The sequence below is a fragment of the Eretmochelys imbricata genome, chromosome 28 (genome assembly GCF_965152235.1).
Source record: "Eretmochelys imbricata isolate rEreImb1 chromosome 28, rEreImb1.hap1, whole genome shotgun sequence".
Taxonomy (NCBI): domain Eukaryota; kingdom Metazoa; phylum Chordata; order Testudines; family Cheloniidae; genus Eretmochelys; species Eretmochelys imbricata.
In genome coordinates, this window is record NC_135599.1 from 3,002,801 (window position 1) to 3,069,922 (window position 67,122).

Sequence of the window (67,122 nt, forward strand, 5' to 3'; positions counted from 1 at the left end):
CCCACAGCGAGTCCGCTCAGGTGGGGTTCCTGGGGAAGCCAGAGGGTCCTGCACCCCAACTTCGCAGTCAGACGTGACTCTCAGCCAGTCAGCAAAACAGAGGTCCATTAAATGACATGAACACGGTCTAAAACAGAGCTTGTCGGTGCAGAGAATGGGACCCCTCAACTGGGTCCATTTTGGGGGGCAGTGAGCCAGACAACCACGTCTGCCCTTCACTCCATGTCCCAGCCAGTCCCAAACTGAAACTCCCTCCAGCCCCTCCCCCCTGGGCTTTGTTCCTTTCCCCGGGCCAGGAGGTCACCGGATTCCTTTGTTCTCCAACACTTTAGCGCTCACCTTGCAGGGAGGAAGGGCCCAGTCCATCAGTTGCCAGGAAACAGGGTGTCGGCCATTCTCTGTGACCAGAACCCTGCACACACCTGCCCTCTAGGGCTCTGCAATGATCATACACCCTTACCCCACCACCTAGAGACTTAAGAACTGCCTAGGGGAAACTGAGGCACCCCCACATTATTCAGAGGAAACATTAAGAACAGTCCCACTTCGTCACAACAGGGTATCCTCTCTCTGGGCTGTGCCTCTGGCTTTGGGGCTCTTGGATTTTCCTAATATCCAACCTAAACCTCCCACACAGAACTTGAGACCATTACTCCTTTTTCTGTCATCTGCTACCACTGAGAACAGTCTAGATCCATCCTCTTTGGAACCCCCTTGCAGGTAGTTGAAAGCAGCTATCAAATCCCCCCTCATTCTTCCCTTATGTAGACTAAACATCCCCACTTCCCTCAGCCTCTCCTCATAGGTCATGTGTTCCACTCCCCTAATCATTGGGGTTGGATTGGGCTCAAGGAGAAAAGATTTTGTGTGACACTGTGTGGGCATGGGGAGGATATGATTCTCTAGGATATAAATGATGGAACACACAGGGGTAGTGACAGTGAAGCCCCATGTCTGAGTGTTATGACCCTGTGTGGTGCTGCCATTCACCTTCCCCTCCTATGGTCTCATCTTTCATTGAATCCAGCATTTTTCCACCGATCATCATCACAGTGGTGTCCCACATGCCTCAAATACAGTGTCCTTCTCAGAGATGCCGAGGACTGGAATGGATTTCAGCTGATGGACAGGTTTGCTAGGTTTTTATACATTTGCCTAGTAAAATGCTGAGTTTTTAAATTTATTACAAGCATCATTCCCGATCATACTGGAGAGGGGTAAGGAAAACGATTTTCATTCAACAAAGTTTATAAACAGAAGCACTGGGATTTGAAGGAGGAACCCATTGCCAGGCAGGCAAATGTTCAATCACTGAGCTATACACTCAACAAAGAGCGCCTTGGATAGCCCAGACAAGGGATGGGTTGGAACCTGGAGATTTAGTACACTTTAAATATATACAAACACCACTGCTTACAAAATCACCACACCTGCCCTCTGTTACCAGAGGACAGCAACAACTTTCCTTGGAGCAAACACTGCTTCCCAGCTCCATGCCCTCCAATCTCTCCAGCGTTCCCCAATCCCTTAGCGGTACAGGGCACACGTAACTAGAACCCCTTCATCCCGATAGAATTAATGGCCAAATAATTCCATTTTGACGAGAAACGCAGAGCTCCTTTGTCAGAGCAATGTACATAGTGATCTAGTCTGGCTGTAAACTATATATCAACACCAAATATGGTGTTAGATGAATCCTCAGAAACGGCTGTTCCCCATCCAGATCCCAGCAAAGGGTAATCCAAGGAAAGGGGCTGTTTAGGAAGGAAAGAAAAAAGATATCCCTCTCTCCCTGGAGGAACTGAGCTCTGTACTTTGGACAGAAAGGAGGGGAAGGAAGTGGCCACACGATGGCAGCAGAAATGAAATGAAACACAAGAAATGAAACACAAAAGGCTTCTTCTGTGCACATTGATTCTGAACAGTGAGGGTTAATATCAGGGTTCGGAGAGACCCCAGGAGGTCATCTAGTCCCACCCTCTTCTCAAAGCAGGACCAATCCCCAATTAAATAATCCCAGCCAGAGCTTTTTCAAGCCTGACCTTAAAAACTTCTAAGGAAGGAGATTCTACCACCTCCCTAGGTACCACATTCCAGTGTTTCACCACCCTCCTAGTGAAAAAGTTTTTCCTAATATCCAACCTAAACCTCCCCCACTGCAACTTCAGACCATTACTCCTTGTCCTGTCATCTTCTGCCACTGAGAATAGTCTAGAACCCTCCTATTTGGAACCCCCTCTCAGGTAGTTGAAAGCATCTATCAAATCCCCCCTCATTCTTCTCTTCTGCAGACTATACAATCCCAGTTCCCTCAGCTTCTCCTCATAAGTCATGTGTTCCAGACCCCTAATCATTTTTGTTGCCCTTCGCTGGACTCTCTCCAATTTATCCACATCGTTCTTGTAGTGTGGGGCCCCAAACTGGACACACTACTCCAGATTGGCCTCACCAATGTCCAATAGAGGGGAACGTTCACATCCCTCCGTCTGCTGGCTATGCCCCTACTTATACATGCCAAAATGCCATTGGCCTTCTTGGCAACAAGGGCACACTGTTGACTCATATCCAGCTTCTCGTCCACTGTCACCACTAGCTCCTTTTCCGCAGAACTACTGCCTAGCCATTCGGTCCCTAGTCTGTAGCGGTGAATGGGATTCTTCCATCCTAAGTGCAGGACCCTGCACTTATCCTTGTTGAACCTCGTCAGATTTGTTTTGGTCCAATCCTCCTATTTGTCTAGGTCCCTCTGTATCCTATCCCTACCTGCAACCATATCTACCACTCCGCCTCGTTTAGTATCATCCGCAAATTTGCTGAGAGTGCAATCCACACCATCCTCCAGATCATTTATGAAGATATTGAACAAAACCGGCCCCAGTACCTACCCTTGGGGTACGCCACTGGATACCGGCTGCCAACTAGACATGGAGCCATTGATCACTACCCGTTGAGCCCGACAATCTAGCCAACTTTCTACCCACCTTATAGTGCATTCATCCACCCCATACTTCTATAACTTGCTGACAAGAATACTGTGGGAGACCGTGTCAAAAGCTTTGCTAAAGATGCTGGGAGTTCTCGTTCCCTGAGAACTGGCCTGGCTCCCTTCTCAACAGCAAACAAATCAATTCCACGTCCCCTTCCCAGATAAATCAGCCTGGAGCCAAGGGCAGCACGGGACTATTCCCTTTACTTCCCACCGAGGCATGAGACAACCCAGGGCAATACTGGAAGAGCTGATGGAATTGACGTGGGGAAACCAGCCTTTAATAACAGGCAGCTCAAGTTTAAGCCAAGTGTTTTTACCAATTTTTACAATATTATATAACCCTTCAATCATAAAAAGAAAAGGAGTACTTGTGGCACCTTAGAGACTAACCAATTTATTTGAGCGTGAGCTTTCGTGAGCTACAGCTCACTTCATCGGATGCATACCGTGGAAACTGCAGCAGACATTATATACACACAGAGAATATGAAACAATACCTCCTCCCACCCCACTGTCCTGCTGGTAATAGCTTATCTAAAGTGATCATCAAGTTGGGCCATTTCCAGCACAAATCCAGGTTTTCTCACCCTCCACCCCCCCACACAAATTCACTTTCCTGCTGGTGATAGCCCATCCAAAGTGACAACTCTCTACACAATGTGCATGATAATCAAGTTGGGCCATTTCCTGCACAAATCCAGGTACTCTCACCCCCTCACCCCCTCCCAAAAACCACACACACAAACTCACCCTCCTGCTGGCAATACCTCATCCAAACTGACCACTCTCCAAGTTTAAATCCAAGTTAAACCAGAACATCTGGCGGGGGGGGGGTAGGAAAAAACAAGGGGAAATAGGCTACCTTGTATAATGACTTAGCCACTCCCAGTGTCTATTTAAGCCTAAATTAATAGTATCCAATTTGCAAATGAATTCCAATTCAGCAGTTTCTCGCTGGAGTCTGGATTTGAAGTTTTTTTGTTGTAAGATAGCGACCTTCATGTCTGTGATTGCGTGACCAGAGAGATTGAAGTGTTCTCCGACTGGTTTATGAATGTTATAATTCTTGACATCGGATTTGTGTCCATTTATTCTTTTACGTAGAGACTGTCCAGTTTGACCAATGTAAATGGCAGAGGGGCATTGCTGGCACATGATGGCATATATCACATTGGTGGATGTGCAGGTGAACGAGCCTCTGATAGTGTGGCTGATGTTCTTAGGCCCTGTGATGGTGTCCCCTGAATAGATATGTGGGCACAGTTGGCAATGGGCTTTGTTGCAAGGATAAGTTCCTGGGTTAGTGGTTCTGTTGTGTGGTATGTGGTTGTTGGTGAGTATTTCCTTCAGGTTGCAGGGCTGTCTGTAGGCAAGGACTTGCCTGTCTCCCAATATTTGTGAGAGTGTTGGGTCATCCTTTAGGATAGGTTGTAGATCCTTAATAATGCGTTAGAGGGGTTTTATTTGGGGGCTGAAGGTGACGGCTAGTGGTGTTCTGTTATTTTCTTTTTTAGGCCTGTGCTGTAGTAGGTAACTTCTGGGAACTCTTCTGGCTCTATCAATCTGTTTCTTTACTTCCGCAGGTGGGTATTGTAGTTGTAAGAAAGCTTGACAGAGATCTTGTAGGTGTTAGTCTCTGTCTGAGGGGTTGGACCAAATGCGGCTGTATCGCAGAGCTTGGCTGTAGACGATGGATCGTGTGGTGTGGTCAGGGTGAAAGCTGGAGGCATGCAGGTAGGAATAGCGGTCAGTAGGTTTCCGGTATCGGGTGGTGTTTATGTGACCATTCTTTATTAGCACTGTAGTGTCCACATACCACAAAACAGAAAACTAACTGCTGAATTGGAATTCATTTCCAAATTGGATACAATTAACTTAGGCTTGACTAGAGATTGGGAGTGGTTTAGTCATTATGCAAGGTAGCCTATTTCCCCCTGTTTTCCCCCCCCCCCCACCCTCAGACGTTCCTGTTAAACCCTGGATTTGTGCTGGAGATGGCCCACCTTGATTATCATACACAATGTAATGAGAGTGGTCACTTTGGATAAGCTATTGCCATCAGGAGAGTGATTTTGTCTGTGTTGCGGGGGGGGGGGTGGTCAGAAAACCTGGATTTGTGTTGGAAATGGCCCACCTTGATTATCATACACATTGTAAGGATAGTGGTCACTTCAGATAAGCTATTACCAGCAGGAGAGTGAGTTTTTGTGTGTGGGGGGTGGTGGTGGTGAGAAAACCTGGATTTGTGCTGGAAATGGCCCAACTTGATTATCATACACATTGTAAGGAGAGTGATCACTTTAGATAAGCTATTACCAGCAGGAGAGTGGGGTGGGAGGAGGTATTTTTTTATGCTTTGTTTGTGTATAAAATCTTCTAAACTTTCCACAGTATGCATCCAATGAAGTGAGCTGTAGATCACGAAAGCTTATGTTCAAATAAATTGGTTAGTCTCTAAGGTGCCACAAGTACTCCTTTTCTTTTTACAATCATCACAGTTACGTCCATAGTGACTGTAAATTTTCTTCTATACTTATTATCATCAGTGTGTTATTTTTTCTGGAATCTAGACCATGACTATACCTTGACCAAGAAATTTGGACCTTGATTAAATAATCAACTACCTCTGGTTAAGGCCATGGACTTGACATCCACCCGGGTGTCCCTGAACAGGTACAAGTACTAACAACTGCTGCATTTTAGCCATAGTTTTTAATCAGGGCAAGAAATTGATACAAACCCGTTAAATCATTTGTCAGCCTGAGTCCTTCACCCACATTCCTTAGGGCATTGCGCCACCACGTGAATGTTTCATTTCCCTCCTCAATTTCACACAGAGACACAATTTTCTTTGCACAGATCCATGAACAGTACAACCTCCCTGTGTCTCTTGTCTGAGCCAGGGCATTCAATTCCATTGAAACCTTCTCTCCTGCAATGGCAATAGTCAGACAGACGGGATGTAGCTACCTGCATCCCTGACAGTGCCCCACAGAAATCCTGACCCCTGCTCTTGAAGCGATGTGCTGGAGATTTGAATAGGAAAGGGACTGTCTGACTTGTCGAAGTGGGGAATGAACAACAATCTATTGCAAAGTCATGAACCACAAACATACTCCGATCATGCTCCAGCCGGAAGAGAAATGGGCAGAAATTCTCGCTTTCTGACATGAACACACTTGTGCTGGGGAAGCTGGTCTGAGCAAGCAATCTGAAGGGACAATTCTGTGAGAACAGAATCATAGTGTAGCTAAGCAGCTATCCATCAAATAGTTGTGGCCAAGTGGTTAAGGTGATGGATTTCAAATCCCTTGTGGGGGTCCCCCTGACGCAGGTTCAAATCCTGTCAACTACAGAAACGTTAGCGTGTTGTCATCGCTGTTTTTCTGTGTTAGCATCCACAGTGCGAACTGGAGCCAGCTCTGGCCTCGCTCCATCTACATGTGAGACTGCTATAGCACTTAGGTGTATTTTTATCACTTAGCTAGTTACAGGGGTAGAAAAATGAAGAATCAAAATCACGGTCCACCTGTGTATGGGCCTGCTCTCACTAGGATAGTCGGAAGCCTTGTTCTTAGGCTAAGCCCTTTGGCCAAGCCGCAGGGGCAGCTATAAGCTGGGAAGCGTACAGTCACATTGTCACATCCCAAACCAGACACACTGAAATAAGGTGGTATTGAGCGGTTAGGAAAAAGATCCTGTCCAGAGAGTGCCCATCACCACTAGATAAAGGAACGGATCTTAAGATGGTTAAAGAAAACTTCGTTTGCCAGCATCCTGTCTGGCAAGAAATCACTTATCAATGGTTGTGGCTGTGAAACCCTCATTTCTGTATGTTTTATCTTTATGCCCCCCAGTTTTCTATTGTTAATCTGTCTGGTTCGCTAATTGTTTCTGTCTGCTGTATAATTAATTTTGCTAGATGTAAGTTAATTAAGGTAGTGGGATATAATTGGTTAGAGAATTATGTTACAATATGTTAGGATTGGTGAATTAAATTTCAGTAAAACGATTGTTTAAGGTATAGCTGAGAATATTATTATATAAACTGGGGTCAAACAGGCCAAAGAGGGGAAATTGGAATCATGCTTGCTAAGGGGCGGGGGACGGGAAACAGGGACACAGGCTAGGCTCTGCGGCGTCAGAGCTGGGAAGGGGGATACAGGGTAAATGCTCTGTGGCATGAGAGCTTGGAAGGGAACACTGGGGAACAGACTCTATTGGCTTATAGAGATAAGCCCAACTTGTGTGAAGGGCTCCGAAATATGATTGCTTGGAAACTAATCCCAATAAAGATTGCATTGTCTGTGCTTTGGACTTCTGGCCTTTTGCTGCTTGCTGACAAGAACCAGGGAAGCAGGAGGGTTGAGGGAAAGCTCTTTAACATGGACCATAGCGTGTCCATAGTGTGTCACTGCATGTTGTTGGCCAAGTGATCACAGCACCTGGAGGGGTTTTGCTACTTGTCACTAGCACAGTATTGTAAGAGGCAGCCCAGATTCAACAGCTGTGCATGCCAGATGAGTTACAGCAACCTTTACCTTTTTTCCATGTTCATTCGATGCCTCCTTTCAACACTTGTCAGCAAAAAGACCTGTTCGTTTTGCAAGCATGGGTATGGCTAGTCAAAGGCAGGTTTCTCCGTTAACAAAAAAGATTGACCAAAAGGTGACAAGAGGAGGCACGTTCAGCAAGGCAGCACTGGATGCTGGATCCAGAATTTGCTCTTTATCCAGCAGGTTTATTGGCAAGCTCTGCCACAGTGCCACTCTCTGGGACTTCTCCCGTAACTGCTCCATCTTTCATCAACAATAAAATGAAAGGTGAAAGGACAGTAATTCTCCATTTCCTGCAAGCCCTACAGGGAATCCTCTAGAAGGGTCTCTGTGCATAGACATTTCTAGTGAATTGCATGGGCATGGGACACAAGCTCTGGTGTCATAGCAATTACAGTCAAAGCAACCTCCTTCCCAGCACCAATAGCCTTTTCATCAACTCCAGGCTGGTGATTTGATTCTCTCCAACGCTCCTCTGCAAAGAAGCCTTTTCCTTAGGAAGCAATTACTTACATTGCCAAGGGAGGTCTCTTCTGTTTCCTAGGAAGACAGAGGAAAACATGAGGAGAGGAGACAAAAGCTGTACAACAAAGCACTACTGGGAGTTGAACCCAGGATCTCCTGTTTACAGGACAGGTGCTTTAACCTACGAAGCCATGGTGCCTTCCTCAACTAGCTATTTGCAACTGTTCCCCTTGATGGTCCAAGACAACACCTTCAAATGCCAAAGTACAGACGTTCCCCATTTCCCACAAAACTTGCAGACCTTGAGCGGGATGGCTCTCTGGATTCGAAAAAGTTCAGAAAAGGGCAACAAAAATGGTTAGGGGTATGGAGCATCTGCCATATGAGGAGATATTAATAAGACTGGGACTTTTCAGCTTGGAAAAAAGACGACTAAGGGGGGATATTCTAGAGGTCTATAAAATCATGACTGGTGTGAGTAAGTAAATAAGGAAGTGTTATTGACCCCCTCTCCTAAGACAAGAACTAGGGGCTACCAAATGAAATTAATAGGCAGCACGTTTAAAACAAACAAAAAGAAGTATTTTTTCACACAACCCACAGTCTACATGTGGAACTCCTTGCCAAAGGATATTGTGAAGGCCAAGACTATAACAGGGTTCAAAAAATGAACCAGATATATTCATGGAGGATAGGCCTATCAATGGGTATTAGCCAAGATGGATAGGGATGGTGTTCCTACCCTCTGTTTGCCAGGAGCTGTGAATGGGCGACAAGGGAGAGATCACTTGATGATTACGTATTCTGTTCATTCTTTCTGAAGCACTTGACATTGGCCACTATGAGCTATAGGGCCCTTTGGTCTGACCCAGTATGGCCGTTCTTACGTCCTTATGGTCCTATGCTCCTTTCATATATATTCCTGGGATTCTGCCCTACAATGTGTCCCTGAGATCTCACTCAAAATGCCCCAGACAGGCAAACACTCTGGGATCCTGTAGCCTCTGCCACCCATGTTGTACCTTGTTGCTCGTCACTAACCCTTGATGCTGCTCCTTTCTATAGACTGTGAAAAGGGGGGAGGCAGTGCCGGAGCCTTCTGGGGATGCAGATCCAACACTTTGGGAGAGACAGATTCTTCGAGGCATCAGATTGCTGTAAGCCAGGGGAGGCCAACCTGTGGTTCCAGAGCCACGTGTGGCTCTTCAGAAGTTAATATGCGGCTCCTTCTATAGGTACTGACTCTGGGGCTGGAGCTACAGATACCAACTTTCTAATGTGCCGGGGGTGCTCACTGCTCAACCTCTAGCTCTTCCACAGGCCCTGCCTCCACTCCAACCCTTTCAGCCCACTCCCCTGAGCCTGCCATGCCCTCACTCCTCTCCCCTCCACCCAGAGCCTCCTGCATGCCATGAAACAGCTGATTGGGCGGTGCAATCATATGCGGGGAGGAAGGAGGAGGCACTGATCGGCAGGGCAGTCGGTGGGCGGGAGGCGGTGAGAGCTGTGGGGGTGGAGTTGATGCAGGGCTGCTGACATATTACTGTGGCTCTTTGGCAAAGTACACTGCTACAATCTGGCTCCTTCTCAGGCTCAAGTTGGCTACCTGTGCTCTAAATCATGCAGCCTCCCCATAAAGCAGGGGCTTCTTCCAGCCCTGAGTCTGGGCTACCAGGATCACTCCCACAGGGCAGGGTGACCACAGATTACAGCCTGAAAATAGGTATGTGAAACTAACTCATGTTCTCCCTGACAGGCTTCCCCTAGATCAAAAGGCACCCCAGGCAAGAAGCATCTGCGATGCCCCCCGTCACATGTTAAACTTTGGAATATTTTATTTTTATTGCATTTGCAACTCATTTCATGATTTTGATGCAGAATTTGTATGCATGATTTTCTCTGTCATATAAGGTGATACATTTGCAGGCTAGGATCTGTACATCTGTTTTTATTCATGCCAGAAATAATCAAATACAAAAGTTTATTTCCTTTAAGCAAATAGAATTTTTTTTTAATTTTAACAGTAACTGAAATGTACTACGATCTAGAAATTGAACGGCCACCAACACAGGGTGGACCAGTCTTAATAGTGTTACAGTGAGAAACAGCATTTGACTGTTAACCCGAGTCCTTTAGTTCAAAGGTCACTTTCTCGACTTTGTCCTCATGAACTGAAGCGCAGCATTAGAGAGATCCGAAGACTGGCCAATGGCATTTTCAAGTGATAAAATAACAAGTGATGTCGGTCTCTCATTGGCCATCATAGACTGAACATATGTTTTAATGAGCCTGAACTTCAATGCGAGGGTGGCTCTGTCCACCTCCTTCCCCTCTGCTGCTGGGCACCAAGTCCCTGGCGGCCAGTAGGTAAAGCCGGGAATACAGGGTGGGGTGCCAAGTGGCAGCAGGATTCTTGCCAGCAGGGTTCAGCTGCCCAAATTCCTCCCCGTGCCGTTAGGCCCCAGTCGCCTTCAGCCACCAGGTAACCCAGGAACTAAGGCAGGAATGGGGTGAGGAAGCAAGTCAAGCTGAGCAAGGCAGGCAAAAATTCATCTTGCCTTAGTGGGCCACTCACAGTGAGGTCCCTTTTGTGTGCCATGGCTGACAAAAACATCCCAGACAGAGAAACAGCAGGCCAAACAGAAACCTCGTAACTCTCAAAGTAGCTCAGCTGGAGCGCATTAGACTGAAGATTTAAAGGTCCCTGCTTCAATCCCAGGCTTCGGCATGTTGTTTTGTCCCTTTGTGTGCGGAGGTGGGCTGTTTTCTGGAAGTGCAGCGGTGCCTTTACTCGCCGTGAGTCCCTCATTTCGGGCTCTGCAGCAGGAAAAAGCATCGTGGGCTTGTGTACCCAGGTGGCCCACCTGAACTTTCTTTCTTCTCTTGCTCTTTCTCGGCAAGGGGAAGAAAAAGAAGCTCTCCTTCAAGCTGGAGTCACAAGGATGACATAAAGACGACTTCCTGAGCACCGGCTCCAGTCCTTTGCTCTCCCAGCTGACCGACCAAAGGGCTGCCGCCACTTTCTCCAGGTCTGCCCATCAGTGTGTGCCAAGGTGAGAGCCAGCCAAGTGGATGGAATTTGAAGGCGGGGGCAAAGCTCTGTGACAGAGTTTCTGTAGTGTAGTGGTTATCACGTTTGCCTCACACGCAAAAGGCCCCTGGTTCGAAACCAGGCAGAAACATGATGGTTTACTTTTTCTAGCTCTCCAGCAAGGCGCTCCTACTTCTACCACTGGCCTCTCCCTGGGATAACCCCGACCCCTGCAGGACAGAGGGTGGTGAAATGGGCTGAGAAATCTAGAGGGTCTAGGCCAGTCACCTTTTGGAGCCTTGTGGCTTGGCCTCCTCTCCCCTTGGACGTTGGCATATGGAGGCCGGCTCTTCCGGCTGCCCTCCTTTGCATGACTTGCCAAAGGAGGGAGTGAGGCAGGAATAGGGCAAAAGAGGAAAGTCATGCTGAGGAAGACAGGGCAGAAGCTAAGTGCCTCACTGGGGTTAGCAGAGCGTCACCGTTCGTTCTGGCAAAGCCAGGGGCGGTGCAGTTGGCTCCTGGGAGGTAGAATCCTGTGTCTGCCTCCTGGTTTCCCAGGGATGGCTACTTGCAGTCCAGGAGAAGAAGGACGGTTCTGGGTGAAAGGAAGACAAGAAAAGCGGAGTCCGAGTTTGTGTGCACCCGTGCTCTTTTCTGGCCAAGATGGGGGTGCGGTGATGGGCTTGAGAGGCTCCCTGCTACACATTGAGCAGCGAGAACCACTCCTCCTTTGTGGCCGACCCGGGGGCGTGATTGACGGCTTTGGAGGCGGGGGTTGGGCTGGCTGTGAGCAACTGCTGGGATCCCTTCTGAGGGCCGAACCCATGGTAGTGTGGTTGGCTGCTGGGAGGTAGAATCCTGTGCCTGCCTCTTGACATCCCAGGGACAGCTACCTGTAGCCCAGAAAAAGAAGCGTGGTTCTGGGTGGAAGGAAAAAAAGCAATGGTTAAGCCGAGTGGGATCCTTTCTCATCAAGATAGTGTGCTGTCGTGGGCCTGGGAATTGCCTGTGAGCAGTGGGTGGAGATGTTCCAGTGAGAACCGCTGGTCTTTTCTGGCCTTCACTGCTGTGCCAGTATAAAGGGTGAATAAGCCCGGAGTTTCTTGAGCAGATGGTGTTGTTTCTTCTGGTAATCCTCAGTGGGATCAGAGGATAATGGCTTGTAGAATGTGGAGTTAGAGAGCTGCCTAGCAGCCTCTTGTTCATATTCCAACTTAGTCGTTATGACGACAGCACATCCTTTGTTAGCCTTTTTTATTATGATGTCAGAGTTGTTCCAGAGGCTGTTGATTTCTATTGTGTGTACACAGGAAGGTTTGAATGTGTAACAGGTACGTTTGGTAAAGCTTAGCTATTTTATGTTTGTAACAGGCTCTTGCCCACCTCCAGCAGAGTTTTCAATCACCTACTATGGCAACTTACCAAATGTCATGCAAACTAGTCCATTCCTCCCCATAGTCAATGTCTGACCAGAATGTTAGAATGAGGCAGAGAACTGGGAAAGTATCACAATAGGAATATATTAAAAAGTGGGATTAATCAAAGATGGGATGCAGACAGAGCCTGTTCTATAGCTGGTGAAGTGACAGGGACACACTGCCACTCGTGCTGGTTCTGAAATAAGAAGAGATGCAGGTCAAAGAGAATGAGCTCATGTGGGAGCTCTAGGCAGCTGCCCTGTCAGTGCATCACACACCTGGGAGGTGTTACACAAAACAGAGCACTTCCCCTCTGGAAGAGAAACCCTTCCCCCCACTGCCACCACTTCATGATACTATCCATGGGGCTGTTTGTTCTGCAGGACTTTGATCTCTCTGGGTTGTCCATGGTGATTCATAAAAGAGCCATTAGGGGAGCAGGAGTCATCCCAATAGAAATCTCTTCACTTCTTTCTCAGTGCATCTTCTTAGCCCTGGCTTTGGGTGCTTTGAAGTTGGCTCTCCAGTCTTGATGTTAGGTGGGATCTTGACCACCTTCTGGGGCTTGGCAGATTACACCTTTTGAGGGCTTTTCTCTGCCTTTTTGGTCCCCCCTGCAGTCACCGCATTCTGATGATTATTCCTAGACATGGGCATGGTGGCCTTCCTGGGGATCTTGGCAGCTTTAGCCAGCTTCTTGGTGGCTGTATTCCTGCTCAGAGCCACGGTCTTCTTCTCATGCCATATCCTTGTCCTAGCTGCTGGTTGAATGTGAAGCAGGCAAGGTGCTGGTGACTTTAGCCTGCACCAAGTTGCCTTTGCTCATCAGACTCCTGAACCCCAACTGGATGTGGTTCTTCTTCTTCTGCACAGCATAGCTGTTAGGGGGCTTATTCCTTCCCCCACTTCCTTCCCTGGTCCTTCTCGCATGAACAGAGAGCAACAATACCCAAAGTCCAAACGTGCAAACAATTCGATATTTATTGGGGTGAACTTCCAGCAAGCATGATTCCAGTTTTCTTCCTTAGTGTCCCCCTTCCCAGCTCTGACACCACAGAGCCTTACACCTGTGTCCCTGTTCCCATTTCCCCCTTTAGCTAAATATGATTCTAATTTCCCCACCCGGGAGTTCGGCTTAGCTATACCTTAACCAAGCATTTTCCTGAAATTTAACTAACCAATCCTAACATATTGTAAGATGATTATGGAACCAATTATATCCCACCACCTTAATTAGTTTACACCCAGCAAAATTAATTATACAGAGGACAGAAACAATCACAGAACTAGACAGAGATGATACTGACAAACAATAGGGAAATGGGGACTACAGTGATAGAACAAAGACAGAAATGAGAATTTCACATCCCAGCTATTGATAAGTCAGTTCTTGCCAGAGAGGATGCTATCAAACTAAGTTTCCTTTTACATCTTCTAGGCACTTCCCTTTCTCTGGAGGTGATAGGCATTATCAGGACAGGATTGTATTCCTATCAGCCCAATAGCACCTGATTTCAATGTGACTAGGTTGGAATGTGAGGAGGTGACCTTTCAATTCCCAGCTTATGGCTGCCTCTGCTGCTTAGCCAAAGGCCTTAGCCCTAAGCACAGGGGCCTCAGACTGTCACAGTAAAAGAGGGCCCTTACACCGGTAGACAGTGATTTTGATTCTTTTATACCTCTAGAACTTGCCAAGTGATAAGAATACACCAAAATTCTTAGAGTACAGGCCTTTACAGACAGGCCTGAATATCTATATCCTAACAATAGCCCCTGGAGAACACGGATCTGCAAATGTGTATTCATATTATACCTTTGTTTAATTTAAGAAAACATAAACTAGACACAGAAGACTGGAATGATTTCAGTTGATAGCCAGGTTTGCTATGTTTTTATGCATTTGCACAGTGAAACATTGAGGGTTTACAGTCATTCCAGGAATCCTCAAACAGTGGAATTAGTGGGTAGAATTAGTGGGGGAAGCAAAAGTGGTTGGGAATCTGGGAGGTAGTGACCATGAGTTGGTTGAGTTCACGATCCGGACGCAGGGAAGAAAGGTAAGCAGCAGGATACGGACCCTGGACTTCAGGAAAGCAGACTTCGACTCCCTCAGGGAACGGATGGCCAGGATCCCCTGGGGGACTAACTAGAAGGGGAAAGGAGTCCAGGAGAGCTGGCTGTATTTCAAGGGATCCCTGTTGAGGTTACAGGGACAAACCATCCCGATGAGTTGAAAGAATAGTAAATATGGCAGGCGACCAGCTTGGCTTAATGGTGAAATCCTAGCGGATCTTAAACATAAAAAAGAAGCTTACAAGAAGTGGAAGGTTGGACATATGACCAGGGAAGAGTATAAAAATATTGCTCGGGCATGTAGGAATGATATCAGGAGGGCCAAATCGCACCTGCAGCTGCAGCTAGCAAGAGATGTCAAGAGTAACAAGAAGGGCTTCTTCAGGTATGTTGTCAACAAGAAGAAAGCCAAGGAAAGTGTGGGCCCCTTACTGAATGAGGGAGGCAACCTAGTGACAGAGGATGTGGAAAAAGCTAATGTGTTCAATGCTTTTTTTCCCTCTGTTTTCACTAACAAGGTCAGCTCCCGGACTGCTGCGCTGGGCATCACAAAATGGGGAGTAGGTGGCCAGACCTCTGTGGAGGAAGAGGTGGTTAGGAACTATTTAGAAAAGCTGGATGTTCACAAGTCCATGGGGCCGGACGAGTTGCATCCGAGAGTGCTGAAGGAATTGGCGGCTGTGATTGCAGAGCCATTGGCCATTATCTTTGAAAACTCGTGGCGAACGGGGGAAGACCTGGACGACTGGAAAAAAGGTAATGTAGTGCCAATCTTTAAAAAAGGGAAGAAGGAGGATCCAGGGAACTACAGCCAGTCAGCCTCACCTCAGTCCCTGGAAAAATCATGGAGCAGGTCCTCAAAGAATCAGTCCTGAAGCACTTGCATGAGAGGAAAGTGATCAGGAACAGCCAGCATGGATTCACCAAGGGAAGGTCATGCCTGACTAATCTAATCGCCTTCTATGATGAGATTACTGGTTCTGTGGATGAAGGGCAAGCAGTGGATGTATTATTTCTTGACTTTAGCAAAGCTTTTGACATGGTCTCCCACAGTATACTTGTCAGCAAGTGAAAGAAGTCTGGGCTGGATGAATGCACTATAAGGTGGGTAGAAAGTCGGCTAGATTTTCGGGCTCAATGGGTAATGATCAATGGCTCCATGTCTAGTTGGCAGCCGGTATCAAGTGGAGTGCCCCAAGGGTCGGTCCTGGGGCCGGTTTTGTTCAATATCTTCATAAATGATCTGGAGGATGGTGTGGATTGCACTGTCAGCAAATTTGCGGATGATACGAAACTAGGAGGAGTGGTAGATATGGTGGCAGGTAGGGATAGGATACAGAGGGACCGAGACAAATTGGAGGATTGGGCCAAAAGAAATCTGATGAGGTTCAACAAGGATAAGTGCAGGGTCCTGCACTGAGGACGGAAGAATCCAATGCACCGCTACAGACTAGGGAACGAATGGCTAGGCAGCAGTTCTGCGGAAAAGGACCTAAGAGTGACAGTGGACGAGAAGCCGGATATGCGTCAACAGTGTGCCCTTGTTGCCAAGAACGCCAATGGCATTTTGGCATGTATAGGTAAGGGCATAGCGAGCAGATCGAGGGACGTGATCGTTCCCCTCTATTCGATATTTGTGAGGCGTCATCTGGAGTACTGTGTCCAATTTTGGGCCCCACACTACAAGGATGTGGATAAATTGAAGGATATGGATAAATTGGAGAGAGTCCAGTGAAGGGCAACAAAAATGATTAGGGGTCTGGAACACATGAGTTATGAGAAGAGGCTGAGGGAACTGGGATTGTTTAGTCTGCAGAAGAGAAGAATGAGGGGGGATTTGATAGTTGTTTTCAACTACCTGAGAGGTGGTTCCAAAGAGGATGGTTCTAGACTATTCTCAGTGGTAGAAGAGGACAGGGCAAGGAGTAATGGTCTCATGTTGCAGTGGGGGACGTTTAGGTTGGATAGTAGGAAAAACTTTTTCACTAGGAGGGTAGTGAAACACTGGAATGCGTTACCTAGGGAGGTGGTAGAATCTCCTTCCTTAGAAGTTTTTAAGGTCAGGCTTGACAAAGCTCTGGCTGGGATGATTTAATTGGGGATTGGTCCTTCTTTGAGCAGGGGGTGGTACTAGATGACCTCCTGAGGTCTCTTCCAACCCTGATACTCTATGATTCTATGATTCTATTCCCGAACCCCACCCTCAGCCTGGGCCCCTGGCTTCTGCCTCAGCCTCGTCCCCCTTACCTCCGTCCACACCCCTCTTCCCAGGAAACAAGGGCCCCACTCCCAGCCCTGGTTCGCGACTGCAGCTTCCGAGAGGCAGCAGACACGGATAAGAAGGCAGAACTTTTGGGACAACTGGTTTAGGTGAAGTCCTCAATCACTTCTATGCAGTCCAATAAAAGGTATTCCTCACCCACCTAGCCCCTCAATCAGGATGGACTTGGTATGTTCTGCTGCCCTTCACTCATACAGGAAGAATAATAACATTTTATTTCACTGAATGCTAAAGTGATTTGTAACATGACAGCAGCCAAAACGGGTCATTCTGGCAAAACGGCTCCATCACGCTGTGTACCTAGGCAGAGTAGGCGTGTCTTTGCAAACGGTCTGTTCCTGAAGTCTTTCCTCCCAACTCCTCACTAGATGTGAGGGGGGAGCTCATTCAGACCCTGCTTTTGCTTAGTATTTAAATACTACTTATTGGCCCTATCTCTGCTGGCGTTAGATTTCTCCTTGTGTCCTTTCCTGACAGCTCAGATGAGGTGGCCGAGTGGTTAAGGGGATGGACTGCTAATCCATTGTGCTCTGCAAGCATGGGTTCGAATCCCATCCTCATCAAAGGCATTCAGTCTTCTCTCTTCCTTTTCAAACAACCATATCCCCCTTTGGTACGATGACAGACCAAACCATGGTGCTTCCTGCAAACAAAAACCTTCTCAGGAACTCAGATGACCTGCTTTAAATGAAATGTGGTGCTGAAAGAATTGTCTAGCTCTCTATATTTTATCTCAAAAGGTAACATCCTCATAATCTCCCCCAAACACCCTGGGACCTTCTCAAATTATTAAAATACCCCCGTCCACAGCAAGACCACGACAGTGACCCACAACTAGAGTGTCCAGGCCAAGCTGTTCTGAAGGAGGCAACTCAAACATTTTCTCTCTGCTTCCCTTGGCAAGGTCTGACTGGGAAAACAAAATCTCCCAAAATGAAAATTTTCTTCTGAAAAACCAATACTAGTCTGTTTGGGGACTTTGATTTGAATGAATTATTATTATTATTATCTTCTGATCTCTGAATTATTTCAGTGCAGTCTTTGTCCTCCTGATGTGTTTCCAGGTGTTGATTTATGGGGGAGTGAGGATAAGTCATGATGTCTCTTCCCCTCTTTCATAGTTTCTTCCAACTTTCTAGAAAGCTCCTTTGCTAGGATGTAAGTCAAGCAGTCTCCTTTGTCTCTGTGCTATCTTGGAGAAGTCTGCATTATACACGGTTCCTGGGATAGACCTTGTGAGTGTGGATACCTTTAATAGGCCAGCAGCAAGCCTGGCTTTTCCATTGTCGCACCTGAAGGCTGGTGGTGGGCACTTCCCAACCTCAGAACATATTTCAGTAACGCACACACAGTAAAACTTCATCACTTCCCAGACAAGGCTAGCACACACCATCCAACCAGGTATTAATGTTCAACAGATCACAACTTTTACAATGATACCTCACAAGACACATGTTGTACAAACCATATCATCATTATATGACAGTGGTAACTATGGGGCTTCCTCCTGACATAATTGTTGTCTTCTACCTAAAGAAATGGCCTAATTTCTATCGTTTCTATGATTCTATGATTTCAACCTCTCCAGTAACATTACAAAACCAACTGCTTAGCATTTTATGGTAGAAGCTGGAGGGAATTCAAAGATCCTCCAAAGATGTGCATTCAGGCCACCTAGTTGGGTAAATTCCATGCTCCTTATCCAGAAGAGACTTGACATGGCTTGAGGGGAGGCAGGCTTAGCTGTTCAATATACAGGTGGAGGGAGAAGGGCACAGTACATTGACAATTTAGAACGTGAGACTCATAATCGGTGGTTTTGCGTCGTAAGTGGGTGCCCTACCTACTCTGGTTGTCTGCTCTGAGAGTCATCTCTTTGCTTTCCATTTAAGGTCAGGGTGGGATATTATAACCAAGTGTTCTTTCAAAACTTTTCCCCTGGCCTTCTCAGTGAACCCTTTGCTGAGAAACTTTCCATGTATTTGACTGCATGTCGGTTTCCTATATTCTTGGATGAGGCCCAAGGTGCTGGAAGGGAAATGTCCATGGAAAACTCAGATATTCCTGTTCTCCAAAAAAAAGGCAGGTATTAGTTAGACACCATTGCTTCTAGTATTCCTGTGGAATCCAAGGCTAGCTGAAGAATTTCTGTCTATACTAGAAAGAATCATTCCATTGTAAATACAAATGAAATGAGATCTGCAGCTCGAGTCAGTGCCCTTTAAAAATATTTGCTAAGAAAAAAGGCATTCTCTCCCTTGTTGATAAGGACAAGGAGCCCTCTTTTGCTCCCAATTCCAAATGCAGAATGAATGGAGATTTTTGTTTGAAAAATTTCATTGCCCTGTGGAAATCGAACCCACAACTCAGCTGTTAAAACCCCAGAGCCCACCACTTAAAGGACCAGGTAGCGCCATTTCTTTCTGACAACCAGCTTTGGCTTTCTCAGGCTCCTAGTTCGCCAATCTCAGACGGTGCTCCAGTCTCCATTGCCCTGAAGGGACAAAAAGAGAGAGTGAAGGATCCCCTGTGCTCAGTGTCACAAACCGAGCCCCAAAAATGGATGACATGGTCTCACAATCTCAAATTATGCTTCCAGTTCCTCCATCAGCATCACAGGAGCAAAACAAAGAAATCACCAGAGGAGCAATTTTCCTCCGCTTTCATTGACCCCAGTGCACTCCTCTCCCCTTCTTCTTCTGTTTATAACCTGGAGCCTCTGTCAGGGGAAAAAATCATTGAGCTGAAAGTATTTCTCGGATAGAAACCCAGAGAGGAGAGTTGACGCCACCTGATGGGAGGCTGATTCATTTTCACAGGTCTCATGGCTTCAGCTGCCCCTTAGTGTAGCTCTCATTTTGTCAGTGCTGCACTCTCAGGAAGCTGACAAAGTGCTGAACCCTGCTTCTTTTGGGCCACTGGGAGCATGGCGATTGCACACCAGCTGCAAGCCCTTCTGTCCTCTCCTTGTCCTGCTCGGCTACCCCAGACTCTTTCCCACAAATGGTTTCATCAGATGCTGGGGGGTCTAAGGACCTACAGGTTTCCCTCACCTACCTCGTAAGGCAAACTGTGATTCCCTTCTCTGACATTGCTCGGGCCACATATTCTTTGAGAAGCTTCTCCGCAGGAGGTCTGATGTCCTGCAAAAATGTGTGTGTCGCTTGGGGGGAACTACTTGTCTACCCCCTCTCTGGGAGCTGAGAAGCTTTTTCTGACTCTCCCCCACTATGTGAGTCAAAGAGCATCTCCCCATGGTGGGAGAACACTAAATTCCACCCTCCCGTGCTTGTTTCTCTGACCAGCTGGTAAATCAACCCCAGCTCTCTGATGTAGAAACCAGCATCTAACCAGCCTTGTAATAGTCCCTGCTTTCTAGCTGGAGAGTGAAGGAATGAAGACAGAAGGCAAATATCAGAAAAGGAATCTAAACTCACACTGTGACTGTGCCTTCGAAGAAGTGCTACAGAGAGCCTGGCTAGCTCAGTTGGTAGAACATGAGACTCTTAGTCTCAGGGTCATGGGTTTGAGCCCCATGTTGGGTGCTTGATCTTACTACCTTAAGTGTACTTTTTTGTTTATATGGTGAGCCTAAAATGAAATGCACTTTCTTGCCTCTCAACAATCTTATGCAGGAAATGTCTCATCCTCTTAGCTTAGATAGGACAGGAAGAGAGAACAAATTGACATTTCCACATATTCAAGGGACACCATCATAGGACCTAACCACATCAGCCACACCATCAGGGGCTTGTTCACTTGCACATCTACCAACATGATCATAGAATATCAGGGTTGGAAGGGACTTCAGGGAGGTCATCTAGCCCAACCCCCTGCTCAAAGCAGGACCAATCCCCAATTTTGGCCCCTGATCCCTAAATGGCCCCCTCAAGAAGTGAACTCACAATCCTGGGTTTAGCAGGCCAATGCTCAAACCCTGACTTATCCCTCCCCCTGAGAGATACCATCATGTGCCAGCAATGCCCCTCTGCCATGTACATTGGAGAAACCAGACAGTCTCGATGCAAAAGAGTAAATGGACACAAATCAGACATCAAAAATTGTAACATTAAAAAACCAGGAGAAGAGCACTTCAATCTCCCTGGACACTCAATAATAGACTTAAAAGTGGCCATTTTTTAACAAAATAACCCTTTAAAAACAGAGTTCAATGAGAAACTGCAGAACTGGAAGTAATTTGCAAACTTTACACCATCAACTTAGGCCTGAATAAAGACTGGGAGTGGCCAAGTCACTACAAAAAATAATTTCCCTCTGTTGATACTCACACCTCCTTCTCAACTGTTGGAAATGGGCCACATCCACCCTAATTAAATTGGACTCGTTAGCATTGACCCCCCCACACACACACACTCTGTAAGGTAACTCCCATCTTTTCATGTGCTGTATATTTATACCTACCTATGGTATTTTCCACTTCATGCATCTGATGAAGTGGTTATAGCCCACAAAATTTTATGCCCAAATAAATTTGCTAGTCTTTAAGGTGCCACAAGGACTCCTTGTTGTTTTTAAAAATATTAAGGGCGCAGTAAGGAAATTAGTATCTCAGAGCTTGTGGTAACATCATTTGAAGAAGAACAAGAGGTTGAGTGAAAAAGGGCTAAGGAAATAATGTTATTTCAAAAGGGAAAAGTGGTGTTGTGTGTGTTGAAAGGCTGGCTTAGAAATTTCCAATTGTTATTTTCTGATCCATCCCACCCTTCAGCAGCTAGACTTCAGGAATGGAAGAGGCTACTGATCCTTCCCTCCAGCTGCTTAATTCTGAAGACTAGTCTATGGAGCTGGGTGAATAGTTTTTGGATGAATATTTTATTTACTGAAATATTTTGGTGGACCAAAAATGATTTTTAAAAATTTAGTTTCAACAAGAAAACTGAAAAAAAATTAATCTTGGGTCAACCTGGATGATTGTTAATTCGTTTTATTATTATATAGGTTAGGCTAGCTAGCAAGCAAGGAAATAAATGATTTGCATAGCTCTACTTGTATGAAAGGTCCACAATCAGAAAATGCCTATGCTCTGTTCTGAGGCCGTTTGAGTTTCACGTACTATCCAAAACCCATCTGAGCATGATGAAGTACCAGTTGAGGGAACAACAAGTGAAGATATGTGTTGAAACCTCACTGGCACCTGACCAAAATGACCATTGAGGAGACAAGATACTTTCAAAAGCTGGGAGGAGGGAGAGAAACAAAGGGTCTCTGTCTGTCCATATGCTGCTTTTGTCGGGGATAGACCAGGAATGGCGTCTTAGAACTTTTAGTAAGTATTGTAGCTAGGTATGTGTTAGATTATGATTTCTTTAAATGGCTGAGAAAAGAATTGTGCTGAATAGAATAACTATTTCTGTCTGTGTCTCTTTTTTGTAACTTAAGGTTTTGCCTAGTGGGATTCTCTATGTTTTGTATCTAATTACCCTGTAAGGTATCTACCATCCTGATTTTCCAGAGAGGATTTCTTTACTTCTATTTACTCTTATTTCTATTAAAAGTCTGTTTGTAAGAAAACTGAATGCTTTTTCATTGTTCTCAAATCCAAGGGTTTGGGTCTGTCGTCACCTATGCAAATTGGTGAGGCTTTTTATCCAACATTTCCCAGGAAACGGAGGGTGCAAGTGTTGGGAGGATTGTTCATTGTTCTTAAGATCCAAGGGTCTGGGCCTGTAGTCACCTAGGCAAACTGGTGAGGCTTTTTACCAAACCTTGTCCAGAAAGTGGGGTGCAAGGTTTTGGGAAGTATTTGGGGAGAAAGATGTTTCCAAACAGCTCTTCCCCAGTAACCAGTATTTGTTTGGTGGTGATAGCGGCCAATCCAAGGACAAAGGGTGGAATATTTTGAACCTTGGGGAAGTTTTGACCTAAGCTGGTAAAGATAAGCTTAGGAGGTTTTCATGCGGGTCCCCACATCTGTTGGGGACCTGCATGAAAAAAAAAAAAGACCTGTCCTCAATGTATAATATTGGAAATTGTTTTGTTTTCTGTTTCTTTTATATCAATTTACTGTGCTAAAAAAATCAAGGGAACAGGGAGGAAATTTGTAGCTCAGAGCTTGTGTTTACATGGTTTGAAGATGAGCAAGCTGTTGAGTGTTAAAAAATATTGTGGGAAAAACGTTATTTAGAAAGGGGAAAGTGATGTTGTATAGCCAGCAGCTGTGAAGTTATCCTTATATCGATCCATGTTAATGGCTTGGAGCCAATCTCCCCCAGAAAAAACAGCTGAGAATTCCGGAGAACTCGGATCCAACTGGGCAGTGTTTGGTCTAGGAACAGAAAATACATGGGCAGATAACAGATATTAGCTGGATTACAGAACAAAGTTTAAGCTCCACAATGATTACGCTGTGACTACGCTAGCGATTTCCAATTATTATGTTCTGAGTCCTCACATCACAACCCTGCCTAGCGAGGAAAGGAGGGGAAATGTAGTCATCAGGAAATAGATTTTTCTGACATGGAAAGGGTACACGAGGCTCTTTGCGGTTAGCTCAAAATCAACAAAAGCGAGGGGGAACACTGCTGGCTGGGAGGTAACTTGGCAGGACAAAGGGTTGGGATTCTTCTATGCTCAGATTTGATATGTAGCTGGCAGTCTCCCAAATGATGGTCTATTCCGCCCCTCAACATGCAGGCTAACATTCTCCTTTGGAACTTCAAGTTTCATGAAAGGAAAAAAAACAACGAGGAAGAAAGCATAGAAGCTATGGATGTATCTGAGAAAGGAGTTGGATGGAAAGAAGACAACAGGAGCCACAAGAGAGAAAGCAGCACTGTTTCTGCCTGGTTTTGAACCAGGGACCTTTTGCGCATTAGGCAAATGTGATAACCACTACACTACAGAAACCGGTTACTGTCACTTTTGGGGCCCTTTTTGAAGGCTCTCTCAGTAGCCACTACATCAGCTGGTGTCCCTTTGAAGAACAGGGAAGCAAACGACTCCAAGAACTTCTGTTTTAACTCAAACAATCCTCACAAATGCTGCAAGGGCACCTCCAATTTGCGCATCTGACAATGACACAAAACACAGACAAATCTCACAACGAACAAAGCTCACATCCACTCTACTTTTTCATGGACGTTTTCCTGACAGCTTCCAGTGACAACCATACAAAACACTGAAATGCAGTAAAATAAAGATGAGTGAGGGAAACCTGCAGGTCCTTGGGTCACTACAGTTTCTGATCGAAGTATCTGTGGGAAAGGGTTCGGCTTACTGGGGAGGACAAGGAGGTGAAAGATGGACATGCAGACACTGTGCAAACACCAAGATCCCCTAACCAATGCGCCAGGAAATCAGCACTTTGGCTGCTTCCTGCCTGCACAGAGTTGACAAACGGGGCAGCCAAAGCTGAGAAACCTGACACAGTGAATCGGGGGGAAAAGCAGATCTAGTTCTATAAAAGGGCATAGAGCCTTGGCTTTAAGGTACAGAGTTTTCCAGCAGCATGAAGAAGGATGGGGAATTGGGGTGGGGGGGAATATTGTATTTTTTGTTTGACTTGCAAGTGAAGAATGGAAAGTAAATTTTTGTTAAGAAAAGTCCTTCCCCAACTGGGAATCTAAAGTAAGAGCACAAAATTCTAACCACTGGGGAATGCATGCACACAGGTTTTTGTCAGCCATACTAGGCTTTCTCCAGCTACTGTGTCTCCATGTGACGAAGCTGATTGAAATGAGCCAATGGAGTGTGATTTAAACAGACATCTCTATACAGAGACCAGAACACTGACTTGAGATATAGAGTCTTGTGCCTTAGACCACTCAACCCTGCTGACGGTACAGAAAAACCTCTTCAATCAACCCTAGCGAGACCTGGGTTTCATTTTTGGCCAGTAAAGAGCAGAGTATTATTGTCTAGATGTAGGAGTTAAAGAATTTAAACTAGGAGGAAGGGCCAGTTTTCCCATCACTTCACACCTTTTACATCCAAACCTCATGACTTTCTGAATGAACCGTGCTCATTCAACCAGAAGACGTTGGGGTGGATGTAGGAGTCACTGGGGAAAATTCTCTGGACTCTGTTACGAATGAGGTCAGACCGGATGTACATAGTGATCTAGTCTGGCTGTAAAATCTAGGAATCAACACCAAATATGATGTGAAATTAATCCTCAGAAACGGCTGTTCCCCATCCATTCAGATCCCAGCAAAGGGTTATCCAAGGAAGGGGGCTGTTTAGGACAAAGAGAAGAAAGAGGTCTTCCTCTCCCTGGAGGAATTAGGCTCCAGTTTCATCATGTGCTGAGCTGGCTTCTCTTTTCCCACCTACCCAGAGGGTTGCAAAATGTATTTCAATGTATTCGAGCTATAGCTTCCTGTAGAGAAGGGGGTCTGAATCCCATTTCTGTCCATAGCACAGACAGTTTCTAGAATGTGTTCAAGGAGGCAGCATTTCAGCTCTGAACTGAGTCAGGCTCCAAGCGTGATGAAAAGTGTGGGAGGAAGAAAAATCATAGAAAAGTCTAACCTGCGAACCAAGGAGACAGCTCCTTCTAAAGGAACTCTTTGTGTTCGTTCCTGTTATGTACAGAAGTGGCTGGATACAGCAGATTCCAACCCTTGGTCTCTTCAAGGATAAGGAAAGATCCAGGATGTCCTTTACCTGAAGAAGGGAGATGATTTCTGTGAGGGATGGAGGCCTCATCTAATGGGTTTAATCTGTCACCAGAAGCTGGGAATGGCCAACAGGGGATGGATCACTTGATGAGTCCCTGTTCTGTTCATTCCCTCAGAAGTACCTAGCATTGGCCACTGTCAGAAGACAGGATACTGGTTAGCTGGACAATTGGTCTGACATAGCGTGGCTGTTCTGATGTTCATTTTCCAGTGATTGCTCATTAAGTGAATGCAGCTCCCTTTCCCTCCTCAGGAAATACCTTTACTGTGCAAAATACCAGCGCTTTGCACAGAAAGGAGGGAAAGGTTTCAGAGTAACAGCCGTGCAAGTAACAAGGACGTCCGGTGGGAGAGGGGGAAGGAAAAAACAAGGGGAAATAGGTTAACTTATATAATGACTTAGCCATTCCCAGTCTCTATTCAAGCCTAAATTAATTGTATCCAATTTGCAAATGAATTCCAATTCAACAGTCTCTCGCTGGAGTCTGATTTGAAGTTTTTTTGTTGTAATATCTCAACTTTTATGTCTGTAATTGTGTGACCAGAGAGATTGAAGTGTTCTCCGACTGGTTTATGAATGTTATAATTCTTGACATCTGATTTGTGTCCATTTATTCTTTTACGTAGAGACTCCTTACAATGTGTGTGATAATCAAGTTGGGCCATTTCCCGCACAAATCCAGGTTTTCTTCCCCCCCGCCCCGCAACCCACTCTCCTGCTTTTAATAGCTTATCTACCTTACAATGTGTATTCAATTCAAAGAGACTGTTGAATTGGAATTCATTTGCAAATTGGATATAATTAATTTAGGCTTGAATAGAGACTGGGAGTGGCTAAGTCATTATGCAAGGTAACCTATTTCCCCTTGATTTTTCCTACCCCAGCCCCCCTCCAGACGTTCTTGTTAAACCCTGGATTTGTACTGGAAATGGCCCATCTTGATTATCATACACATTGTAAGCAGAGTGGTCAGTTTAGCGGCAGGAGAGTGGGTTTGTGTGTGAGGGTGTGTTGAGAAAACCTGGATTTGTGCTGGAAATGGCCCAACTTGATTATCATACACATTGTAAGGAGAGTGATCACTTTAGATAAGCTATTACCAGCAGGAGAGTGGGGTGGGGGGAGGAGAAAAGATGGATTTGTGCTGGAAATGGCCAATGGAGATAAGCTATTACCAGCAGGAGAGTGGGTTTGTGTGTGGGGGGGGGGGCTGTTTCATGCTTTGTGTGTATAAAAAGATCTTCTACAATTTCCACACTATGCATCTGATGAAGTGAGCTGTAGCTCACGAAAGCTTATGCTCAAATAAATTGGTTAGTCTCTAAGGTGTCAAAGGAGGAGAAGGAAATGGACACATGATGGTGCTGTAAACTAAGAAATGAAACACAACAGGCTTGTGTGTACATTGATTCTGAACAGCAAACCAATCTGATACCAATATCATGAAAAGCCAAATAGCCATTTCTTTCTATATCCGGGAACACTAAGAGAAAAGAGTTCCAATAATTCCTGCCCGTTTACTTATGAATTCTTTTATGTTCTAAATAAATTTGAAACAAGATTTGTCTGAACGTGAGCTGCCTGTTATTAAAAGCTGGTTCCCCAATTCAGTGCCAACTCCTCTGCTAGAAACACCCCCAGGTCCCTGCTCACCCCAGTAGGGGCAAAAAGAGAAACCCCCACTGGGTGCTGCCCTTAACTCCAGGCTGCTGTCCAGGGTGTGGGTGGGGACTGATTGTTTGCTGCTGGGGAGGGAGGCAGTATAGGCCTCTGGCGCTGAGCTCCTAGCTCTTGCCCTGCCCAGGCTGTCCTCTGCGCCAGCGGCTGCTCCCCGCATGCTCTCGAGTCAAACATGCAGGGCCCCCAGGGGGACAGAGGCTGGGACAGGGCAGCAGCCTGGCTTGGGCTGGGAAGATGCTGGGAGTTCTCATTCCCTGAGACCTGGCCTGGCTCCCTTCTCAACAGCAAACATATCAGTTCCACGTCCCCTCCCAGGAAAAATCAGCCTGGAGCCAAGGGCAGCACTGGACAATTCCCTTTACTTCCCATCAAGGTGTGAGGGAACCCAGGGCGTTTCTAGAAGAACTTTTGGAACTGATGTGGGGAAAACAGCCTTTAATAACAGGCAGCTCTAATTTAAGCTAACTGGGTTTGTTTGTGTTTTACAATTCGCTATCGCACTAAATAATCCTTCAATCCTAGCGTCACCACCAGGGCCATCCTTACCCACACACAAAGTATGCAGCTGCAAATTTCCTGGCGCCCTGTGCAGCTGGGTGCTGCTCCAGCCCCTGCTCCACGTCCTCTCCATAGCCCCCACCCCACTCCACCCCTTCCCCAAATCCCCACCCCTTATCTGCCCCACCCCGCCTCTTCCCAACCCCTGCTCCATCCAAGGCCCTCCCCCACTCCTCTGAGGACTGTCGGGGTTATCAATCCCCCTTCAAGTCTGGCCTGCAGAGCCTCCTGGCTGAGGCGTCTCCCTGTGCTGGGCCCACTGCCCAGGGTCCCCCTCGGTCCTCCCAGCTGCTCACCGCACCCAGCTCCGGACTGCTCCACCTCCAGCCCCAGCCCCAGCCCCACCACTCGGTCTCTGCTGCTCTGCCTCCAGCTCCCTGGGCTGCTTCTCTGGCCCCTCTGGCTCTGGTTGCTGCAGCTCTGCTCCCAGGAGAGGTGTCACGGAGTCCCTGGGCGATGCTCTGGAACTGCTCCCCGTGAAGCCAGTCAGGACTCTGGGGCAGTCGCCTTCCTGTGAGCAGCCTGTCTTCAGGACACACAGCTCACACAGCTTCCACCTTGCAGGGGGGAAGGACCAGGCCACCAGTTGCCAGGAAACAGGATGTCAGCCATTGTCCGTGTCCAGACCCCTGCACACACCTGCCCTCTAGGGCTCTGCAATGATCATACATCTTTACTCCACCACCTAGAGACTTAAGAATTGCACAGGGGAAACTGAGGCACCCCCACAATATTCAGAGGAAACATTAAGAAGAGTCCCTCTTCGTCACATCTGTCCCTCCTTCAAGATTGAACTGAGCAGGGTCACTTTAGCCGGTGACCTGGGGAAGTTCAAAGCCACCAAGACCTTCTCAAAGCTCTCCACACTGGATCTTTCAACAGAAAAGTCAGTGGATCCATTCACAACAGAAAATTTCTGGCTGTTAGGAACTGAAGCTTTCTTGATTAAATCACTTTCACATCCTTCAGGTGCAATAAACTGCTCGCAAAAACTCCATGAGGATTCCTTTCCCTAGGGCTTTTCTATGCAACAATTCACCCTTCACAGAAATTCTGCTCTTACCCTCTTCACCTAGGGCTTGCTCTAGAGGAACACTTTCCTCAGCAACAACAGACTCTTTCTGGGTCTCCCTTACATCCAGAATTACCTCTGGCCCATCCGGCGGATTCCTACACTATCCCCTTTCAGGCAAACTTACAGACTTCTTAGATAAAAGGTTAGAAGCATTCTCCTTCCCTGTGGCACACACAAATTCAGGAATCTTTTCCTTCTTGCTACAGGTTTCCACACCCTCAGTAGGTAACACGATCAAATCACCTTTCTGCTCTCCTTGTGCCCTGGCTAGGATCTCACCCTGATTAGACAGAGTTTCTGCACCCTTTCCAACAACACACTAGCAACAGGCAAAATACAAGCACCAGAATTGTCTCGTCTCTGGGATTTTACATAGACACTAACTGGATGCGACCTAGTTACAGGGCCATTCTCCCGAGCAGACACAAACTTAGGACCCTTCCCTTCCAAGGCTTTAGCTGAATCCAGAACCAGCTCTGAGACAACTGCAGGACCCTCAACCATCACAGGCTGAAAGGCCCCTTTTAGAGCCGGAGACACATTCTTCTTTCCCAGACACACAGCTTGGGATCTTTTCTCCTTGTCCAAGCACACAGGGCTGGTCACAGACAACTGCTTGGCGATGAGAGTAGCTCCCTCCATAGGCAAGTCAATAAACCTGGCAGACACAGGCACGTTTCCTTACCTGTCACAATTCTCCACCCAGCTAACAGGTAAGGTCCAGGAACACTCATCTTCCACTCTCCTCGCCTTCCCACCCTGCTGACTAGACACAGTCAGCAGCTCACAAGGCTGCCTAGGCTCATCCAGACTTTCCTTACCAAGCACCTTGCCACTCCCAACAGATCCCCTGCCCTGCCTGTGTCTCCCCCCACTCAGCTGGGGTCTCAGCTCCCACTGTGCTCAGCGCTGCCCTCGCTGTCCCAGTAGGGGTAGGCAGCGAGCTCGCTGCTTTCCTTGCTGCTTCAGAGGCAGCGTGAGCCCCCTGAGCCCCCCTCTCCAGTTTGCAATGGGGCAATAGAGCAAGGAGCGTCTCTCTGTCCCACCTAGCCCCAGGGGTCTGGTTACATGCAGGCAGGTATCCTGAGCCTAGAAGCTCCTCCCTGCTGCCAGTCAGGTCATCTGCATTTTCACTGACCATTTCCCTCTCCATCGATTGATTCCCTGGATTCAAATTCAAACCCTCGGCAGTTACCGGAGCAGGGCCTGGATCCTATCCCAAAGAGACACAGTCACCCCACAACAGGGTCTCACAGCCGATATCCCGGAGAACCCCAACGGCCAGCCAGCCCCACCCCTCCTGGGTCTGCACAGGGATCTGGGCCATAGGCAGGGCAAGGGGCTTCGTCCCTGGGACCCTCACCCAGCTCACACAGCACCTCAGCATCTAAGGCTGCACTGCCCGGGGCCTGACAAAAGTTCTCTCTGTCCCAGGATCTCGCCACCCCACGAATGTCTCCCCATTGACCATCACCTTCCGCTCCCACTGGAGGTTCGAGGTGCCTGGCCCCAGGGAACTCCACACAGACATACAGGTTGGGGTCAGGAGTGGGAGCTTGTCCACCTCCCCAGCCATCTGGCTGACGGAGTCTATGGCCTTGGGACCCAACAAGGGAGCTAGATACTGGGGCTTTTCCGCAGGGTCCCCCTGGTTCAAATCTCCAGCCTGCTCAAAGGCAGCAAGGTGGGCGTCCACATCCCCCGCCCTCCTTAACTGGGGCAGAAATTTAGTCTCGAGGTTGCCTGCGGAACTGGCCCCCCGGGCTCTATCCCCACTCACCCCTGGGAGGGCCCCTAGGCCTTTCCGCTCCCCCTCCGCCAGTTCATGCTGCTGCTGCTTCTGCAGCTTTTTCTCGGGCTCTCACTGTCTCTCACAGTCCTCTGGCTCTCTCGGACTCAGCTCCAATCCCGTCCGTCTCCGATCCCCGAATGGGGAACCCGATCATGAAGACCCCCGTCTGGTCGGGGACAGGAGTCTCGGCGATGCCTGGCTACTACTCCAGCTGCTCCCAGATCCTGCTATAACCCAATTTGGAGTCAGGAATCTGCTCCTTAGAGGGATCATCCTCCTCCAGCTGCACGATTAACTGTGCTTTGGTGAACTTTCCAATGCTCAACCCTCTCTTTCTGCACCGGGTTACAATGTCCTTCTTAAGGAGATGGTGATAGGCCGTTACTCCGCCCTTCCCAAGTTGTTGTGGACTCACAGACCTGTGTGCTCTCAGCTCCCCACGGTTTCCAGAGAGAACCGCTAGTGTGCCAGCCCTTCTCGAGGTCACCTCCTCTTTGCCAGGCTCGAGCTGCAGACTCCTCCGGTCCCAGCGCTCGCTGCAATCCCCAGGGGAACCCTGTTACTGGAAAAGTCCTTCTCTCTCCCAGGGCAAAGCCGTAGGCTCCTCCACACCTGAGACTGCTCACCACAGTCCCCAGGGGGACCCCATTACTGCGGAGTCCTTCTCGCTGGTCACACACTCCCAGGGGTTAACCGTCCCCTGAAACCGCTCCTCTCTGAGCCTTCAGCACGTCTGGTCCTCATCAATCCCCCTTCGTTTTATTGCTCCCCAGTCACTTACTGCAGGAAGTGCCATCCATGGGGGGCAGTACATCCCACCCCTGCCACCAATTGTCACAGAGTCCCGGAGCGATGCTCTGGAACTGCTACCCATGAAGCCAGTCAGGACTCTGGGCAAGTCTCCTTTCTGTGAGCAGCCTACCTTCAGGACACACGGCTCACACAGCTTCAACCTTTCTGGGTCTTACCTCGGAGCATTCAGCATCCTCTGCCCCTCCGTGCGCTTCCCACAGCGAGTCCGCTCAGGTGGGGTTCCTGGGGAAGCCAGAGGGTCCTGCACCCCAACTTCGCAGTCAGATGTGACTCTCAGCCAGCCAGCAAAACAGAGGTCCATTAAATGACATGAACACTGTCTAAAACAGAGCTTGTTGGTGCAGAGAACGGGACCCCTCAGCTGCGTCCATTTTGGGGGGCAGTGAGCCAGACAACCACGTCTGCCCTTCACTCCATGTCCCAGCCAGTCCCAAACTGAAACTCCCTCCAGCCCCTCCCCCCTGGGCTTTGTTCCTTTCCCTGGGCCAGGAGGTCACCGGATTCCTTTGTTCTCCAACACTTTAGCACTCACCTTGCAGGGAGGAAGGGCCCAGGATATCAGTTGCCAGGAAACAGGGTGTCGGCCATTCTCTGTGTCCAGAACCCTGCACACACATGCCCTCTAGGGCTCTGCAATGATCATACACCCTTACCCCACCACCTAGAGACTTAAGAACTGCCTAGGGGAAACTGAGGCACCCCGACATTATTCAGAGGAAACATTAAGAACAGTCCCACTTCGTCACAACAGGGCATCCTCTCTCTGGGCTGTGCCTCTGGCTTTGGGGCTGTTGGATTTTCCTAATATCCAACCTAAACCTCCCACACTGAACTTGAGACCATTACTCCTTGTTCTGTCATCTGCTACCACTGAGAACAGTCTAGATCCATCCTCTTTGGAACCCCCTTGCAGGTAGTTGAAAGCAGCTATCAAATCCCCCCTCATTCTTCTCTTCCACAGACTAAACATCCCCACTTCCCTCAGCCTCTCCTCATAAGTCATGTGTTCCACTCCCCTAATCATTGGGGTTGGATTGGGCTCAAGGAGAAAAGATTTTGTGTGACACTGTGTGGGGATGGGGAGGGTATGATTCTCTAGGATATAAATGATGGAACACACAGGGGTAGTGACAGTCAAGCCCCATGTCTGAGTGTTATGACCCTGTGTGGTGCTGCCATTCACCTTCTCCTCCTATGGTCTCATCTTTCATTGAATCCAGCATCTTTCAACCGATCATCATCACAGAGGTGTCCCACATGCCTCAAATACAGTGTCCCTCTCAGAGATGCCAAGGACTGGAACGGATTTCAGCTGATGGACAGGTTTGCTAGGTTTTTATACATTTGACTAGTAAAATGCTGAGTTTTTAAATTTATTACAAGCATCATTCCTGATCATACTGGAGAGGGGTAAGGAAATTGATTTTCATTCAACAAAGTTTATAAACAGAAGCACTGGGATTTGAAGGAGGAACCCGTTGCCAGGCAGGCAAATGTTCCATCACTGAGCTACACACTCAACAAAGAGCGCCTTGGATAGCCCAGACAAGGGATGGGTTGGAACCTGGAGATTTAGTACACTTTATATATATACAAACACCACTGCTTACAAAATCACCACACCTGCCCTCTGTTACCAGAGGACAGAAACAACTTTCCTTGGAGCAAACACTGCTACCCAGCTCCATGCCCTCCAATCTCTCCAGCGTTGCCCCAATCCCTTAGCGGTACAGGGCACAGGTAACTAGAACCCCTTCATCCCGATAGAATTAATGGCCAAATAATTCCATTTAGACCAGAAACGCAGAGCTCCTTTGTCAGAGCAATGTACATAGTGATCTAGTCTGGCTGTAAACTATATATCAACACGAAATATGGTGTTAGATGAATCCTCAGAAACGGCTGTTCCCCATCCAGATCCCAGCAAAGGGTAATCCGAGGAAAGGGGCTGTTTAGGAAGGAAAGAAGAAAGATGTCCCTCTCTCCCTGGAGGAACTGAGCTCTGTACTTTGGATAGAAAGGAGGGGAAGGAAGTGGCCACACGATGGCAGCAGAAATGAAATGAAACACAAGAAATCAAACACAAAAGGCTTCTTCTGTGCACATTGATTCTGAACAGTGAGGGTTAATATCAGGGTTGGAAGAGACCTCAGGAGGTCATCTAGACCCACCCCCTGCTCAAAGCAGGACCAATCCCCAATTAAATCATCCCAGCCAGGGCTTTGTCAAGCCTGACCTTAAAAACTTCTAAGGAAGGAGATTCTACCCTCCCTAGGTAACACATTCCAGTGTTTCACCACCCTCCTAGTAAAAAGTTTTTCCTAATATCCAACCTAAACCTCCCCCACTGCAACTTCAGACCATTACTCCTTGTCCTCTCATCTTCTGCCACTGAGAATAGTCTAGAACCCTCCTCTTTGGAACCCCCTCTCAGGTAGTTAAGAGCAGCTATCAAATCCCCCCTCATTCTTCTCTTCTGCAGACTAAACAATCCCAGTTCCCTCAGCCTCTCCTCATAAGTCATGTGTTCCAGACCCCTAATAATTTTTGTTGCCCTTCGCTGGACTCTCTCCAATTTATCCACATCGTTCTTGTAGTGTGGGGCCCCAAACTGGACACACTACTCCAGATTGGCCTCACCAATGTCCAATAGAGGGGAACGTTCACATCCCTCCGTCTGCTGGCTATGCCCCTACTTATACATTCCAAAATGCCATTGGCCTTCTTGGCAACAAGGGCACACTGTTGACTCATATCCAGCTTCTCGTCCACTCTCACCCCTAGCTCCTTTTCCGCAGAACTACTGCCTAGCCATTCGGTCCCTAGTCTGTAGCGGTGCATGGGATTCTTCCATCCTAAGTGCAGGACTCTGCACTTATCCTTGTTGAACCTCATCAGATTCGTTTTGGTCCAATCCTCCTATTTGTCTAGGTCCCTCTGTATCCTATCCCTACCTGCCACCATATCTACCACTCCGCCTCGTTTAGTATCATCCGCAAATTTGCTGAGAGTGCAATCCACACCATCCTCCAGATCATTTATGAAGATATTGAATAAAACCGGCCCCAGGACCTACCCTTGGGGTACGCCACTTGATACCGGCTGCCAACTAGACATGGAGCCATTGATCACTACCCGTTGAGCCCGACAATCTAGCCAACTTTCTACCCACCTTATAGTGCATTCATCCACCCCATACTTCTATAACTTGCTGACAAGAATACTGTGGGAGACCGTGTCAAAAGCTTTGCTAAAGATGCTGGGAGTTCTCGTTCCCTGAGAACTGGCCTGGCTCCCTTCTCAACAGCAAACAAATCAATTCCACGTCCCCTTCCCGGATAAATCAGCCTGGAGCCAAGGGCAGCACGGGACTATTCCCTTTACTTCCCACCGAGGCATGAGACAACCCAGGGTCATACTAGAAGAGCTGATGGAATTGACGTGGGGAAACCAGCCTTTAATAACAGGCAGCTCAAGTTTAAGCCAAGTGTTTTTACCAATTTTTACAATATTATATAACCCTTCAATCATAAAAAGAAAAGGAGTACTTGTGGCACCTGAGAGACTAACCAATTTATTTGAGCATGAGCTTTTGTGAGCTACAGCTCACTTCATGGGATGCATACCGTGGAAACTGCAGCAGACTTTATATACACACAGAGAATATGAAACAATACCTCCTCCCACCCCACTGTCCTTCTGGTAATAGCTTATCTAAAGTGATCATCAAGTTGGGCCATTTCCAGCACAAATCCAGGTTTTCTCACCCTCCACCCCCCGCCCCCAGAAATTCACTCTCCTGCTGGTGATAGCCCATCCAAAGTGACAACTCTCTACACAATGTGCATGATATTCAAGTTGGGCCATTTCCTGCACAAATCCAGGTACTCTCACACCCTCACCCCCTCCCAAAAACCACACACACAAACTCACTCTCCTGCTGGCAATAGCTCATCCAAACTGACCACTCTCAAAGTTTAAATCCAAGTTAAACCAGAACATCTGGGTGGGGGAGGAAAAAGAAGGGGAAATAGGCTACCTTGTATAATGACTTAGCCACTCCCAGTGTCTTTTTAAGCCTAAATTAATAGTATCCAATTTGCAAATGAATTCCAATTCAGCAGTTTCTCGCTGGAGTCTGGATTTGAAGTTTTTTTGTTGTAAGATAGCGACCTTCATGTCTGTGATTGCGTGACCAGAGAGATTGAAGTGTTCTCCGACTGGTTTATGAATGTTATAATTCTTGACATCTGATTTGTGTCCATTTATTCTTTTACGTAGAGACTGTCCAGTTTGACCAATGTAAATGGCAGAGGGGCATTGCTGGCACATGATGGCATATATCACATTGGTGGATGTGCAGGTGAAGGAGCCTCTGATAGTGTGGCTGACGTTCTTAGGCCCTGTGATGGTGTCCCCTGAATAGATATGTGGGCACAGTTGGCAACGGGCTTTGTTGCAAGGATAAGTTCCTGGGTTAGTGGTTCTGTTGTGTGGTATGTGGTTGTTGGTGTGTATTTGTTTCAGGTTGCAGGGCTGTCTGTAGGCAAGGACTTGCCTGTCTCCCAAGATTTGAGAGATTGTTGGGTCATCCTTTAGGACAGGTTGTAGATCCTTAATAATGTGTTAGAGGGGTTTTATTTGGGGGCTGAAGGTGACGGCTAGTGGCGTTCTGTTATTTTCTTTTTTAGGCCTGTGCTGTAGTAGGTAACTTCTGGGAACTCTTCTGGCTCTATCAATCTGTTTCTTTACTTCCGCAGGTGGGTATTGTAGTTGTAAGAAAGCTTGACAGAGATCTTGTAGGTGTTAGTCTCTGTCTGAGGGGTTGGACCAAATGCGGCTGTATCGCAGAGCTTGGCTGTAGACGATGGATCGTGTGGTGTGGTCAGGGTGAAAGCTGGAGGCATGCAGGTAGGAATAGCGGTCAGTAGGTTTCCGGTATCGGGTGGTGTTTATGTGACCATTCTTTATTAGCACTGTAGTGTCCACATACCACAAAACAGAACCACTAACTGCTGAATTGGAATTCATTTCCAAATTGCATACAATTAACTTAGGCTTGACTCGAGACTGGGAGTGGTTTAGTCATTATGCAAGGTAGCCTATTTCCCCTTGTTTTTTCCTCCCCCCCCCCCGCCCTCGGACGTTCCTGTTAAACCCTGGATTTGTGCTGGAGATGGCCCACCTTGATTATCATACACAATGTAATGAGAGTGGTCACTTTGGATAAGCTATTGCCATCAGGAGAGTGAGTTTGTCTGTGTTGCGGGGGGGGGTCAGAAAACCTGGATTTGTGTTGGAAATGGCCCACCTTGATTATCATACACATTGTAAGGATAGTGGTCACTTCAGATAAGCTATTACCAGCAGGAGAGTGAGTTTTTGTGTGTTGGGGGGGGGGTGGTGGTGGTGAGAAAACCTGGATTTGTGCTGGAAATGGCCCAACTTGATTATCATACACATTGTAAGGAGAGTGATCACTTTAGATAAGCTATTACCAGCAGGAGAGTGGGGTGGGAGGAGGTATTTTTTTATGCTTTGTGTGTATATAAGATCTTCTAAACTTTCCACAGTATGCATCCGATGAAGTGAGCTGTAGATCATGAAAGCTTATGTTCAAATAAATTGGTTAGTCTCTAAGGTGCCACAAGTACTCCTTTTCTTTTTACAATCATCACAGTTACGTCCATAGTGACTGTAAATTTTCTTCTATACTTATTATCATCAGTGTGTTATTTTCTCTGGAATCTAGACCATGACTATACCTTGACCAAGAAATTTGGACCTTGATAAAATAATCAACTACCCCTGGTTAAGGCCATGGACTTGACATCCACCCGGGTGTCCCTGCACAGGTACAAGTACTAACAACTGCTGCCTTTTAGCCATAGCTTTTAGTCAGGGCAAGAAATTGATACAAACCCGTTAAATCATTTCTCAGCCTGAGTCCTTCATCCACATTCCTTAGGGCATTGCGCCACCACGTGAATGTTTCATTTCCCTCCTCAATTTCACACAGAGACACAATTTCCTTTGCACAGATCCATGAACAGTAGAACCTCCCTGTGTCTCTTGTCTGAGCCAGGGCATTCAATTCCATTGAAACCTTCTCTCCTGCAATGGCAATAGTCAGACAGACGGGATGTAGCTACCTGCATCCCTGACAGTGCCCCACAGAAATCCTGACCCCTGCTCTTGAAGAGATGTGCTGGAGATTTGAATAGGAAAGGGACTGTCTGACTTGTCGAAGTGGGGAATAAACAACAATCTATTGCAAAGTCATTAACCACAAACATACTCCGATCATGCTCCAGCCGGAAGAGAAATGGGCAGAAATTCTCGCTTTCTGCCATGAACACACTTGTGCTGGGGAAGCTGGTCTGAGCAAGCATTTTGAAGGGACAATTCTGTGAGAACAGAATCATAGTGTAGCTAAGCAGCTGTCCATCAAGTAGTTGTGGCCGAGTGGTTAAGGTGATGGATTTGAAATCCCTTGTGGGGGTCTCCCCCCATGCACGTTCAAATCCTGTCAACTACAGAAACGTTAGCGTGTTGTCATCGCTGCTTTTCTGTGTGAGCATACACAGTGCGAACTGGAGCCAGCTCTGGCCTCGCTCTATCTACATGTGAGACTGCTATAGCACTTAGGTGTATTTTTATCACTTAGCTAGTTACAGGGGTATAAAAATGAAGAATCAAAATCATGGTCCACCTGTGTATGGGCCTGCTCTCACTAGGATAGTCGGAGGCCTTGTTCTTAGGCTAAGCCCTTTGGCCAAGCCGCAGGGGCAGCTATAAGCTGGGAAGCGTACAGTCACATTGTCACATCCCAAACCAGACACACTGAAATAAGGTGGTATTGAGCGGTTAGGAAAAAGATCCTGTCCACAGAGTGCCCATCACCACTAGATAAAGGAACGGATCTTAAGATGGTTGAAGAAAACGTCGTTTGCCAGCATCCTGTCTGGCAAGAAATCACTTATCAATGGTTGTGGTTGTGAAACCCTCATTTCTGTATGTTTTATCTTTATGCCCCCCAGTTTTCTATTGTTAATCTGTCTGGTTCGCTAATTGTTTCTGTCTGCTGTATAATTAATTTTGCTAGATGTAAGTTAATTAAGGTAGTGGGATATAATTGGTTAGAGAATTATGTTACAATATGTTAGGATTGGTGAGTTAAATTTCAGTAAAACGATTGGTTAAGGTATAGTTGAGAATACTATTATATAAACTGGGGTCAAACAGGTCAAAGAGGGGAAATTGGAATCATGCTTGCTAAGGGGGGGGACGGGAAACAGGGACACAGGCTAGGCTCTGCGACATCAGAGCTGGGAAGGGGGATACAGGGTAAATGCTCTGTGGCATGAGAGCTTGGAAAGGAACACTGGGGAACAGACTCTATTGGCTTATAGAGATAAGCCCAACTTGTGTGAAGGGCTCCGAAATATGATTGCTTGGAAACTAATCCCAATAAAGATTGCATTGTCTGTGCTTTGGTCTTCTGGCCTTTTGCTGCTTGCTGACAAGAACCAGGGAAGCGGGAGGGTTGAGGGAAAGCTCTTTAACATGGACCATAGCGTGTCCATAGTGTGTCACTGCATGTTGTTGGCCAAGTGATCACAGCACCTGGAGGGGTTTTGCTACTTGTCACTAGCACAGTATTGTAAGAGGCAGCCCAGATTCAACAGCTGTGTATGCCAGATGAGTTACAGCAACCTTTACCTTGTTTCCATGTTCATCCGATGCCTCCTTTCAACACTTGTCAGCAAAAAGACCTGTTCGTTTTGCAAGCATGGGTATGGCTAGTCAAAGGCAGGTTTCTCCGTTAACAAAAAAGATTGACCAAAAGGTGACAAGAGGAGGCACGTTCAGCAAGGCAGCACTGGATGCTGGATCCTGAATTTTCTCTTTATCCAGCAGGTTTATTGGCAAGCTCTGCCACGGTGCCACTCTCTGGGACTTCTCCCATAACTGCTCCATCTTTCATCAACAATAAAATGAAAGGTGAAAGGACAGTAATTCTCCATTTCCTGCAAGCCCTACAGGGAATCCTCTAGAAGCGTCTCTGTGCATAGACATTTCTAGTGAATTGCATGGGACACAAGCTCTGGTGTCATAGCAATTGCAGTCAAAGCAACCTCCTTCCCAACACCAATAGCCTTTTCATCAACTCCAGGCTGGTGATTTGATTCTCTCCAATGCTCCTCTGCAAAGAAGCCTTTTCCTTAGGAAGCAATTACTTACATTGCCAAGGGAGGTCTCTTCTGTTTCCTAGGAAGACAGAGGAAAACATGAGCAGAGGAGACAAAAGCTGTACAACAAAGCACTACTGGGAGTTGAACCCAGGATCTCCTGTTTACAAGACAGGTGCTTTAACCTACTAAGCCATGGTGCCTTCCTCAACTAGCTATTTGCAACTGTTCCCCTTGATGGTCCAAGACAACACCTTCAAATGCCAAAGTACAGACGTTCCCCATTTCCCACAAAACTTGCAGACCTTGAGCAGGATGGCTCTCTGGATTGGAAAAAGTTCAGAAAAGGGCAACAAAAATGGTTAGGGGTATGGAGCATCTGCCATATGAGGAGATATTAATAAGACTGGGACTTTTCAGCTTGGAAAAAAGACGACTAAGGGGGGATATTCTAGAGGTCTATAAAATCATGACTGGTGTGAGTCAGTAAATAAGGCAGTGTTATTAACCCCCTCTCCTAAGACAAGAACTAGGGGCCACCAAATGAAATTAATAGGCAGCACGTTTAAAACAAACAAAAAGAAGTATTTTTTCACACAACCCACAGTCTACATGTGGAACTCCTTGCCAAAGGATATTGTGAAGGCCAAGACTATAACAGGGTTCAAAAAATGAACCAGATATATTCATGGAGGATAGGCCTATCAATGGGTAATAGCCAAGATGGATAGGGATGGTGTTCCTACCCTCTGTTTGCCAGGAGCTGTGAATGGGCGACAAGGGAGAGATCACTTGATGATTACGTATTCTGTTCATTCTTTCTGAAGCACTTGACATTGGCCACTATGAGCTATAGGGACCTTTGGTCTGACCCAGTATGGCCGTTCTTACGTCCTTATGGCCCTATGCTCCTTTCATATATATTCATGGGATTCTGCCTTACAATGTGTCCCTGAGATCTCACTCAAAATGCCCCAGACAGGCAAACACTCTGGGATCCTGAAGCCTCTGCCACCCATGTTGTACCTTGTCGCTCATCACTAACCCTTGATGCTGCTCCTTTCTATAGACTGTGAAAAGGGGGGAGGCAGTGCCGGAGCCTTCTGGGGATGCAGATCCAACACTTTGGGAGAGACAGATTCTTCGAGGCATCAGATTGCTGTAAGCCAGGGGAGGCCAACCTGTGGCTCCAGAGCCACGTGTGGCTCTTCAGAAGTTAATATGCGGCTCCTTCTATAGGTGCTGACTCTGGGGCTGGAGCTACAGATACCAACTTTCCAATGTGCCGGGGGTGCTCACTGCTCTACCTCTAGCTCTTCCACAGGCCCTGCCTCCACTCCAACCCTTCCAGCCCACTCCCCTGAGCCTGCCATGCCCTCACTCCTCTCCCCTCCACGCAGAGCCTCCTGCATGCCATGAAACAGCTGATTGGGCGGTGCAATCATATGCGGGGAGGGAGGAGGAGGCACTGATTGGCGGGGCAGTCGGTGGGCGGGAGGCGGTGAGAGCTGTGGGGGTGGAGTTGATGCAGGGCTGCTGACATATTACTGTGGCTCTTTGGCAAAGTACACTGCTAAATTCTGGCTCCTTCTCAGGCTCAAGTTGGCTACCCCTGCTCTAAACCATGCAGCCTCCCCATAAAACAGGGGCTTGTTCCAGCCCTGAGTCTGGGCTACCGGGATCACTCCCACAGGGCAGGGTGACCACAGATTACAGCCTGAAAATAGGTATGTGAAACTAACTCCTGTTCTCCCTGACAGGCTTCCCCTAGATCAAAAGGCACCCCAGGCAAGAAGCATCTGCGATGCCCCCCGTCACATGTTAAACTTTGGAATATTTTATTTTTATTGCATTTGCAACTCATTTCATGATTTTGATGCAGAATTTGTATGCATGATTTTCTCTGTCATATAAGGTGATACATTTGCAGGCTAGGATCTGTACATCTGTTTTTATTCATGCCAGAAATAATCAAATACAAAAGTTTATTTCCTTTAAGCAAATAGAATTTTTTTTTAATTTTAACAGTAACTGAAATGTACTAAGATCTAGAAATTGAATGGCCACGAACACAGGGTGGACCAGTCTTAACTAGTGTTACAGTGAGAAACAGCGTTAGACTGTTAACCCGAGTCCTTTAGTTCAAAGATCACTTTCTCGACTTTGTCCTCATGAACTGAAGCGCAGCATTAGAGAGATCCAAAGACTGGCCAATGGCATTTTCAAGTGATAAAATAACAAGTGATGTCGGTCTCTCATTGGCCATCATAGACTGGACATATGTTTTAATGAGCCTGAACTTCAATGTGAGGGTGGCTCTGTCCACCTCCTTCCCCTCTGCTGCTGGGCACCAAGTCCCTGGCGGCCAGTAGGTAAAGCCGGGAATACAGGGTGGGGTGCCAAGTGGCAGCAGGATTCTTGCCAGCAGGGTTCAGCTGCCCAACTTCCTCCCCATGCCGCTAGGCCCCAGTCGCCTTCAGCCACCAGGTAACCCAGGAACTAAGACAGGAATGGGGTGAGGAAGCAAGTCAAGCTGAGCAAGGCAGGCAAAAATTCATCTTGCCTTCGTGGCCCACTCACAATGAGGTCCTTTTTGTGTGCCATGGCTGACAAAAACATCCCAGACAGAGAAACAGCAGGCCAAACAGAAACCTCGTAACTCTCAAAGTAGCTCAGCTGGAGCGCATTAGACTGAAGATTTAAAGGTCCCTGCTTCAATCCCAGGCTTCGGCATGTTGTTTTGTCCCTTTGTGTGCGGGGGTGGGCTGTTTTCTGGAAGTGCAGCGGTGCGTTTACCCGCCGTGAGTCCCTCATTTCGGGCTCTGCAGCAGGAAAAAGCAGCCTGGGCTTGTGAACCCAGGTGGCCCACCTGAGCTTTCTTTCTTCTGTTGCTCTTTCTCGGCAAGGGGAAGAAAAAGAAGCTCTCCTTCAAGCTGGAGTCACAAGGATCACATAAAATCGACTTCCTGAGCGCCGGCTCCAGTCCTTTGCTCTCCCAGCTGACCTACCAAAGGGCTACCGCCACTTTCTCCAGGTCTGCCCATCAGTGTGTGCCAGGGTGAGAGCCAGCCAAGTGGATGGAATTTGAAGGCGGGGGCAAAGCTCTGTGACAGAGTTTCTGTAGTGTAGTGGTTATCACGTTTGCCTCACACGCTAAAGGCCCCTGGTTCGAAACCAGGCAGAAACATGATGGTTTACTTTTTCTAGCTCTCCAGCAAGGCGCTCCTACTTCTACCACTGGCCTCTCCCTGGGATAACCCCGACCCCTGCAGGACAGAGGGTGGTGAAATGGGCTGAGAAATCTAGAGGGTCTAGGCCAGTCACCTTTTGGAGCCTTGTGGCTTGGCCTCCTCTCCCCTTGGACGTTGGCCTATGGAGGCTGGCTCTTCCGGCTGCCCTCCTTTGCATGACTTGCCAAAGGAGGGAGTGAGGCAGGAATAGGGCAAAAGAGGAAAGTCATGCTGAGGAAGACAGGGCAGAAGCTAAGTGCCTCACTGGGGTTAGCAGAGCGTCACCGTTCGTTCTGGCAAAGCCAGGGGCGGTGCAGTTGACTACTGGGAGGTAGAATCCTGTGTCTGCCTCCTGGTTTCCCAGGGATGGCTACTTGCAGTCCAGGAGAAGAAGGACGGTTCTGGGTGAAAGGAAGACAAGCAAAGCGGAGTCCGAGTTTGTGTGCACCCGTGCTCTTTTCTGGCCAAGATGGGGGTGCAGTGATGGGCTTGAGAGGCTCCCTGCCACACATGGAGTAGCGAGAACCACTCCTCCTTTGTGGCCGACCCAGGGGCGTGATTGACGGCTTTGGAGGCGGGGGTTGGGCTGGCTGTGAGCAACTGGGATCCCTTCTGAGGGCCGAACCCATGGTAGTGTGGTTGGCTGCTGGGAGGTAGAATCCTGTGCCTGCCTCTTGACATCCCAGGGACAGCTACCTGTAGCCCAGAAAAAGAAGCGTGGTTCTGGGTGGAAGGAAAAGAAGCAATGGTTAAGCCGAGTGGGATCCTTTCTCATCAAGATAGTGTGCTGTCGTGGGCCTGGGAATTGCCTGTGAGCAGGGGGTGGACATGTTCCAGGGAGAACCGCTGCTCCTTTCTGGCCTTCACTGCTATGCCAGTATAAAGGGTGAATAAGCCTGGAGTTTCTTGAGCAGATGGTGTCGTTTCTTCTGGTAATCCTCAGTGGGATCAGAGGATAATGGCTTGTAGAATGTGGAGTTAGAGAGCTGCCTAGCAGCCTCTTGTTCATAGTCCAACTTAGTCGTGATGACGACAGCACATCCTTTGTTAGCCTTTTTTATTATGATGTCAGAGTTGTTCCAGAGGCTGTTGATTTCTATTGTGTGTACACAGGAAGGTTTGAATGTGTAACAGGTACGTTTGGTAAACCTTAGCTATTTTATGTTTGTAACAGGCTCTTGCCCACCTCCAGCAGAGTTTTCCATCAAATACTATGGCAACTTACCAAATGTCATGCAAACTAGTCCATTCCTCCCCATAGTCAATCTCTGAACAGAATGTTAGAATGAGGCAGAGAACTGGGAAAGTATCATGATAGGAATACATTAAAAAGTGGGATTAATCAAAGATGGGATGCAGACAGAGCCTGTTCTATAGCTGGTGAAGTGACTGGGCCACACTCCCACTCGTGCTGGTTCTGAAATAAGAAGAGAAGCAGGTCAAAGAGAATGAGCTCATGTGGGAGCTCTAGGCAGCTGCCCTGTCAGTGCATCACACACCTGGGAGGTGTAACACAAAACACAGCACTTCCCCTCTGGAAGAGAAACCCTTCCCCCCACTGCCACCACTTCATGATACTATCCATGGGGCTGTTTGTTCTGCAGGACTTTGATCTCTCTGGGTGGTCCATGGTGATTCATAAAAGAGCCATTCGGGGAGCAGGAGTCATCCCAATAGAAATCTCTTCACTTCTTTCTCAGTGCACCTTCTTAGCACTGGCTTTGGGTGCTTTGAAGTTGGCTCTCCAGTCTTGATGTTAGGTGGGATCTTGACCACCTTCTGGGGCTTGGCAGATTACACCTTTTGAGGGCTTTTCTCTGCCTTTTTGGTCCCCCCTGCAGTCACCGCATTCCGATGATTATTCCTAGACATGGGCATGGTGGCCTTCCTGGGGATCTTGGCAGCTTTAGCCAGCTTCTTGGTGGCTATATTCCTGCTCAGAGCCACGGTCTTCTTCTCATGCCATATCCTTGTCCTAGCTGCTGGTTGAATGTGAAGGAGCCCAGGTGCTGGTGACTTTAGCCTGCACCAAGTTGCCTTTGCTCATCAGACTCCTGAACCCCAACTGGATGTGGTTCTTCTTCTTCTGCACAGCATAGCTGTTAGGGGGCTTATTCCTTCCCCCACTTCCTTCCCTGGTCCTTCTCGCATGAACAGAGAGCAACAATACCCAAAGTCCAAAGGTGCAAACAATTCGATGTTTATTGGGGTGAAATTCCAGCAAGCATGATTCCAGTTTTCTTCTTTAGTGTCCCCCTTCCCAGCTCTGACACCACAGAGCCTTACACCTGTGTTTCCTTGTTCCCATTTCCCCCTTTAGCTAAATATGATTCCAATTTCCCCACCCGGGAGTTCGTCTTAGCTGTACCTCAACCAATCATTTTCCTGAAATTTAACTAACCAATCCTAACATATTGTAAGATGATTATGGAACCAATTATATCCCACCACCTTAATTAGTTTACACCCAGCAAAATTAATTATACAGCAGACAGAAACAATCACAGAACTAGACAGAGATGATACAGACAAACAATAGGGAAATGGGGACTACAGTGATAGAACAAAGACAGAAGTGAGGATTTCACATCCCAGCTATTGATAAGTGAGTTCTTGCCAGAGAGGATGCTATCAAACTAAGTTTCCTTTTACATCTTCTAGGCACTTCCCTTTCTCTGGAGGTGATAGGCATTATCAGGACAGGATTGTATTCCTATCAGCCCAATAGCAGCTGATTTCAATGTGACTAGGTTGGAATGTGAGGAGGTGACCTTTCACTTCCCAGCTTATGGCTGCCTCTGCTGCTTAGCCAAAGGCCTTAGCCCTAAGCACAGGGGCCTCAGACTGTCACAGTAAAAGAAGGCCCTTACACCGGCAGACAGTGATTTTGATTCTTTCATACCTCTAGAACTTGCCAAGTGATAAGAATACACCGAAATTCTTAGAGTACAGGCCTTTACAGACAGGCCTGAATATCTATATCCTAACAATAGCCCCTGGAGAACACGGATCTGCAAATGTGTATTCATATTATACCTTTGTTTAATTTAAGAAAACATAAACTAGACACAGAAGACTGGAATGATTTCAGTTGATAGCCAGGTTTGCTATGTTTTTATGCATTTGCACAGTGAAACATTGAGGGTTTACAGTCATTTCAGGAATCCTCATACAGTGGAATTAGTGGGTAGAATTAGTGGGGGAAGCAAAAGTGGTTGGGAATCTGGGAGGCAGTGACCATGAGTTGGTTGAGTTCACGATCCGGACGCAGGGAAGAAAGGTAAGCAACAGGATACGGACCCTGGACTTCAGGAAAGCAGACTTCGACTAACTCAGGGAAAGGATGGCCAGGATCCCCTGGGGGACTAACTAGAAGGGGAAAGGAGTCCAGGAGAGCTGGCTGTATTTCAAGGGATCCCTGTTGAGGTTACAGGGACAAACCATCCCGATGAGTCGAAAGAATAGTAAATATGGCAGGCGACCAGCTTGGCTTAATGGTGAAATCCTAGCGGATCTTAAACATAAAAAAGAAGCTTACAAGAAGTGGAAGGTTGGACATATGACCAGGGAAGAGTATAAAAATATTGCTCGGGCATGTAGGAATGATATCAGGAGGGCCAAATCGCACCTGGAGCTGCAGCTAGCAAGGGATGTCAAGAGTAACAAGAAGGGCTTTTTCAGGTATGTTGTCAACAAGAAGAAAGCCAAGGAAAGTGTGGGCCCATTACTGAATGAGGGAGGCAACCTAGTGACAGAGGATGTGGAAAAAGCTAATGTGTTCAATGCTTTTTTTCCCTCTGTTTTCACTAACAAGGTCAGCTCCCGGACTGCTGCGCTGGGCATCACAAAATGGGGAGTAGGTGGCCAGCCCTCTGTGGAGAAAGAGGTGGTTAGGGACTATTTAGAAAAGCTGGACGTGCACAAGTCCATGTGGCCGGACGAGTTGCATCCGAGAGTGCTGAAGGAATTGGCGGCTGTGATTGCAGAGCCATTGGCCATTATCTTTGAAAACTCGTGGCGAATGGGGGAAGTCCCGGATGACTGGAAAAAGGCTAATGCAGTGCCAATCTTTAAAAAAGGGAAGAAGGAGGATCCTGGGAACTACAGGCCAGTCAGCCTCACCTCAGTCCCTGGAAAAATCATGGAGCAGGTGCTCAAAGAATCAATCCTGAAGCACTGGCATGAGAGGAAAGTGATCAGGAACAGCCAGCATGGATTCACCAAGGGAAGGTCATGCCTGACTAATCTAATTGCCTTTTATCATGAGATTACTGCTTCTGTGGATGAAGGGAAAGCAGTGGATGTATTGTTTCTTGACTTTAGCAATGCTTTTGACACGGTCTCCCACAGTATTCTTGTCAGCAATTTAAGGAAGTATGGGCTGGATGAATGCACTATAAGGTGGGTAGAAAGCTGGCTAGATTGTCGGGCTCAACGGGTAGTAATCAATGGCTCCATGTCTAGTTGGCAGCTGGTATCAAGTGGAGTGCCCCAAGGGTCGGTCCTGGGGCCGGTTTTGTTCAATATCTTCATAAATGATCTGGAGGATGGTGTGGATTGCACTCTCAGCAAATTTGCGGATGATACTAAACTGGGAGGAGTGGTAGATACGCTGGAGGGGAGGGATAGGATACAAAGGGACCTAGACAAATTGGAGGATTGGACCAAAAGAAATCTGATGAGGTTCAATAAGGATAAGTGCAGGGTCCTGCACTTAGGATGGAAGAATCCAATGCACAGCTACAGACTAGGGAACGAATGGCTAGGCTGCAGTTCTGCGGAAAAGGACCTGGGGGACAGTGGACGAGAAGCTGGATATGAGTTAGCAGTGTGCCCTTGTTGCCAAGAAGGCCAATGGCATTTTGGGATGATAAGTAGGGGCATAGCGAGCAGATCGAGGGACGTGATCGTTAACCTCTATTCGACATTGGTGAGGCCTCATCTGGAGTACTGTGTCCAGTTTTGGACCCCACACTACAAGAAGGATGTGGATAAATTGGAGAGAGTCCAGCGAAGGGCAACAAAAGTGATTCGGGGTCTAGAACACATGACTTATGAGGAGAGGCTGAGGGAGCTGGGATTGTTTAGCGTGCAGAAGAGAAGAATGAGGGGGGATTTGATAGCTGCTTTCAACTACCTGAAAGGGGGTTCCAAAGAGGATGGCTCTAGATTGTTCTCAACGGTAGCAGATGACAGAACGAGGAGTAATGGTTTCAAGTTGCAGTGGGGGAGGTTTAGATTGGATATTAGGAAAAACTTTTCCACTAAGAGGGTGGTGAAACACTGGAATGCATTACCTAGGGAGGTGGTGGAATCTCCTTCCTTTGAGGTTTTTAAGGTCAGGCTTGACAAAGCCCTGGCTGGGATGATTTAACTGGGAATTGGTCCTGCTTTGAGCAGTTGGTTAGACTAGATGACCTTCAGGGGTCCCTTCCAACCCTGATATTCTATGATTCTATGATTCTATGGATTTCATGAACATAATGGAGAATGGAAATGAAAATGTTTTCCTTTTTTTTAAAAAAAAAAGCGCTAATAAGAGGGCACTTGAATTTGAACCACAGACCACTGCATTTGCAGTTAAACACTCTACCACTGAGCTATACCCCATAACAACAGTGGACTGGAGTCAAGATCTCCAGGACTTTCATAGAATCATAGAATATCTGGGTTGGAAGGGACCTCAGAGGTCATCTAGTCCAACCCCCTGCTCAAAGCAGGACCAATCCCCACTTTGAAGGACAGACCCTGCTTCAGGGAGCTCCTTTTCTACTCCCAGACCAGAGGTGGTTTTCATAATGGGGTTTGATTAAACTTCATAAATGTGGTAAACACCACAACTTGCACACCCTATGACCCAGCTTCTCCCACTGACATTGCTCCCACCTCCTGGGGAAGTGAATTAACTACACTGACAGGAAAACTCTCTCCCATGGTAAGAAAAAGTTAGCACATGTGACTCCATTTTGGTTTGGGGCCCACCATTCTCTAAAAGTAAGCACATCATGCACCAGGAGGAGTATTCGTTAGATACTGCGTTCCTGTGAAAATCCTCCTCCTTTTCTCCAGCCTGCCTTGACTCCCGGTATCTGTTCTTTGTCTGTCCCTAACTCCCTATCTCCTGGCCTTTGATGTGAGGCCTCCCATCCTGATAATAAAAGTTACTGATGCATGGCTTTAGGACCATGCTGTGTAATTAACATACTAGTTTAGCACGAGGAATGCACCAAGCAGGGATAGGTGGTAAATAAGAAAAGGGTTTGTTTATTGGCTAAGGTTTCCGATGCACGAGGGCAACATGCTTTGCTAAAAAGTATATAACCTTTGTACAATCTGTATTCGGGGTCCCCTTCAGGCACCACGCTCGAGCGTAATAAACTTGGTGTTTTTTGGGAACTCTGCAGTTGTGGACTCAGCCTAGATTCTAACTGTGCGTGTCCTATCAGGTGTAATTCGTAACACCCATCAGCACAGAGCAGTGGTTTTCAAACTGTGGGAAAAGATCCCAAGGTGGGTCTTGACCCTGTTTTAATGGGGTCACCAGGGCTGGCGTTAGACTTGTTGGGGTTTGGGTCTGAAGCCAAAAGTCTGATTACCTGCCACCCAGGGCTGAAGCCCTCAAGCTTTGCTTTTGCCCTCCCCCCAGTGGGGCAGGGCTTGGGCTTCAGCTTTAGCTCCCCCAGGCCCAGTGTGGAGGGGCTTGGTGTTTGGTCCCTCTTCCCGGGGTTATGTAGTAAGTTTCTTTGGCAGCAGGGGGTTGCAGTGAAATGAAGTTTGAGAAACCATGGCACAGAGTATCTTTATTACCGAGCTGCAGTGGTGTAGACTCAATGTTTGAAATGTAGACTTGTCCTTGGCCTGAGAGGAAGACTAGACTTGGCTCCCTGGGTGCTCAGGCAGTGAAAGACACCATGCCATGAAGACACCACACACCAGCCTTGGCTCCCTGGGTGCTCAGGCACTGAAGGTACAGCCATGAAGACACCACACACCAGCTTTCCCTAGTTGGCAAGAACCAAACCTCCACAGAAAGACCCCCCTGGTTTCCTAGGCCAGCTCCCTAAGCACTCAGCCACAACCACTTAATACAGGGGCTTTTCTACACTGTGGTTCTGTTCTCATTGAAACGTCATTTCCAATTGTTTGCTCAGACCAGCTTACCCAGCACACTCACTGCTGTGCAGTTCTGTAAGTGTGCCCATGGCTGAACAGCGAGAATTTCTGCCCGTTTCCCAAATGGCTCGAGCATGGTTAGAGTGTGTTTGTGGTTAATGATTTTGCTGTAGATTGTTCATTCCCTGCTTTGACAATTCAGACAGTCCCTTTTCCTGTTGTATCTCCAATAGCAGGTGCGGGTTTTCTTTGGGTCACTGAGATTTTTTGGGGAGTTGGTGGCGCCTTCCTTTCCTCAGCCTGGAGTAAACCTAGCTTTTTATTCCATCGTCATGTTTCATGGAATACCAGTAGCAGCATGAAGAAAGAGGAGAGGGAATATCTCACTGTCAGGGCTGAAGGTGGCCACGTCCCCTCTGTCCGACAGTTGCCATTGCAGGAGAGAAGGTTTCAATGCAATTGAATGCCCTCGCTCAGACTAGAGACACAGAAAGGTTTTGCTGTTCATGGATCTGTGCAAAGGAAATTGTGTCTCTGGGTGAAAATGAGGAGGGAAGTGAAATGGCCACGTGGTGACGCAATGCCCTACGGCATGACTGGAGTGGACTCACCTGGGATTGACATGACATTTCTTTCTGTCAAGTAGTGAGAAATGTGACATTAATTCAGATGCGGAATTGAGGCTTCTTTAGCTCCCTGTAAAAACGTGAACTTGATTTCCCAGAAGGGAGAGAGGGAAAGCCTGGAGTAGCCTTTAATCCCAGTCTGAAATACAAGGGAGAATTCTGGAACTGAAGGAATGGGAAAAAATGGAGAGGAAAGAGAGAGAGAAAACACCTCTTTTCTCTTCTTCCCCCTCCAAGCAAGAAATGTTATCAATTGGGAAACTCCTCCCCAGGACCAGCCTTAGGGAAAATGGCACCCTTGGCAAAACTTGTACTTTGGCACACTCATTGCCGCAGGCCCCTGTGGGCTCCCCACTCCCCCTTTGCCCCTAGTTCCTGCACTCCCAACCCTTGCACCTCCTTCACCCCAACCCCTGCCCCCTCCTGTGCCAGAACCCCTACACTGTGTCCCCTTTGCCCTTAACTCCCATACTCCCCTCCTGCACCCCCTTCACCCCTAATTGCTGTACCCTTCCTGCACTCATGTGGGGAAACTGACCTGTGTGCATGGGGCAGCTGGCATTGCTGCCTTCTTCTCTCTGGAATGCTGCTCTTCCGGGCACCCCTAGGGGCTGCGGGGCTTGAGGGGGGTGAGGAGTGACGTCAGAGCTCCCTGCATCCAGGTCACTTTCCTCCCCTGGGCTGTATAAGGGGAGGGCAGAGAGAAGCAGCTTCTGATGCTCGCCTCTGAGCACAGCCCAGGTGGGGAAAGTGACCAGGATGCATGGAACACTTCGTGTTGCTCCTCGCTCCCCTGCAACCCTCTATGGGGCTATGGAGGAACACTGTGGGAGGGGTTGAGCCGGGGAGAAGCAGGGAGAAATCTGGGAGCCCCCCCCAAGCACGAAGCAGTTTCTGACACTACATTGGCAGCGTGCACCTTTGCACTGCTGCATGGTTCCCCTTTGATGACCGGGTGCCCTGGGTGCCTGCCTGGGTGGCCCACCCCACGGCCAGCGCAAACAGCAAAGGACACAGAGATACTGACCACACACTGAGCAGTGGTAGCCTGGGTGGCATGTAATGCAGGCTCGGGGAAGCTACGCCTGCCCAAAGTTGTGTTGCAAAGGGGGCAGTGGTGGGTTGCCACATGGGCCATTGGGGCTAATGATTAGGGCCCCTGGCATAATTAGGCCTCCTGGAAAAGTCTCCCCTATGTCGGCCCCAGGGCTGGAGGTGCTCTCGCTCCCTGCTATGTCCGGGGGACTGGAGCTGGGGTACAGAGCTTCTCTGGTCTCAGGGCCACGGGGGGTTAAGGAGAGAGCAATGTGGGGCAGTGGGGAAAGGGGTGGAACAGAAATGACGTAGTTGATGGGGCCATGGGTGGAAGGCGTGAAGAGGGTGGGGCTGCAGGCAGAAGGGGGGCAGGGCCATGGTTCGAGTTCCGGGGTCCCTGAACTTCTTCTACCCTTCCCTGGGCTTTGGCATCACTAGTCCCTGCTTAGCGAGTTGGGTCAGTGGTCCCCAAAATGTGGGGTATGCCTCCTAGGGAGGCACAGAGGAATGTTCATTTGGGCACCTCGGGGTCAGGGCCTGAGCCAGCCCCCATGGAGAGCAGGGAGGGAGCACCACTCAGCTCCACTCTGCCCCTGCTCTTCAGATTCGTGATGTGACGGAGAGACTGCCGAGACTCATCAAGCCCTCGGATCGCTACCCCTTCCTGCTTCTCCAGGTGGGCACCAATAATACTGCCAAGAATGACCTTGAGGAGATCACTGTGGATTATGTGGCTCTGGGAAGAAGGATAAAGGAGTTTGAGGCGCAAGTGGTCTTCTCGTCCATCCTCCCCGTGGAAGGAAAAGGCCTGGGTAGAGACTGTCGAATCATGGAAGTCAACGAATGGCTATGCAGGTGTTGTTGGAGAGAAGGCTTTGGATTCTTTGACCATGGGATGGTGTTCCATGAAGGAGGAGTGCTGGGCAGAGACGGGCTCCACCCAACGAAGAGAGGGAAGAGCATCTTTGCCAGCAGGCTGACTAACCTAGTGAGGAGGGCTTTAAACTAGGTTCACAGGGGGAAGGAGACCAAAGCCCTGAGGTAAGTGGGCAAGCGGGATAGCGGGAGGAAGCACAGGCAGGAATGTCTGTGAGGGGAGGGCTCCTACCTCATACTGAGAATGAGGGGCGATCAGCAGGTTATCTCATGTGCCTATATACAAATGCACAAAGCCTTGGAAACAAGCAGGGAGAACTGGAGGTCCTGGTGATGTCAAGAAACTATGACGTGATTCGAATAACAGAGACTTGGTGGGATAACTCACATGACTGGAGTACTGTCATGGATAGTTATAAACTGTTCAGGAAGGACAGGCAGGGCAGAAAAGGTGGGGGAGTAGCACTGTATGTAAGGGAGCAGTATGACTGCTCAGAGCTCCCGAATGAAACTGCAGTAAAACCTGAGTGTCTCTCGATTAAGTTTAGAAGTGTGAGCAACAAGGGTGATGTCGTGGTGGGAGTCTGCTATAGACCACCGGACAAGGGGGATGAGGTGGATGAGGCTTTCTTCCGGCAACTCGCAGAAGCTACTAGATCGCACATCCTGGTTCTCATGGGCGACATTAATCATCCTGATATCTGCTGGGAGAGCACTACAGCGGTGCATAGACAATCCAGGAAGTTTTTGGAAAGCGTAGGGGACAATTTCCTGGTGCAAGTGCTGGAGGAGCCAAGTAGGGGGAGAGGTTTTCTTGACCTGCTGCTCACAAACTGGGAAGAATTAGTAGGGAAAGCAAACGTGGATGGGAATCTGGGAGGCAGTGACCATGAATTCGTCGAGTTCAGGATCCTGACACAGGGAAGAAAGGTAAGCAGCAGAATACGGACCCTGGACTTCAGGAAAGCAGACTTCGACTCCCTCAGCCAACTGATGGGTAGGATCCCCTGGGGGAATAACATGAAGGGGAACGGAGTCCAGGAGAGCTGGCTGTATTTCAAGGAATTGCTATTGAGGTTACAGGGACAAACAATCCCGATGTGATGAAAGAATAGTAAATATGGCAGGCGACCAGCTTGTCTTAACGGTGAAATCCTTGGGTATATTAAAGATAAAAAAGAAGGTTACAAGAAGTGGAAGATTGGACAGATGACCAGGGAAGAGTATAAAAATATTGCTCGGGCATGTAGGAATGAAATCAGGAGGGCCAATTCACACCTGGAGCTGCAGCTAGCAAGAGATGTTAAGAGTAACAAGAAGGGTTTCTTCAGGTATGTTGGCAACAAGAAGAAAGCCAAGGAAAGTGTGGGCCCCTTACTGAATGAGGGAGGCAACCTAGTGACAGAGGATGTGGAAAAAGTTTATGTACTCAATGATTTCTTTGCCTCTGTCTTCACGAACAAGGTCAGTGCCCAGACTGCTGCGCTGGGCAACACAGCATGGGGAGTTGGTGGCCAGCCCTCTGTGGAGAAAGAGGTGGTTAGGGACTATTTAGAAAAGCTGGACGTGCCAAGTCCATGGGGCCGGAGGAGTTGCATCCGAGAGTGCTAAAGGGATTGGCGGCTGTGATTGCAGTGCCATTGCCCATTATCTTTGAAAACTCGTGGCGAACGGGGGAAGTCCCGGATGACTGGAAAAAGGCTAATGTAGTGCCAATCTTTAAAAAAGGGAAGAAGGAGGATCCTGGGAACTGCAGGCCAGTCAGCCTCACCTCAGTCCTCAGAAAAATCATGGAGTAGGTCCCCAAGGAATCTAGGTGAATCAAAGTGATCAGGAACAGTCAGCATGGATTCACCAAGGGAAGGTCATGCTTCACTAATCTAATCGCCTTCTATGATGAGATTACTGGTTCTGTGGATGAAGGGCAAGCAGTGGATGTATTGTTTCTTGACTTTAGCAAAGCTTTTGACATGGTCTCCCACAGTATACTTGTCAGCAAGTGAAAGAAGTCTGGGCTGGATGAATGCACTATAAGGTGGGTAGAAAGTTGGCTAGATTGTCGGGCTCAGTGGGTAATGATCAATGGCTCCATGTCTAGTTGGCAGCCGGTATCAAGTGGAGTGCCCCAAGGGTCGGTCCTGGGGCCTGTTTTGTTCAATATCTTCATAAATGATCTGGAGGATGGTGTGGATTGCACTCTCAGCAAATTTGCGGATTATACTAAACTAGGAGGAGTGGTAGATACGGTGGCAGGTAGGGATAGGATACAGAGGGACCTAGACAAATTGGAGGATTGGGCAAAAAGAAATCTGATGAGGTTCAACAAGGATAAGTGCAGGGTCCTGCACTGAGGACGGAAGAATCCAATGCACCGCTACAGACTAGGGAACGAATGGCTAGGCAGCAGTTCTGCGGAAAAGGACCTAAGAGTGACAGTGGACGAGAAGCTGGATATGAGTCAACAGTGTGCCCTTGTTGCCAAGAAGGCCAATGGCGTTTTGGCATGTATAAGTAAGGGCATAGCGAGCAGATCGAGGGACGTGATCGTTCCCCTCTATTTGACATTTGTGAGGCCTCATCTGGAGTACTGTGTCCAATTTTGGGCCCCACACTAGAAGAAGGATGTGGATAAATTGGAGAGAGTCCAGTGAAGGGCAACAAAAATTATTAGGGGTCTAGAACACATGAGTTATGAGGAGAGGCTGAGGGAACTGGGATTGTTTAGTCTGCAGAAGAGAAGAATGAGGGGGGATTTGATAGCTGTTTTCAACTACCTGAGAGGTGGTTCCAAAGAGGATGGTTCTAGACTATTCTCAGTGGTAGAAGAGGACAGGACAAGGAGTAATGGTCTCATGTTGCAGTGGGGGACGTTTAGGTTGGATAGTAGGTAAAACTTTTTCACTAGGAGGGTAGTGAAACACTGGAATGCGTTACCTAGGGAGGTGGTAGAATCTCCTTCCTTAGAAGTTTTTAAGGTCAGGCTTGACAAAGCTCTGGCTGGGATGATTTAATTGGGGATTGGTCCTGCTTTGAGCAGGGGGTGGTACTAGATGACCTCCTGAGGTCTCTTCCAACCCTGATACTCTATGATTCTATGATTCTATTCCCGAACCCCACCCTCAGCCTGGGCCCCTGGCTTCTGCCTCAGCCTCGTCCCCTTTACCTCCGTCCACACCCCTCTTCCCAGGAAACAAGAGCCCCACTCCCAGCCCTGGTTCGCGACTGCAGCTTCCGAGAGGCAGCAGACACGGATAAGAGGACACAAGTTTGGGGACAACTGGTTTAGGTGAAGTCCTCAATCACTTCTATGCAGTCCAATAAAAGGTATTCCTCACCCACCTAGCCCCTCAATCAGGATGGACTTGGTATGTTCCGCTGCCCTTCACTCATACAGGAAGAATAATAACATTTTATTTCACTGAATGCTAAAGTGATTTGTAACCTGACAGCAGCCAAAACGGGTCATTCTGGCAAAGCGGCTCCATCACGCTGTGTACCTAGGCAGAGTAGGCGTGTCAATGCAAACGGTCTGTTCCTGAAGTATTTCCTCCCAGCTCCTCACTTGATGTGAGGGGGGAGCTCATTCAGACCCTGCTTATGCTTAGTATTTAAAAACTCCTTATTGGCCCTATCTCTGCTGGCCTTAGATTTCTCCTTGTGTCCTTTCCTGACAGCTCAGATGAGGTGGCCGAGTGGTTAAGGGGATGGACTGCTAATCCATTGTGCTCTGCAAGCATGGGTTCGAATCCCATCCTCATCAAAGGCATTCAGTCTTCTCTCTTCCTTTACAAACAACCATATCCCCCTTTGGTACAATGACAGACCAAACCGTGGTGCTTCCTGCAAACAAAAACCTTCTCAGGAACTCAGATCCCCCACTTTAAATGAAATGTGGTGCTGAAAGAATTGTCTAGCTCTCTATATCTTATCTCAAAAGGTAACATCCTCATAATCTCCCCCAAACACCCTGCGACTTCCCAAATTATTAAAATACCCCCGTCCACAGCAAGACTATGACAGTGACCCACAACTAGAGTGTCTAGGCCAAGCTGTTCTGAAGGAGGCAACTCAAACATTTTCTCTCTGCTTCCCTTGGCAAGGTCTGACTGGGAAAACAAAATCCCCCAAAATGAAAATTTTCTTCTGAAAAACCAATACTAGTCTGTTTGGGGACTTTGATTTGAATGGATTATTATTATTCTCTTCTGATCTCTGAATTATTTCAGTGCAGTCTTTGTCCTCCTGATGTGTTTCCAGGTGTTGATTTATGGGGGAGTGAGGATAAGTCATGATGTCTCTTCCCCTCTTTCATAGTTTCTTCCAACTTTCTAGAAAGCTCCTTTGCTAGGATGTAAGTCAAGCAGTCTCCATTGTCTCTGTGCTATCTTGGAGAAGTCTGCATTATACACGGTTCCTGGGATAGACCTTGTGAGTGTGGATACCTTTTATAGGCCAGCAGCGAGCCTGGCTTTTCCATTGTCGCACCTGAAGGCTGGTGGTGGGCACTTCCCAACCTCAGAACATATTTCAATAACGCACACACAGTAAAACTTCATCACTTCCCAGACAAGGCTAGCACACACCATCCAACCAGGTATTAATGTTCAACAGATCACAACTTTTACAATGATACCTCACAAGACACATGTTGTACAAACCATATCATCATTATATGACAGTGGTAACTATGGGGCTTCCTCCTGACATAATTGTTGTCTTCTACCTAAAGAAACGGCCTAATTTCTATCGTTTCTATAATTCTATGATTTCAACCTCTCCAGTAACATTACAAAACCAAGTGCTTAGCATTTTCTGGTAGAAGCTGGAGGGAATTCAAAGATCCTCCAAAGCTGTGCATTCAGCCACCTAGTTGGGTAAATTCCATGCTCCTTATCCAGAAGAGACTTGACATGGCTTGAGGGGAGGCAGGCTTAGCTGTTCAACATACAGGTGGAGGGAGAAGGGCACAGTACATTGTCAATTTAGAACGTGAGACTCATAATCGGTGGTTTTGAGTCGTAAGTGGGTGCCCTACCTACTCTGGTTGTGTGCTCTGAGAGTCATCTCCTTGCTTTCCATTAAAGGTCAGGGTGGGATCTTATAACCAAGTGTTCTGGCAAAACTTTTCCCCTGGCCTTCTCAGTGAACCCTTTGCTGAGAAACTTTCCATGTATTTGACTGCATGTCGGTTTCCTATATTCTTGGATGAGGCCCAAGGTGCTGGAAGGGAAATGTACATGGAAAACTCAGATATTCCTGTTCTCCGAAAAAAAGGCAGGTATTAGTTAGACACCATTGCTTCTAGTATTCCTGTGGAATCCAAGGCTAGCTGAAGAATTTCTGTCTATACTAGAAAGAATCATTCCATTGTAAATACAAATGGAATCAGATCTGCAGCTCGAGTCAGTGCCTTTTAAAAATATTTGCTAAGAAAAAAGCCATTCTCTCCCTTGGTGATAAGGACAAGGAGCCCTCTTTTGCTCCCAATTTCAAATGCGGAATGAATGGAGATTTTTGTTTAAAAACTTTCATTGCCCTGTGGAAATCGAACCCACAACTCAGCTGTTAAAACCCCAGAGCCCACCACTTAAAGGACCAGGTAGCGCCATTTCTTTCTGACAACCAGCTTTGGCTTTCTCAGGCTCCTAATTCGCCAATCTCAGACGCTGCTCCATTCTCCATTGCCCTGAAGGGACAAGAAGAGAGAGTGAAGGATCCCCTGTGCTCAGTGTCACAAACTGAGTCCCAAAAATGGATGACATGGTCTCACAATCTCAAATTATGCTTCCAGTTCCTCCATCAGCATCACAGGAGCAAAACAAAGACATCACCAGAGGAGCAATTTTCCTCCGCTTTCATTGACCCTAGTGCACTCCTCTCCCCTTCTTCTTCTGTTTATAATCTGGAGCCTCTGTCAGGGGAAAAATCATTGAGCTGAAAGTATTTCTGGGATAGAAACCCAGAGAGGAGAGTTGACGCCACCTGATGGGAGGCTGATTCATTTTCACAGGTCTCATGGCTTTAGCTGCCCCTTAGTGTAGCTCTCATTTTGTCAGCGCTGCGCTCTCAGGAAGCTGACAAAGTGCTGAACCCTGCTTCTTTTGGGCCACTGGGAGCATGGGGATTGCACACCAGCTGCAAGCCCTTCTGTCCTCTCCTTGTCCTGCTCGGCTACCCCAGACTCTTTCCCACAAATGGTTTCATCAGATGCTGGGGGGTCTAAGGACCTACAGGTTTCCCTCACCTACCTCGTAAGGCAAACTGTGATTCCCTTCTCTGACATTCCTCGGGCCACATATTCTTTGAGAAGCTTCTCCGCAGGACGTCTGATGTCCTGCAAAAATGTGTGTGTGGCTTGGGGGAAACTACTTGTCTACCCCCTCTCTGGGAGCTGAGAAGCTTTTTCTGACTCTCCCCCACTATGTGAGTCAAAGAGCATCTCCCCATGGTGGGAGAACACTAAGTTCCACCCTCCCGTGCTTGTTTCTCTGACCAGCTGGTAAATCAACCCCAGCTCTCTGATGTAGAAACCAGCATCTAACCAGCCTTGTAATAGCCCCTGCTTACAGCTGGAGAGTGAAGGAATGAAGACAGAAGGCAAATATCAGAAAAGGAATCTCAACTCACACTGTGACTGTGCCTTTGAAGAAGTGCTACAGACAGCCTGGCTAGCTCAGTTGGTAGAACAAGAGACTCTTAGTCTCAGGGTCATGGGTTTGAGCCCCATGTTGGGTGCTTGATCTTACTACCTTAAGTGTACTTTTTTGTTTATATGGTGAGCCTAAAATGAAATGCACTTTCTTGCCTCTCAACAATCTTATGCAGGAAATGTCTCTTCCTCTTAGCTTAGATAGCACAGGAAGAGAGAACAAATTGACATTTCCACATATTCAAGGGACACAATCATAGGACCTAACCACATCAGCCACACCATCATGGGCTTGTTCACTTACACATCTACCAACATGATCATAGAATATCAGGGTTGGAAGGGACTTCAGGGAGGTCATCTAGCCCAACTCCCTGCTCAAAGCAGGACCCATCCCCAATTTTGGCCCCAGATCCCTAAATGGCCCCCTCAAGAAGTGAACTCACAACCCTGGGTTTAGCAGGCCAATGCTCAAACCCTGACTTATCCCTCCCCCTGAGAGATACCATCATATGCCAGCAATGCCCCTCTTCCATGTACATTGGAGAAACCAGACAGTCTCGATGCAAAAGAGTAAATGGACACAAATCAGACATCAAAAATTGTAACATTAAAAAACCAGGAGGAGAGCACTTCAATCTCCCTGGACACTCAATAATAGACTTAAAAGTGGCCATTTTTTAACAAAATAACCCTTTAAAAACAGAGTTCAATGAGAAACTGCAGAACTGGAAGTAATTTGCAAACTTTACACCATCAACTTAGGCCTGAATAAAGACTGGGAGTGGCCAAGTCACTACAAAAAATAATTTTCCCTCTGTTGATACTCACACCTCCTTGTCAACTGTTGGAAATGGGCCACATCCACCCTAATTAAATTGGACTCGTTAGCATTGACCCCCCCACACACACACACTCTGTAAGGTAACTCCCATCTTTTCATGTGCTGTATATTTATACCTACCTATGGTATTTTCCACTCCATGCATCTGATGAAGTGGGTTATAGCCCACAAAATTTTATGCCCAAATACATTTGCTAGTCTTTAAGGTGCCACAAGGACTCCTTGTTGTTTTTAAAAATATTAAGGGTGCAGTAAGGAAATTAGTGTCTCAGAGCTTGTGGTAACATCATTTGAAGAAGAACAACAGGTTGATGTGAAAAAGAGCTAAGGAAATAATGGTATTTCAAAAGGGAAAAGTGGTGTTGTGTGTGTTGAAAGGCTGGCTTAGAAATTTCCAATTGTTATTTTCTGATCCATCCCACCCTTCAGCAGCTAGACTTCAGGAATGGAAGAGGCTACTGATCCTTCTCTCCAGCTGCTTAATTCTGAAGACTAGTCTATGGAGCTGGGTGAATAGTTTTTGGATGAATATTTTACTTACTGAAATATTTTGGTGGACAAAAAATGATTTTTTAAAATTTTGTTTCACCAAGAAAACTAAAAAAAAATTAATCTTGGGTCAACCTGGATGATTGTTAATTAGTATTATTATTATATAGGTTAGGCTAGCTAGCAAGCAAGGAAATAAATGATTTGCATAGCTCTACTTGTATTAAAGGTCCACAATCGGAACATGCCTATTCTCTGTTCTGAGGCCGTTTGAGTTTCACGTAGTATCCAAAACCCATCTGAGCATGATGAAGTACCAGTTGAGGGAACAACAAGTGAAGATATGTGCTGAAACCTCACTGGCACCTGACCAAAATGACCAGTGAGGAGATAAGATACTTTCAAAAGCTGGGAGGAGGGAGAGAGACAAAGGGTCTCTGTCTGTCTATATGCTGCTTTTGTCGGGGATAGACCAGGAATGGCGTCTTAGAACTTTTAGTAAGTAATCTTGCTAGGTATGTGTTAGATTATGATTTCTTTAAATGGCTGAGAAACGAATTGTGCTGAATAGAATAACTATTTCTGTCTGTGTCCCTTTTTTGTAACTTAAGGTTTTGCCTAGAGGGATTCTCTATGTTTTGAATCTAATTACCCTGTAAGGTATCTACCATCCTGATTTTCCAGAGAGGATTTCTTTACTTCTATTTACTCCTATTTCTATTAAAAGTCTTCTTGTAAGAAAACTGAATGCTTTTTCATTGTTCTCAGATGCAAGGGTTAGGGTCTGCGGTCACCTATGCAAATTGGTGAGGCTTTTTATCCAACATTTCCCAGGAAAGGGGGGGTGCAAGTGTTGGGAGGATTGTTCATTGTTCTTCAGATCCAAGGGTCTGGTCCTGTAGTCACCTAGGCAAATTGGTGAGGCTTTTTACCAAACCTTGTCCAGGAAGTGGGGTGCAAGGTTTTGGGAAGTTTTTGGGGAGAAAGATGTTTCCAAACAGCTCTTCCCCAGTAACCAGTATTTGTTTGGTGGTGGTAGCGGTCAATCCAAGGACAAAGGGTGGAATATTTTGTACCTTGGGGAAGTTTTAACCTAGGCTGGTAAAGATAAGCTTAGGAGGTTTTCATGCAGGTCCCCACATCTGTTGGGGACCTGCATGAAAAAAAAAAAAAGACCTGTCCTCAATGTATAATATTGGAAATTGTTTTGTTTTCTGTTTCTTTTATATCAATTTACTGTGCTAAAAAAATCAAGGGAACAGGTGGGAAATTTGTAGCTCAGAGCTTGTGTTAACATGGCTTGAAGATGAGCAAGCTGTTGAGTGTTAAAAAATATTATGGGAAAAATGTTATTTAGAAAGGGGAAAGTGATGTTGTATAGCCAGCAGCTGTGAAGTTATCCTTATATCGATCCATGTTAATGGCCTGGAGCCAATCCCCCAGAGAAACAACGGCTGAGAACTCCGGAGAACTCGGATCCAACAGGGCAGTGTTTGGTCTGGAACAGAAAATACATGGGCAGATAACAGATATTAGCTGGATTACAGAACAAAGTTTAAGCTCCACAATGATTACGCTGTGACTACGCTAGCAATTTCCAATTATTATGTTCTGAGTCCTCACATCACAACCCTGCCTAGCCAGGAAAGGAGGGGAAATGTGGTCATCAGGAAATAGATTTTTCTGACATGGAAAGGGTACACGAGGTTGTTTGTGGTTAGCTCAAAATAAACAAAAGCGAGGGGGAACGCTGCTGGCTGGGAGGTAACTATGCTGGACAAAGGGTTGGGATTCTTCTATGCTCAGATTTGATATGTAGCTGGCAATCTCCCAAATGATGGTCTATTCCATCCCTCAACATGCAGGCTAACGTTCTCCTTTTGAACTTCAAGTTTCATGAAAGGAAAAAAAAACAACGAGGAAGAAAGCATAGAAGCTATGGATGTATCTGAGAAAGGAGTCGGATGGAACGAAGACAACAGGAACCACAAGAGAGAAAGCAGCACTGTTTCTGAATGGTTTTGAACCTAGGACCTTTTGCGCATTAGGCAAATGTGATAACCACTACACTACAGAAACCGGTTACTCTCACTTTTGGGGCCCTTTTTGAAGGCTCTCTCAGTAGCCACTACATCAGCTGGTGTCCCTTTGAAGAACAGGGAAGCAAACAACTCGAAGAACTTCTGTTTTAACTCAAACAATCATCACAAATGCTGCAAGGGCACCTCCAATTTGCGCATCTCACAATGACACAAAACACAGACAAATCTCACAACCAACAAAGCTCACATCCACTCTACTTTTTCATGGACGTCTCCCTGACAGCTTCCAGTGACAACCATACAAAACACTGAAATGCAGTAAAATAAAGATGAGTGAGGGAAACCTGCAGGTCCTTGGTTCACTACAGTTTCTGATCGAAGTATCTGTGGGAAAGGGTTCGGCTTACTGAGGAGGACAAGGAGGTGAAAGATGGACATGCAGACACTGTGCAAACACCACGATCCCCTAACCAATGTGCCAGGAAATCAGGACTTTGGCTGCTTCCTGCCTGCACAGAGTTGACGAAGGGGGCAGCCAAAGCTGAGAAACCTGATACAATGAATCGGGGGGAAAAGCAGATCTAGTTCTATAAAAGGGCATAGAGCCTGGGCTTTAAGGTACAGAGATTTCCAGCAGCATGAAGAAGGATGGGGAATTGGGGTGGGGGGAATATTGTATTTTTTGTTTGACTTGCAAGTGAGGAATGGAAAGTAAATTTTTGTTAGAAAAAGTCCTTCCCCAACTGGGAATCTAGAGTAAGAGCACAAAGTTCTAACCTCTGGGGAATGCATGCACACAGGTTTTTGTCAGCCATACTAGGCTTTCTCCAGCTACTGTGTCTCCATGTGACGAAGCTGATTGAAATGAGCCAATGGAGTGTGATTTAAACAGACATCTCTATACAGAGACCAGAACACTGACTTGAGATATAGAGTCTTGTGCCTTAGACCACTCAACCCTGCTGACGGTACAGAAAAACCTCTTCAATCAACCCTAGCGAGACCTGGGTTTCATTTATGGCCAGTAAAGAGCAGAGTATTATTGTCTAGATGTAGGAGTTAAAGAATTTAAACTAGGAGGAAGGGCCAGTTTTCCCATCACTTCACACCTTTTACATCCAAACCTCATGACTTTCTGAATGAACCGTGCTCATTCAACCAGAAGACGTTGGGATGGATGTAGGAGTCATTGGGGAAAATTCTCTGGATTCTGTTACGAATGAGTCAGACCGGATGTACATAGTGCTCTAGTCTGGCAGTAAAATCTAGGAATCAACACCAAATATGATGTGAAATTAATCCTCAGACATGGCTGTTCCCGATCCATTCTGATCCCAGCAAAGGGTTATCCAAGGAAGGGGGCTGTTTAGGACAAAGAGAAGAAAGAGGTCTTCCTCTCCCTGGAGGAATTAGGCTCCAGTTTCATCATGTGCTGAGCTGGCTTCTCTTTTCCCACCTACCCAGAGGGTTGCACAATGTATTTCAATGTATTCAAGCTATAGCTTCCTGTAGAGAAGGGGGTCTGAATCCCATTTCTGTCCATAGCACAGACAGTTTCTTGAATGTGTTCAAGGAGGCAGCATTTCAGCTCTGAACTGAGTCAGGCTCCAAGCGTGATGAAAAGTGTGGGAGGAAGAAATATCATAGAAAAGTCTAACCTGCGAAGCAAGGAGACAGCTCCTTCTAAAGGAACTCTTTGTGTTCATTCCTGCTGTGTACAGTGGCTGGAGACAGCAGATTCCAACCCTTCGTCTCTTCAGGAATAAGGAAAGATCCAGGATGTCCCTTAACTGAAGAAGGGAGATGATTTCTGTGAGGGATGGAGGCCTCATCTAATGGGTTTAATCTGTCACCAGAAGCTGGGAATGGGCAACAGGGGATGGATCACTTGATGAGTCCCTGTTCTGTTCATTCCCTCAGAAGTACCTAGCATTGGCCACTGTCAGAAGACAGGATACTGGTTAGCTGGACCATTGGTCTGACATAGCGTGGCTGTTCTGATGTTTATTTTCTAGTGATTGCTCACTAAGTGAATGCAGCTCCCTTTCCCTCCTCAGGAAATACCTTTACTGTGCAAAATACCAGCGCTTTGCACAGAAAGGAGGGAAAGGTTTCAGAGTAACAGCCGTGCAAGTAACAAGAACATCTGGGGCGAGAGGGGGTAGGAAAAAAACAAGGGGAAATAGGTTACCTTGTATAATGACTTAGCAACTCCCAGTCTCTATTCAAGCCTAAATTAAGTGTATCCAATTTGCAAATGAATTCCAATTCAACAGTCTCTCGCTGGAGTCTGGATTTGAAGTTTTTTTGTTGTAATATCGCAACTTTTATGTCTGTAATCGTGTGACCAGAGAGATTGAAGTGTTGTCCGACTGGTTTATGAATGTTATAATTCTTGACATCTGATTTGTGTCCATTTATTCTTTTACATAGAGACTCCTTACAATGTGTATGATAATCAAGTTGGGCCATTTCCTGCACAAATCCACGTTTTCTCCCCCCTCCCCACCAACCCACTCTCCTGCTGGTAATAGCTTATCTATCTTACAATGTGTATTCAATTCAAAGAGACTGTTGAATTGGAATTCATTTGCAAATTGGATATAATTAATTTAGGCTTGAATAGAGACTGGGAGTGGCTAAGTCATTCTGCAAGGTAACCTATTTCCCCCTGATTTTTCCTACCCCCGCCCCCCTCCAGATGTTCTTGTCAAACCCTGGATTTGTACTGGAAATGGCCCACCTTGATTATCATACAGATTGTAAGGAGAGTGGTCACTTTATATAAGCTATTACCAGCAGGAGAGTGGGTTTGTGTGTGTGGGGGGGGAGAAAACGTGGATTTGTGCTGGAAATTCCCAACTTGATTATCGTACACATTGTAAGGAGATAAGCTATTACCAGCAGGAGAGTGGGTTTGGGGGGGGGGGTGTTTCATGCTTTGTGTGTATAAAAAGATCTTCTACACTTTCCACAGTATGGATCTGATGAAGTGAGCTGTACCTCATGAAAGCTTATGCTCAAATAAATTGGTTAGTCTCTAAGGTGCCAAAGGAGGGGAAGGAAATGGACACATGATGGCGCTGTAACCTAAGAAATGAAACACAACAGGCTTGTGTGTACATTGATTCTGAACAGCAAACGAATCTGATTCCCATATCATGAAAAGCCAAAAAGCCATTTCTTTCTATGGCCGGGAACACTAAGAGAAAAGAGTTCCAATAATTCCTGCCCGTTTACTTATGAATTCTTTTATGTTATAAATAAATTTGCCACAAGATTTGTCTGAACATGAGCTGCCTGTTATTAAAAGCTGGTTCCCCAATTCAGTGCCAACTCCTCTGCTAGAAACACCCCCAGGTCCCTGCTCACCCCAGTAGGGGCAAAAAGAGAAACCCCCACTGGGTGCTGCCCTTAACTCCAGGCTGCTGTCCCAGGGTGCGGGTGGGGACTAATTGTTTGCTGCTGGGGAGGGAGGCAGTATAGGCCACTGGCGCTGAGCTCGTAGCACTTGCCCAGCCCAGGCTGTCCTCTGCGTCAGCGGCTGCTCCCCGCATGCTCTCGAGTCAGACATGCAGGGCCTCCAGGGGGACAGAGACTGGGAGAGGGCAGCAGCCTGGCTTGGGCTGGGAAGATGCTGGGAGTTCTCATTCCCTGAGAACTGGCCTGGCTCCCTTCTCAAAAGCAAACAAATCAGTTCCACATCCCCTCCCAGAAAAAATCAGCCTGGAGCCAAGGGCAGCACTGGACAATTCCCTTTACTTCCCATCGAGGTGTGAGGGAACCCAGGGCGTTTCTAGAAGAACTTTTGTAACTGATGTGGGGAAAACAGCCTTTAATAAAAGGCAGCTCTAATTTAAGCTAACTGGGTTTGTTTGTGTTTTACAATTCACTATTGCACTAAATAATCCTTCAATCCTAGCGTCACCACCAGGGCCATCCTTACCCATCCACAAAGTACGCAGCTGCAAATTTGCTGTCACCCTGTGCAGCTGGGTGCTGCTCCAGCCCCTGCTCCACGTCCTCTTCATAGCCCCCACCCCTGCTCTGTCCAAGCCCCACCCCACTCCACCCCTTCCCCAAATCCCCACCCCTTATCTGCCCCACCCCGCCTCTTCCCAACCCCTGCTCCATCCCAGGCCCTCCCCCACTACCCTGAGGACTGTAGGGGTTATCAATCCCCCTTCAAGTCTGGCCTGCAGAGCCTCCTGGCTGAGGCGTCTCCCTGTGCTGGGCCCACTGCCCAGGGTCCCACCTCGCTCTCCCCAGCTGCTCACCACACCTGGCTCCGGACTGCTCCAGCTCCAGCTTCACTCTGCCTCAGCACAGCTGCTGCTCTGCCTCCAGCTCCCTGAGCTGCTTCTCTAGCCCCTCTGGCTCTGGTTGCTGCAGCTCTGCTCCCAGGACAGGTGTCACAGAGTCCCCGGGCGATGTTCTGGAACTGCTCCCCATGAAGCCAGTCAGGACTCTGGGGCAGTCGCCTTCCTGTGAGCAGCCTGTCTTCAGGACACAAAGCTCACACAGCTTCCACCTTGCATGGGGGAAGGACCAGGCTATCAGTTGCCATGAAACAGGGTGTCGGCCATTCTCTCTGTCCAGACCCCTGCACACACCTGCCCTCTAGGGCTCTGCAATGATCATACACCCTTACCCCA

The 67,122-nt window shown here is 47.3% G+C and overlaps 7 non-coding genes across 7 annotated transcripts; 5 read left to right on the plus strand and 2 right to left on the minus strand.

Annotated features, from left to right (window-relative positions):
• Nucleotides 1–11,119: 11,119 nt before the first annotated feature.
• Nucleotides 11,120–11,192, plus strand: TRNAV-CAC (transfer RNA valine (anticodon CAC)). The gene has a single exon. It is a non-coding gene; the product is annotated as a tRNA-Val (tRNA).
• A 6,102-nt stretch (nt 11,193–17,294) lies between these two features.
• TRNAS-GCU (transfer RNA serine (anticodon GCU)) lies at nt 17,295–17,376 on the plus strand. The gene has a single exon. It is a non-coding gene; the product is annotated as a tRNA-Ser (tRNA).
• A 2,909-nt stretch (nt 17,377–20,285) lies between these two features.
• Nucleotides 20,286–20,358, plus strand: TRNAK-CUU (transfer RNA lysine (anticodon CUU)). The gene has a single exon. It is a non-coding gene; the product is annotated as a tRNA-Lys (tRNA).
• Nucleotides 20,359–23,607: 3,249 nt separating this feature from the next.
• On the minus strand, nt 23,608–23,680 carry TRNAI-AAU (transfer RNA isoleucine (anticodon AAU)). The gene has a single exon. It is a non-coding gene; the product is annotated as a tRNA-Ile (tRNA).
• Nucleotides 23,681–39,692: 16,012 nt separating this feature from the next.
• Nucleotides 39,693–39,766, minus strand: TRNAT-UGU (transfer RNA threonine (anticodon UGU)). The gene has a single exon. It is a non-coding gene; the product is annotated as a tRNA-Thr (tRNA).
• A 2,911-nt stretch (nt 39,767–42,677) lies between these two features.
• TRNAV-CAC (transfer RNA valine (anticodon CAC)) lies at nt 42,678–42,750 on the plus strand. Its single transcript has one exon. It is a non-coding gene; the product is annotated as a tRNA-Val (tRNA).
• A 13,371-nt stretch (nt 42,751–56,121) lies between these two features.
• On the plus strand, nt 56,122–56,203 carry TRNAS-GCU (transfer RNA serine (anticodon GCU)). The gene has a single exon. It is a non-coding gene; the product is annotated as a tRNA-Ser (tRNA).
• Nucleotides 56,204–67,122: the final 10,919 nt, after the last annotated feature.